This window comes from Haemaphysalis longicornis, unplaced genomic scaffold, assembly GCF_048455015.1.
Source record: "Haemaphysalis longicornis isolate Haplotype H1 unplaced genomic scaffold, Haemaphysalis longicornis Haplotype H1 scaffold_11, whole genome shotgun sequence".
Lineage (NCBI taxonomy): Eukaryota > Metazoa > Arthropoda > Arachnida > Ixodida > Ixodidae > Haemaphysalis > Haemaphysalis longicornis.
In genome coordinates, this window is record NW_027526214.1 from 106815229 (window position 1) to 106887317 (window position 72089).

The following is a 72089-nucleotide window of genomic DNA, read 5'->3' on the forward strand; positions in this document are numbered from 1 at the left end:
AGGCACAAATTGATTGCATTACAAGGATGTCTAGCGCTATGATGGCACTTTTACACCCCTAACACACGTTGGTTAAAAAATCAGGCACGGGTTTCGTATTGAAGTTTTAGGGAAAGGTACTATTATAAGCACTAAAGACGTGTCCCCTATTTTAAACAATAAAAAGGGCCGCTATGAAATATCAAGCATGTGCAGTAATATAGGATGTCACGTCTTTACAAGACATAAAGTGACCACCTTTGCCATAGACGCTTGAACAGTTTTCAAGTTTTGGTGTCCTTTTGTTTTATGAACGTAATGGGGAATATAAACAAGCACAAAGGATGGCATCCACAGCAGTGCTTCTTCCGGCAAATATAGAGCTCTCACTATGCCGTATCTGCACTTTGCACTCTGAAAACATATAGTGAAATTGTCCTAGGTAACACTTGAATCTTTGGGCGAGTAACGCAACGGTGCTTTGAGGGGGTTTAAATTAGGCTAACAAATAATATCTATGAAATAACCCAATGTATCAACTGCAACAAAAAAAGCGTCTTCGTTAAGGAAAATGGGCTTATAACGGGGAGCGTGGTGTAATACAATCTGAGTCAAAGTCACACAAAAAGGTGAACTCCTTCAAGCTTGTCGAATAAGAAAATCAGACGACGGCTTTTCAACTTGGGAGATTCATGACTGATTCTGTTCATTCTGGAAGCATTTTTTTAGGCGCTCTAACTGCTTTTGTGAAAATGTATTGTCAAAATTGGGTTTCCTGCAGGGCGCTGTGTAAAACGTTTTGCGTTTTGAATAAGACTTTGTAATTTGAATACGCTGGCTATTGACAACAGCAAGCTTCCTATTGTTATCATCTGTAACTTCACCCGCTAACATCATGCTCGCCAGAAAAAGTTGTCCTTGTGCAGAGCATTCGAAGCCAACATCGCCACAAGTAAGGGATATAACTTTTTGCTTTGAAAGCTCCTTACCGCAATGTTTCAAGTAAGTTTTATGCGCAACGCAGACACACGTATACTTACATATTCTCGATTGTGGGATGACACCAGTAGCGTACGCTAATTACAAACACGCACTATATTCAATAGAAGGCCTCTCCAAAAACACGCGGGAAGCGACCGAAGGTAGTTTTAACATAGTGACAGACCCTCTTGTATTTCCCGCTTTTCCACACAATAACATATGAAAAAATTCCTCTTATTTTCAACAGCGTCTTGAACACTTTATTTTTCCTATCTTTAGCTACGCAGAAGTGGACCGCTTGTTGGAAAGCATCTTATTGATATGGCTACCCAATACACCAAGCAAAATATTTATTTAGTTGTTTAAACTACTTCAGAGGCCCGAGGGCACTCAGTGAGGGGGTTTACATGAAAAAGCATAAAAACAGCAATCAGGCCCCGCAAAGCATAGCAGATATTTAAAGGAAATATAACTTCGATACACAGAAACCTAAAAAAACAAAAAACCCATGTAGGCAGACTGTGGGAAATCCCGTACAGACAAATCCTACCAAAGAAGACATACAAATATTGCCGTAAATTTAGGAACAAAAAAGTCTGAAATAATTAACATAGTTTGGGAATAAAGTTAACATGTGACGCGCATGAAGGAAACTGAATACAAGCACGAAATAAGGCATACATGGACAAAAAAAAAACGATCAAAACCTGTTGCCTACTGCAAGAAACAAGATGCTGCCGTAATTATATAATGTGAAAACGCGCGTGACGGAGATTGCGATTTTTTTTCTGTTTGTTTTTGGCAGAAATGCTGTAGAGAATGCTATTCCAGAAGCTGATGGCAACAGGAAGCACAGACAATTTAAACGCATGGGTGGAATCGTAGAGGAGATAAAAATTAATTTGTATTTATTTTTGAGACGTTTTGGATGCGATCTGAATTGGCAATGTGAAACCAGTGCCGTCATAAACATATTTGTGCAGCCCAGACAAAAGAGCGATAATACGAAGCAGAACCATAGGGTAGAGTGAATGATTAAGCTTTATTTGTGTTACGCCGGAATTCTGGCTGTGATCTCGTGCGATGTAACGGGCAGCTCTGTTTTGGTGCAATTCAAACATGCGGATGAGATAGATGGGCGGCGGTGACCAAATGGATGATGCGTAGTCCAGTTGCGGGAGAACAGATGTCTGATAGGACAACCTGCGAATGCTCGAAGGGGAAGTGCTAACACTACGCTGTAAATACCCCAGTGTCTTTGATGCTTTAGCACAGATGGCTGTAACATGGGATGGCCATGAAAGATTTTTGGTTAGGTGAACGTCCAAATATTTCTACGTTACTGCATGCAGCAATTCAAGGTGAATGAGGTGGCATAAAAAATGTGAGTTGACGCGTTCACGGTTAAAGAAATAACCGGCAATTTGGTACTATGTAAGCCATTAACCAAGTGGTACACAAACGACCAATTATGCCGAGACCGTTTTGAAGCACTTGGTGGTGTTTAAAATACTGTTGACTGATGGGTAGATAATGCAATTATCAGCAAAAATGCGCATGATTGTGGAAATATTTAGTGGGAAATGGATGATGTAAATGCAAAAGCCCGAGAACGATGCTGTGTGGCACAGCTCACGCCACTTAAGTAGGAAATGGAGCAATATTGTTAACTAATGGGAACGGTTGACAGTTGGAAAGAAAATTTTGATGCTGTGATAGTGTGAAAGGGTAAATTCGAAGGGTGGTTAACTTTGTGATAGCACTAAAATGGGCGACATGATCGAAAGATTAAGAGAAGTCGAAAAAATGCAATTGGTTTGAAGGTATTGTTCAGGCTAAAGTACAGGTCAGTTGTGAATTCAAATAATTGCGGTTCGCATGATAAGCTTTTTCTCAATTCATGTTGATTATAGAAGAGAAATGATTCGACAGTGATTGTAAAAATGGGATGCTATTATATGTTCGATAAGCTTGCAGCAGCTGAAAGTTAATTTCCCGGTACGCTTCTGTTATCAGATTTAAATATTGCTACCACTTTACCTATTTTCCAGTCCTTGGGCACCTGTCCAGATGATAACAATTTCTTGAATATCAAACAACGAATTTTCCTAGACACAGATATTGTATTTTTAATATTTCGCAAATATTATCTACATGGTTAGAAGTACATAACTTTGCAATATTGATTAAACATGTAAAACACTCTTCTGCGGTTTCAATACTTTCCATATACTCCTAGTCATACTCACAGACGTTACGACGTTAAACCGATGGACAAAATGCGTTGACTGAAGAGGTACAATCCATATCTGAAAGGGGGGCGTTGGTATCACTATGTCAAGATATCCTGTTTTAGTCGCTGTCAGTGGATATTACTTGCGATAACTTTTTTCGGATTTGTTTGAAGAAGAGAAGGTAGATTAGGACGGTTTCGACCACCTGCTATTATAATGCTCCTCAACAGGAAAAAAAACAAAAAAAGTGGTCACCATCCCGCAATTCGAAATTCGATGTCCATCAAAGCTGTTGTAGGCCACTTCACACGGGGATGGAGGAGAGTGCCAAATTTTTTGTCGTCTCTGCGGGCTTGTCGCTTGCGCTCGCAAGCGTCACTAGATCAGGGTAGAGAATATTGGCCTCTCTTTTTCTATTTTTCCATGCCGGCATTGACAAGTTGGGATTATGAGGCACTTGCATCATGAGACGGTTCATAACGCCGCTATTTTGATTATACATTTTAGTCTATGAGCTCTTGTGTGCTTAGCTTGTCCCCCCTGCTCTGCGCCTTCGTGCGACTGACGTCGTTCTGACTGCGAATCAAAGATCGCTAGTGTAACAGCACTTCAGCAGCAAAAAGGTGGGCGAAGATTCAGTTTTGCGGCATCTTCCTCAGTGTTGTTAACCAGCAACGCAGTCGAAGTAACGCCGAGACCGTATATGCGGCAATTTAGCACGCTGATGAACGACCTTAAGGCCACCATGGCAGACTTGCGTGCCTTCGTGGTGGTAAAATATACTTTATCCACTGACTCCGCACTCGGTTTCTCGGGCGTTTAATGATTGGTCGTGCGTACCCGGACACTCACATTCGGAGTCTAGGGCAAGAACTGCTTTGTTTGGTAGCAGTTTTGGTGGTAGTTCAGAAATATTCTACAAACATATCCTTACAATGAACACAAGGTAGAGGGTTAAATGTTTCCAAGACGCCTTTTCATTCATATTTCGCTTTAGATGGTTGTTTTGTACTTTTTTTGAACAAATTCTGAGCTCTACGTTGTATACGTGATTAGCCTGATGCGTGCGTTCGGCGACTTAGTCCTTGACGTCTCGGCGTTTTTGAACATCAAGATCGTTTTTCCCCACGGCTATGAAACCTTTAAGGCTTAAGGCATACAGAACTGCAGTAAAATCAGGCACCCAGTTTTTTAACGACGACGATGATTGAACGGAAGTTTTCTTGGGAAGGATCACTCTCATCTTTACGTGGTGGCGTGCAAGATTTTTTCCATCTATTTGTGCACATTCATGCTCACCTTTCTGAATCCAAACCTCCTCGATTATGTCGAAATGGAGGAATAAAATACAAGCTGGACTCATGACGCGAAGGATCAATGTTTGATTTTCGTCACGCGAAGCATTTGTTCTTCCACGAATCCGGGTTTTACGTTGCAGATACTATCAGGAGAACATGAAAGTTTTGTTTTATCAAACCCGAGGATGTCGTTTTCAGAATTTTTGTTCTTCATCTCGGAAATGAAATCTCCCAGGTTCCGTACCTGCGTACACATATTTTCCTCAAGTTGCGCAAAGTTGTTGTGAAAGGAGCGACACCTCCGGAAGACAGACGATCATGAAAAAAGTAAATTCCACAAATGGAGGTAATGGGGTTTCATCTATTGCAATGTTGCGAATTTTGTAACATCGGCATTTACCCGATGACGTAGTAAAGATGATTCCATAGGCTATTCTGAAAGGATGGCAGGACTGCCGTTCTATTTGCATTTTAAACATCGGATCTTTAGGCAATTTGCAATATATCGTGTGGTCTTCCAGTAGTGCCAACGACTTGTTCAACCCAGAAGTATCAAAAATGACTCTTGCCTAGTTTGGTGTGTCATAGAGCTAAGGAATATCCGCCATAGAAGACAAAAACCTGAATGGCGTTCTCTTCTGCTATTGTATTTCTAAGGGCGAACTTCAAGCTGTATTTGGTAGTTGACCTGCACATTCGACAGTGCGTATGATCTTACGCGCACCTGGAGAATTGTTGCATAATTTCAGGCCCGTACATTGAACATCGGGCCATACACAGTTGTCACATGCTCCCCAATTGGAAGATTGTTGGAACCTGTCTGCTTCCGCCTTGCAAGAGTAATCAGTTTTGCTAACCTTCTCGGGAAGGGTGGACTTTTTTTGCCCAGGCGCCGCTGATGATTTGCTGCCAGCTGTGCTCCAGAAGAACTCCGGCAACATTAGGTATGGATGCCGCCTCGTCAAGAAGGCGTCATCGGGAAGTGGCGTAACAGTGCCTTTGCCTTCCTCAGTGAATTTCGTAGAGGCATATGTAAAGCCTTCGCCCCCGCCTCCCCCCCCCCCTTGGTGGTGCAGTCAAAGCGACCGTGCTTGTTTAAGCCGCCGGGTATTGGAACCACACTGCTGAACGTTGACTGCACGTTGCAGCGCTGGTGAAATATTTGTTTTGGTATCTTCAAACACAAAACTTTTATGGCGGTTTGGTGCCAGTATTCGCGGCTTGCGTCAACCATTTTGTCAAACGAGAACCGCCACCGAAGAAAAAATCACTACCATACGCAAATTTCTGCCAAAAAGGTGAACTGAACAGAGCCCATTATTTTTTCCGCAAGTTTTTAAATGAATCAAAACTAAAGAAACCAAAGGAACCGCGCAAAACCTGTTGCCTCGTTTCACAACATTCAGAAATAAATAAAAAAATTTTGATTCGGTCGGACCAAACCTATTATTTTGTGGTCCTTGAAATTTTGTGGTCTTTGAAGTGGAGCTTGTGTCGCCTCTTCAGTGACGGCTACCGAGAGCCACTGTTGGATTCTTCAAGAAACAAACTGTGATCTATAAAACCACGGCTTCATGGAGAAAGAATAGAATTAAACTTATTTTTACCTGAAATAAAGCAAGTTAATAAACATAAGCTTGCGGCCAAAAAGAGTACGTCTCTAACGCTCACACCCGTAATCAGCAATAAGTGTACTTTAGAACTTTTTTTTGCATTCATTTGTGTTGTAGTCTTTGGCCTCCCTAAGAAAGCTATTTTATTTATGGAATGATTATGATGTTTAAACCGCCCACGCTACACAGACGCTGACTTCTGCCGTAGTTGAGGGCGTCAGAATACATTTGACCCCACTTAACCTGCACTGATATCTCGAAGACACGGCTGTTTTGACCTTTTTGCGGCCGTCATAAAAGAATCCGCCACAGCTGAGAGTCCAAACTGCACTCTAGGTGTGTCCAGCACAATGCCTTTGCCACTGAGCCACCGCAGTGGGTATGAATTAGAATGTATTAGAAATCGTTTTTTTTTGTGTTCGCATAGAGTTTTACTGTATGCGGTGTTTGGGCACCCTGGTCCTGTAGTTCATGCTATGCGGCGGCTGCCTGGCCACGCCTCATAAGCAACTCCTGATCTGCGAGCTGGCCACTGCGCAGCAATCTATCCCACTGCTCAAGGGTGTGTGGTTGTGGGAATAGGGGAGTGGCTGGTAACATTCAATCCAAATGATCTGATGTATTTGGGGTGCCGGTCAGTATGGGTAGTAGGGAGGGGGTATGCGGTAGGGAAATTAAAGGGAGGAATGTGTGGTTGTGGTAAGTCTCGATCTGAAATCGTCACCACATGTTTGCGTCGGGCAGACCTTGGGATGGATGTGGGGGTGGTAGACCCTGCATGAGGCCCGGTAATGTAAGATGATGTTTGTTAAAGGAGTGAGGGACTGGAGGGCTGCTGTGCCATTCGTTCCCATCGGTGTGACGGCAAGAATTCGACGAGTTTCGCACTGTAAACGTTTGTGCAGTTCAGAAAAATCGCAGCTGGTGAGCCCGTGCAAAAACCCCACGAGAGGCGTTATCAGGCGCCAGTTCATACGTTTGCACCAGAATGTTTTCGTTTGGTTGCACTCGGAGGTCACGTATCTGCAGAGCATCCCTGACATGCCAACTGGTAGTGGTGAAGATAATGGTGTTAGAACGTGGTTGAAGTTTGTACTGAAAAAAATCCAGTGAAAGTGAACTTGCGGTGCAGCTCCCCAGTAAGGTATCGAGACGTATTTGTGAGACGTTTGCAAGTCGATCTTGTTGCCTAGGACGAAGGACAACTATACAATGTTTATTTGATGGAGTCGACAAAGCGAAAGTGAAGGTAATCTTACGTTTACGCTTCGCCACCGTTTTTCAATTACAATCACGGCGCTGCACATTAGGTTCGATTCCCTTTGTAGTGTCTGCCGTGTCAGCAATTGTATCGTGGGTATAACACCCAGTCTGGTCTGTATGCGGTGAAAGTACATTTCTGACCTCATTGGGCGGCTCCAGCGCGTCTTCTTGTACCGAAGAAGGACAGCGACCAAGCTCCGTTCCAGGTAACGTTGGCGGAGGCGATTGGGCGATTGAGGAAGAAGAAGGTACATTTTGAGAAGCTTCGCCTTTACATTCCGTATAAAGCCTCGAATCGATGATTTCACCACGCAACAGATCCGAAGAGTCATCAGTCAACATCGCGTAGCGGTTTGATGTCGTCAGCGAGACGCAAACAATTGTCATGAGCGCTGCAGAGCTTCTGGACCATTAGGCCTATGGCCTCTATCCTACCTTGCCCAGATTTTCTTCGTCGTTTGAAGTAGTAGTTTATTCAGAAGCCGGGAACGCAGTGGGGGCCAATGCCGGTCACTCTCAAGAAGCACTCTGTTAAAAGTGATGGCGGTGGGACGAACATTTGCATGGTTTTGGTCATTTTCGTCGGAGCATGGTACGGGCCATACTCAATGTCCACAGAGGGATAGACCCTCTAAACGAGGGAATGTTATAAACACCATCGCTGCGTGTTGCATGTATAGCGGGTCGTGTCCGTAAATCGGCTAAACTGTGAAAGACATTGCTGGGGCTTTTTATTGCGATTTTATAGCTCATGCACATATGGTAGGCATAGATATTATATACAGTCAATATGTCTTATTTTCAACATAACAAATGCGAAGGATAATCGTACGAGGTGTTTGCTACGTTTCTTAACATTTTTTCCTGTAAGACATTTAATTTGTGTAGATTGATAGCCCCTGTATGTCCCCATACTAAGCAGCTGTAATTTAGGTGCAAACCAAACAGGGAGTTATAAATAAGACGCCTCACTCCGGTAGGAAGGATCTGTTTGTTAACAAAAGTAAAGCCAGTAATGCGACATAACTTCGTTGCGACATCTTTACGTCTACTTTCTATTTCATGCTCTCAGGGAAAATTACAACCAGTCTTTTAAATGATCTAACTATTTCTATGTTGGCCCCGGAGAGCTCAAAATTAGTAACGGGGTAAAGTTCCCTATTCTTATTGCGAAACACAACAGCTTTTTTTTATTAGTATTTTTTTCAATTCATTGAAAGTTGCCCATTTTCCTAGTTTTACAAGACTTTTATTTGCTTTCAATTCTAGTTCATTTGCTGATGAAGCGGAAAATAGCAAAGTGGTGTCATCCGAATAAAACACAAATTTTGCTTCGTTATCTATATGTGGGATAACGTTTAGGAAATATTAAATAAAATTGTCCTAATATGTTGCTTTGTGGCAGACCTGATAGAATAGGTTTCATGGCGGACGTGTGCTCATTTATCTTAAGGAACTTCATTCGGCTGCCTAAAAAGATTTTAAAAGCATCAAAGGCGTTCCCCGCAAGCCGTGTTATTCTAACTTTTTCAGTCAGAGTGGGCGATCCAGATAGTTGAAAGCTTCAGTTATATGCGCGTAAATACCAACCGCCAACTTTATTTCTTCAAAAGCGTTCAAAATAAATTCTTTTTGCTCTTAGAGTGCAAGCTTTTTTGAGCCGTCTTTCCTAAAACCGAAATGAGCGCGGGTCAGTAACATCAGCTTATCGCAGAAGTGAGACATTCTAGATAAAATTACCTTTTCCAGTGCTTTTGAAAATATAGTCAGTATTCACACTGGCCTGTAGTTTCCAATATCATTCCTGCCGTCTTTCATGAACAAAACACTGAACATGGCGAGTTGCATATGTTGCGATAAAACACCTGGATAGGCTACGGTTGAATATATGTGTTAGGATTCGTAGTATAAGATCTAACACAACGTTTACTGGTTTTACTTTATTTCCATAGGCATCGCAGCTTTCGCTGTCGTTCAATTGTAGAAAAACTGATTTCACCTCGTTATCGGCTACCGGGCGCAAGAAATATCTTATCCCTCCTCAACTTCAGTGCATTCAGTGCATTGCCACTAATGCCTCCATTTACTAAATCAACAAAACGTTCATTGAAAGCGTGGAAACGATGTGTCAGATCGTTTCCATCTCTATTATTGTTTGTTACCGAATTTAAATTTGGCGCACGGTTTAAAACTGCGTTCAGTTTTATCCATGAAACATCCGTGTTTTTTTAAGTATCGTTAAAATGTTCGCAAAAGTAATTGTTTCTTGCGGTTTTCAGTACTTTTGTGACTTTGTTACGGAAAGACTTGTACATCTTAAACTTTTTGGGACCCCGAGATTTAATAAATTTTTATACAGTGACAGCAACCTTCAATACAATGATGGCAAAAAAACATCAATTGTGGCAGATAATTTGGGTGTCCTGCTTGCACGGTTAAAAAGTAGCCTCACATGCAACCCCCGTCAGGACGAAGCGCTTGTGGGGTGGCCCCGCCACATTAGCGCGTTGGCGATAGAAGTTAAGGGAAATCTGAGAGCTCTCGGATGCTTTGAACTTTCTCTTTAAAGCCCTGTTAAACTTGGCACTGCTGACATACCGAATAAATGACACTTATTGAATTCCTATGCCTGCCTGGATGTCTGGTATTCACGCGCCTCGGAACAACAGCATGGGATTTCGACGTTCTCTTCTCGCCCTGCAGTCCCCAAGAAATGCCCTCCAGGTGGTGCCTCGATCGTTAGAAAATGGCGACTCGGCAAAATTCTAGTCTATACAAGTTTTAGAAGCGGGGAACAGTAAGCTGTGGCTGGCTGTGGATGTTCACCCATCCTGACATAAAAAAAGCTTCTCAAATTTTTATTTCCATTTTGCTCCTGTGGCTGTTTACCAGCATTGTTTTGGTGGCTCCGCTGGCTTTTTTGCAGACATTGCGGGCCCCAGGGCGTCGACCAACCTACGTTTTAAAGATGGCCTTGTCAAATTCCGCAAGCCCGAATGATCCCTTTGAAGCACCAGATGAGGGTTTTTTTTTAATTGTAATGGCCTTGGGCACTTGGTGAAGTAGGGCGTTTATTCTACGCCAAAGCCATCTCCAAACACAGGTACAGAAACCAACGATGGTGATATTCAGTCAAAAAGAAGCTGAAGTGTTCTCTCAAAGTGTTTGATGATAGGGGCAATGGGGAAGTGAAATAAATGTATTTTCAGGCTTCGAAGCTTCGCGTTTACAATGTGACCATCCTTCAAAACTGAGCTTGCACTACTAAGTAGCATGGTTTCGCTTTAGCTAGACGCCAATCTCGACCCAGAAACAAATATTTGTACAGCCCGCTGAGCTTACGACACAACCCCGAATTTTTACGTATGAAGTGGGTGCAGATAAATATTTTACAATGCGATCACTGCCTGTTTAATTTTTTCCCCTGAACCCCTCCCTATCAAACCACAATTTCTTTTGTGCTACCGTTCTAGCAGCTGCGATGAATTTGCAAGGTTTACTAAGAACTAAGACTGATCATTGAGATGCCCTCTTTATCTTCCCCACATAATTTTATTAATCGAAACCATTATTTGATACCCCTCACACTCTGCTTGAATTTTTTGAATTTTACCTTACTTTATAACTTGCAATTACCATCGCATGAGGATAACGAAGAAGCATCTTTTACTTGTCCAATTTGATTCCAATCATGAAGCCTTTCAATTTGATATACCATACCTTGCGGCGGCACCACTTTGATTTTAACCCAATCGATTACCCACCATGACTATGCCATGATTAGGACCAGGAGGAAATATTATTTATCGCGCGTGATTTCTGTCATGGAGACCTTAAATTTGACACCCAGCACGCCCTAGCGCACATCACTTGAATGTTAACTATATGTACGACTCACCATGACTGTATCACGATTATAACCGGGACGCACTTTTTGCCCCACGGGAATTTCCTCGCCGAGATCTTCAACTCGATACTACACACCACTAGTGATGCTCGAATAAATTTTAAATCATCGTATGATTCACCATGACTGTGTCATTATTACTACCAGGATGTGTTTATTCGTCCAACGTTATTTCCCTAATCGAAACATTTATTTTGAGAGCCAATTCGCCTACGGGTCATTATTATGAAGTTCAACCTTTATTATGACTCACGATAACTAAGTCATGATTATGACCACTTAGCATTTTTGGCTTTTCGCAGGTGCTTTCCCTCCTCGAGACCTTCAGTTTGACACACCACATTCCCTACGAAATATTACTTTAAATTTTTACACAATCTGTGGCTATTCATGACTCCCAGTTTACATGGTTCGCCATTTTCAATATTTTTCGCAATAACGTTTTTATTTTTAAAACTTCGTTTCAATATTTACCGAAATTTATTCGTTTTTAAATACATTTTTCTGGAAATGCAGGCCCGTACGCATTCCTGGCTGGGGGAGTGGGAGCGGGGTTCTCGACAAAGAATGCTACGCATTAAAAAAGCAAATGCATATCCATGAACTCCTTACGCTTCAGAGATTTGCGAGGACAGTATTCGTTAAGACAAAAGGCGTTTTTTTGTCACGATGCAGAGCAATAGTGCACGCAATCGTAAGCCTAAACAGCTTCGACGTAAATGAACTGAGCACGGAGAACACGTCCACTCCCCTAATCTTGTTTGTTTCGCCCCAGGGCCCCAGCACGTCATCGAGTCTGGAACACCTCCTTCATGAACACAAACACGGAACCTACGCCAAGAGTTTGGGATGTCATATAAACGTACAATTGCTTGCAAACAGTTTTAATAGTCTTTGGCCAGTTGGTATAGCTGTAATAAACCTGCAATAAAAATTGTTTCAGCCCTTACAGGAGTTACGATGACATGTCATACCGAATGGAAGAGTTTGAGCTCACGAATTTGCTTCCGCAATATTTTTTTTAAACTGGCATGCTAATGAAATCAGAGTGCATCATAGCCCGAGTAACGTCTTAGTACGAAAGAGTTGTGCATCCATTTGAGTTCTGAATTCATTTTCTGTTTTGAGTCCACTTTGAGTTCCGAGTTCATTTTGAGTTTTGAGTTTATTTTGAGTTTTGGGTCCATTTTGAGTATGAGTACTTTACGAGTTTTGAGTACATTTTGAGTTTGAGTACATTTTTAGTATTGAGTAAATTTTAGGTTTGAGTTAATTTTGAGTATTGATCACATTTGAGTACTGAGTACATTGCTAGTTGTGAGTACATTTTGATTTTAAATACATTTTGTGTTCCAAGTACATTTTGAGTCTGAGTACATTCTGTTTTTTTAGTGCATTTTGAGTACTCAGTACATTTTGAGTTTGAGTACATTTAGAGGTTGGAGTACTGTTTGAGTACTAAGTATAGTTTGAGTTCTGAGTACATATTGAGTTTTGAGTCCGCGTCAGTTCGGAGTTTTTCGCTCACTGTGAGTTTGCGTTTCGGTGAGCTCAGATGTGCTACTCAGCATTGCGTCTGAGTTTGAGTGAGTGGTGATGCGAAAAAAAATTGTGAGTGAGTTACAGTGAGCCGTGCCACATTTGCCGAGGTATGCTTGTGGGGATAAAATTCACCAAGGGAACATGTAAAACTTCTATGTTGGATTTGCCAGCTTTTCATTTATGTCAGAAAAAGCACTCCATTTTTTCTCAAATTTGCTTTAGGTGGATTTGGCTCATTTTGAAATATATAACACTTCATTGGTGGTCACAGCTTTCCGCTAGAAGTTCTGGATCTACACAAATCGTAGGGTTACCCCAAGGGCATCAAAACGCGACCATTACTAGTTGCTTACACACATTCTTCTTCGTCATCTATAGTTTTGACGCCTTTGTCGGATCCTGTTGTGCCTTCGCCGTTGGTCCTCTCATTCGCCACGGGTATAGAGCCAATTTCTTTACTCCTCTTCTTGCCAAAAGGACAACAATCAGAGTCGTAGTTAAGCCGGACTAGAACAATAGCAGTAGCATCTTGTCCGCTTCGGGGTCTGCATTGTTCGGATCATTCATGCACAGCCGGAAGCTGATCAGGGATAACAAAGGACACTTTATAAATGCTTGGGATGCCGAACGTCCTGATTAGTGATCATGGAAGCACGACCACGTTAAGAGCTTACATGCGTTCGTCTTCGCCGTCTAGAATAGTTGCCTTTGCCAACTGAAACGCACTGGTTTTAGTTCTGACGAATTTTTTTCCTGTCATGGTTTCATTACCCAAAGCCATGTTATGCCTGTTTTCTTCTTTGTGCTTGCTTTTCTTCGGGGATGTTAAGAGTGGATCCGCTCCCGATGATAAGGTTTTCGAGGTCATGAAATCCCTTCATTTTAAGCGACTGTTTATCAGAATGGAACCTGCCTAGTGAATAATGGTGGGTACTATTTCACAGTGTAACATAAAGAAAGTACAGTTTTCGAGGCGGTATACGATTCGAAAACAAGATTTGAGAATGTAGAAGATCAGACCGACATGTTACAATAACTGCAATGCTACCTTGGTGAAATTCACGAGACTTCAAGCCGTGTCGAGATAGACACACACACACTCATTTCACAGCTTTGGAAAGCAGAAGTCCGCTCTCGACGTGACCACCTAGGTTTGTTATGGCCTGCCAGATGCCGCCAGGAAATCCTCTGAACACTCTGAAAAAAAAGATTTACCATTGCGGAACACCACCCCATAACTAAATCTACGAGAAGACAAAATGTCGTGCACCCCCAGGCCGGTCACATTACGTCAAAAAAAAAAAACTCCGGTAATTTGTCAAATTTTCAACTCATTTTTTTTATAACGGTTGCTTATAAAAGACAGCGATGGGAAAATAAATGACGATTTTTCCTTGGAAACACACAATCCCAGAATGAAATCGACTGACTGTGATAATGGGGAATACGCTTTATTCAAACTTCGGCGCAATGAAGTTGTGATGAACGGTAATCGGTACGGGCTCAGTTCAGATATTTACATCGTTTTCTATATAGGTTCGGCAGGGTTCACATTGAATGCTGAAGCGAGAAATTCTTGAACCCTTCTATCTGGGCCCAGAACCGAGACAAATGAATGATGAAATAGGTGTGGTGTCTGTGCCTGCAAAACACAATTCCTTTGTGTCTTTTTACTAACATGCGTTCTTTATTTAACAGAATAGCCGATGTTAGTGGTAAAAATATTCACTATGACGCCTATACCTTCCCTTTACGGACACTTTGTTGAGTATCAAAATACTTATTTTGGAGGTATTCAGAATGATATGTGTACAAACTTTGTAGGTGTCATCATTGCTACACCGATGAGATTACCACCATCGGTGTCTATAGTCGCCTGAGCTGCTCTCGCTCCAGCTGCTTCAACTTTCTCTCATTCCCCATGGTGTACATGGAACACCATCGCATCACCGAGACGTCGCGGCTATTGGTCTCTCCTTTTATTTCATTTTGGTGCCGAAACCCGGAAGAAGCCCTAGACTTATTTGGAGTCATCCAATTTTTGGCCTACGAGAAGGAGGACCCCTCGATGCCGAAGACGGAATGTTTGATGGACATATCGACGATGGTGCTGCCAATGGCCGACCGACGTGATGGGCAGACAAGACCCTTGCAAGAGGCATACCCTTCTCCGAGGATTTACTTCGATGGGTATAGAAAGCGATTCTGCAAAAGGTGAGGGGAGTGCCACAGCTGATCGTGCCATAAAAAACAGACTACATTTGATACCTCTGATCACTACCTTTGAGGGTGCTCCTCAATCTAAGATGCGCCTGTACGAACTGAAGATGACAAGAGAAAGTACGCGGTCATTTTCTCTGGATCTACAAAGAAACGCAGAAGAAGCATTAGGGCTTACAGTAATGAAGAGCGATGTTTGCTAGGTGTTGATGAGCTTTCTGCACCAGCTACAGAAAATTGAATTTGACCTGAGACTGTTAAATGAGAACATAGAACCGCTTATTGAGATCGAACACTTTGATGAGGAATTTGCAACCAACGTAGAATACGATGACGAAATTATTAAAGTTATGATCAAAATATACTATCGACTGAAAAGCCCAAGTTACGACACCACAGAACAATGCCAGAAACTCATGTAATTGAGGTCCTCTGCAAGTTTTGGGGAGTTTTTGACGGTTACACAGCAATGCTACTACCCTCGTAATCTTATATCTTCGGATGAAGAAGCCGTCCAGACAGAAACGTCGCTTACATCAGATTTTCTACCGCGAACAGAACAAGAGAATGCCACTCCCCCGCTTTCTGCGTTTGATCTGCAAACTGAAGCTGCCCCACTCTCGTGTGTCTTACAAGAATCCGTCGGCACTACCTCCAGCGAGACAGCGAATTCAATGACTTCCACACCAGCTGCACAGGCTACGTATGACGAATTTATCGAGCGGGAGACCAAGAATGCATTTCCTAGTGAACATCAAGGGCAAGAGAGAGAGAGAATTAACTTGTATTTGCACCTGTTTAAAATGACGAGGGAGAGGGCATTACCCTAGACCCCCGTTCACCCCCTAATCCGTGACAAACGAAAAAGCGATCAACTCCGAAAAAAGCGAAAAAGATGATAGTTAATCCAATGTACATTTCGAGATCCAAAAACAGTTTTCCTGACACTTCCGCTTCTTTCTGGGGCACTTTCCATTGGCAATTCGGTTGCAGTTAACCGATTAGGTATTTGATTTATCGCAATCACCGAGATGACAATTCTTTCTGTGTGTCACTAGCTGTAAGGAGTCTTGTGAGTTTTTGTTCTTCTCTCATCTGAACTGGAAATGAGCTCCGGTGTAAATGTGAATTTGAAGAAAGTGATAACAGGTGTTATCTATTTCTCGTTTTCAACTGCCTAATCATTAAATAAATGCCTAGCATAATACATTTTTTTTTGCTCTTTTACATCTATGCATAAACATTAATAGGTTGGAAAGTTTTCAAGATGCATAAAAATTCTTATGATGGGTGACATCATCTTTCCCAAAATTATCTGCTCCGCTGTGTTTCATATCGGGCCTTTTTTTACTTTGATAAGTATTTTTTTTTTGTGCAACTTATTATCGGATCTACAAGTGTTCCCATACCCGTTGTCTTCTCTTCTACACCTTGTAGTTAGGTAACCGCCTGATATCTTTTGTGTCATACCTAACATGCTTGGTTTAAGGTGCAATAATGTGCTGCATTTTCATCTACAGTACCATGTTAAACAATAAAAGTGCTTTCAAACAGAGTAGATATTATTGCAAAGCAATCTTTTCAGCCATAACAAAAGAATCACCAGTTGTCTGCACGTGTTTTTGCAGGTCACCTCGAACATTTAGTTGAAGGTAACTGAAACATGTTTACCAGCAAAGTAAACCACCTAATTTTTATTCACGTTCCTCTGCGACTAGTACTTTCTAAAAACAAGAAGCCCTGGTATTCCCTACCTTTTGGACATCTGGATAACAAGGTGTTTTCCTGGAGGGCAAAGCATTTATCCAATACAGCCCCCGCTAGCCTACGAGGACGCCGTGGCCACGTATTCACGAGGCTTTGGAGTAGCTATATATATTTTTAAACTACACTTCCGACCATTTTCAATCAAGCAATAAAGGTTTTCAGACTAATATATAAACTAAGGCACTGAAATAATTTTTGATAATAATTTATAGTGAACATATTCTTTGCCACCTTTGTTTCAAAATGCCTAAGGGGACATTTGGCCAGTCATTGCCATCTCCTAACAACACAAAAATTCGTGCCCAGGTTGCGCATCGAAATATTTTTCCAATTAACCCGACTTTAATCGCTGATACCGGCCCGAAGTTGCTAATTGATAATCTTCAACTGACCTTTTCGTGCGAAGGGCGGAAATAATAATGTAGTTTTTAAAATACAAAATGACTCTTATTCTGCAATCTTTAACGCTCATTGTCTCATTCAGAAATTTCTGACACTTCGCCCAAAGTCTAAAAAGTGGAAAAACGTTTACCTCTTTAACATTTTGGCAATGATATAACTCATCAAATTTTCGAACCATATCTTTAACATCTGGAATCATCAAAATTGTTGGAACCTATATTTTTGAACTATCTTTAAATTTTTCGAAGAAAATACTTCCATTTGTTTAAAGCATTATGAATTAAAATAGGGCTTCTCCCTTGAAATGCGTATCCCTACTCTGAGAATATATTTTCATTCTTTGCTCCAGTTTTGTTACTTGGTTTAGTGTATATCTCTCAACTTTTCAGTCTCTAATAAAGTTTGCATTCAGCTCTATTTTACAAACTAAGATCACTAGATATAGATCCCGCACGCCTATATTAGGTCCACCACTTGCTCACATCCCGCGTGCAATTTGCTGCTGCAAATGCACTGACTAACCATCACCTCTCATTCCAGTTGATTCCGGTGTCCTCCAGGGTTCTGGGTTGGGTCCCTTGTTGTTCTCAATTTACGCAGATGGCCTATCGAATAACGTGTCTTCTTAAATGTGCACGTCGCTGAGGATAGGGTGCTATACCGTAACAACTCTAATAATACAGGCATCTTTTTTCCACAAGCAGATTTCAACAAGATTTCGCAATTGTGTGTCGCATAAAAAAGCGATCTGGATACAAATAAATCGAAATCCATGCATGTTTTTCGCGCTAACTTAGCGTTCGCAAGCTTTTATCAAAACAACAATGCCCTACGATCAGTATGTGATCGTTGTTCACGGTGCGTCGACATCACTACCACCTTTTCATAAAAACCACATGTCGAATACAAAACTGCCAATAATTTAGCACTTTATTTTAACCCAGAAAATTTTTTTTCAGCTCCGACTTCATAAAGTAGCTACTTTACACCACGTTTGTCAGCACACTGTTAGACTTTGTGTCTTCAATACGGGACCATGCGTACACTTCACTGCGAACCACAGTCGAATCCTTACAAAACCGCTCAGGTTGGTGGATTTGGCTATCATCGTACAGTTAGCGGAATTTGCACAAAATTGATCATAAGACGTTCAATTAATGAATATGACCATTTTCGTAATGACTCTGCCTGGTTTGGTTAAATGTAAAGAAGTGGCAGACACAAGCCAAGGGCGTTTAAATAAACTCGTTCACACATATCGGACCTACGTGGCTCCTTCGTGATGGGTGACTGTTATTGACCACAAGTAGCTTATATATGAAGTTGGTTCCTTTTTTTCTGGCTCGTTCTTGGCCTTCCGCGCCGTAGGCCACTGGTTTATATGGCGGGAAGGGCACCTCCGGTTCTACTCAGCATTCTCCGACGCTGCTATATGTGTCACGACTCGACGGGGACTCCTTCTTGGTTATTTGATTCATGGTCATTCGGCGGCATATTTTAACTTTACCTGTGGCTCGCCTTTTTGCAGTGTTCGACATTACCCCTAAGGAATCTTGTAATTATCCTCTTTGTCGTTTAGAGACGAGGCGATTGGATCATCGGGCTGTCGGCGCCTCCTGCCTTCGTTGCCGTGACATCATGCAGTCACGATACTAATCTGTTTTCCAACGCCTCCTGCTACAACATAATTCGCACTCAAAAAATATTGTGCAATGAATCAAAGCGGTTTCAAGAAGACTAACGTAATTTAAGGATTTATGGAACGCTCCTTGTCCGCTCTAGCATTCGTTAGGCACAAGCATAAGGGGTTTGTAGACCGGTTTTCATTTGTGTTCCACTACTCATTTACCGACAGTTTTTCAGGCTATGTGTGATTTATGGGATCCGGTGGTCGGCCAAAGCAAGAAAAGCCTTGCTTGCCTGTTGCCGGGGCCTCGTTGGTCAGAGAAGACGATCCTTCAGGGCAAGAAGCGCGAATGGCACTGTGCTTGTGTTGCCCATGCCACTACCCTACACTGGGGCAGAAGGCGGAAGGAAAGTGCTAAAATCGGGTTTAGCACAAGAGAGGGCGCCAGAACTTGCAGTTCTCAGCGGCGCTTCTCCGCCGAATAATGAGCGTGCGCCGTGTGGAAAGAGCGAGACCTACAATCTTTGAATATACCTATAGAATACATTATTCGCCCGTCCCCGAGGATTTAGGTTTGTGGCATGGGTGGCAGAGGCTTTCATCAAATGCATATTTAGATGTTTGGAGTTGTGCGGTATGCGTGCTTCGGAGGGAGGAGAAGTTCTGATTTAAATGGGGAGCATTTGAGACCAGCTACAGTGGCTCCCTCAAGCACGGCTGACTCTGCTACCTGGAGAGTCGCCTCTACTTGTGCATCGCTGGTTCCAATTGTCCAAAGTGTGCTTTCACAGGCGTAGGGGCTAAAATGTAGGTTGTGAATGCAATCTAGAGATTTGGAATACGATGGAGGGCTACATTGACAACAAAAGGGAAAGGCACAGGTCCTTGCAGAGTGCATACTGGGGGGTTGGTGAAGCTCGCCTGATTCCAAGGTGCCTTAGTCAGAGGGTTGCGATCCGTGAGGAAAAGAAAGCTTTGTCCTTATTGCACGTTCGAGAGCCATGGGAGATAGATTAGAGGCAATGCAGGATTGACTAATGTAAGACCCAGTCAAAGGGCTTTGTAAGGTCAAGCGCTAAAGTCGCTGCTGTGTCAGACTGGGGAGGGGGAAGATTTGATGTCGTGGAAGAGTTGGAGATGAACATCATTTGTCTGGTGTCTGGGCCAGAAACTGAACAAGGCGGGTGGAAGGGCGTTGGTTTGGTTTATGTGTTTGGCGGGTCTGGCATGTGAGAAGGTCTACTACTTTTCCTAAGAAGGAAGCGAGAGAAATCAGCCGGAGGTGATCCAAGCTCAACGGCTGTCCTTGCTTGGGGATAAGTGAAATGGTCGCATGTGTCCACGGCGCTGGTAAAGTGCCTTCTTTGCGGTATTTGTTGTAAAAGTGTGTTAGTGTTGTAATGGAGTTGTCTTGAAGATTGCGTAATATTTTTAGTTTAGTTATATATTTTTTTCGCTCACGCAGGGCTCAAATTGTTTTAGAAGTGATAAGAGGGTTTCGGACCTCTGCTTCAGTTATACCCGCGTCGAGGAGTGCGTTGGGTGTTCTTCAATATTCTGGTATGGGTTACGGTCACCAGTACGGACGTATTTTTCTTGAAGGGATGAGAGGAGTTGGTGCGAGCTACCTGTGTAGAGGTGGACAAGTCGGGTCATGCTTCTTGTATGGGCAGTTTTTGATTGATGGGAATAGAAAAAGAGCAGGAGGAGGGATGATGTGCGCTTGATTCTAAGAGTTTCTCTTAGTTGGTCACAGATTTTCCCCTTCCGGTGGCGGATAATTTTGCTGCGTATTTTTTTGTCCCGCACGGGGCAATTTGAGTATTCATGGTGACGGTGAGCAGCGACACCGCGGACCCCGATCTCCCATACACAAGCCGTGTCCAACCGTGGCGAGGTGTTTAAAGGTGAAGAGTAGAAGCCGTAAACGGTGGCCGTCGGAGCCTTGGTCAAGCTACGGCCGATGGGCTCCCTGCCTCTCTACCAGGCAGGAAGCTCCGGGACCACTTTGACTACCAGGGTAAAATCAGACAAGAAAGTACCCCCGTCTCCCTGCTTCCAGACTATGGCCTATGGTATTCTCAAACAACCCCCCAACCTGGATCGGCCCCCTTAAAGGGGTAGCACCGAAGTATCGTTTCCCCCATTGCCGTCTTTGACATTTCCTGAACCAGATCATTAATCTCAATTTTTTGTCATAGAGTCTTGAATCTCTTGCATCTCAGTCTTGCATCTCAGTCAGTTTTTTTGATCGCCAAGTATTTTGAAGCCATAAAAGGTAAATCGTATAAGTGCAAAAAACAAAGGTCTGGTGCACTGCTAGTCGAAATAAATGACAAGCAAGCAGTCTGCAAAGCTTCTAGCTCAGACTAGACTGGCTGATCTCGACATAAGGGTACCACCCCGTTGGAGCCTCAGCAGCTCGCAGGGCGTGATATCCGAGGCAGATCTGAACGAAACGGATGCGGATCTCCTTGCCAGCTTGAAGGATAAGGACGTCACTGCCGTGAGACGCATCACTATCTGCAGGGACGACAAGGAGATTCCCACCAAGCACATTATCTTGACTTTTTACCGCGCAGTTCTTCCACAACACATAAATGCAGCTTGTATCCTTTGCTCCATCCTTCCGTACATCCCGAATCCGCGGCGCTGTTGTAAGTGCCAGCTGTTCGGGCATGGTACAAACTCTTGCCGTGGCCGAACGACGCGTGCGAAATGCGTGGCGCATGATCATCCGAGCGACAATTGTCCATCCGATGCCCGGTCTTGTGGGAACTGCGGCGGGCCGCATACAGCTACTCCCGCAAGTGTGAAAAATTCCAACTGTAAAAAAACATAATCAACCAAGGTAACTGAGAACATCACCTGACGCAGCTCGCCGGGGGGCGGAGCGGCGTCTGGTGTCTACAGGGTCCCAGTTCAGCGAGTCTGACCCTGTCCCGCCCCCGCCCCCAGCTGAGTTGCCTCATGCAGCCGAACGCGGCATCACGCCGGTTGGTGGGGCAGTAGCGGTTGTGGTGCAAACCACTTCTTTTGGTACCGGTGCCGCTCCCTCTCTGCCTCCCCGTCATCCAGTGCGTTGAGGGTGCCGAGGGGACAGACACCACGAGCCCGGCATCGGCTCCCACCACCACCACACCGCCCGTGCCACCTCTGGCGCCCCCGACGGTTGCGGCTCATACGAAGGGATCCCGAAAGGGGGCCAAGTTCGGGGGGCCAGGTTCGATGGGCACCGCCGGGACATCTGAGGACGAGATGGACGTCACGCCGTTCTTGCCTGCAACGCACCGCAAGGAGCGGCCTCCGATGGCCAAGCCAGCAGAAAGGCCTGAAAAGCCCAATCGAAGAGTAACAGCCCCGAAAGACGACACATCAACATGCATAAACACACACACACTCCAGTCATTCTTAAAATTTAAATAATGGGAACAGAAAACATCATCCAATAGAAGTGCAGAGGCCTCCTTAAAAATCTTGACGATGCGTATGAGATTCTGTATGCCAGTCAGCCAAGTATCATGTGTCTCCAGGATACCCACCTCAATTCTAAACAAACAAATTTCGAAATATGTACATAGTATTCAGAAAGGACAAGGTTGGCTGCACCCACTCTTCAACAGGTGTGGCCATTATCGCCGGGAAATCATTAGCATGCCACACTCTCTCTTTAAACACTGTCCTCGAGGCTGTAGCGATCCGTACAATAACATTTAATAGGTTGATAACGGTATTCTCTATGTACTTCTCTCCTGAATTTGCACTTCTGAGCTCTGATTTCGAGGAACTAATTGACCAGCTGCCCGAACCATACATACTGACAGGCGACCTTAATGCACACAACTCCCTTAGGAGCTCCTTCAGAACGGATGCCCGAGGTCGTCTTATAGAGAAGTTTCTTACATCCTCCAGAGCATGCCTTTTCAACAAAAAACAGCCTACATACTATTACTTAGGACACAGTAGATACTCGCATCTTCACTGGGCTATTGGTTCCAGAGTTGTCTTTCCATGTCTTGAGTGGGGTATGGGCACGGACCCATATAGTAGTGACAATTTCCCCACTTCACTAATGTATATAGGTACAGGTTCGATCCGTCCCTCTTCCCATAGAAGGTTTATTCAATAAAAAGCAAACTGCAGCACATTTACACAAACATCTCAAGTACACCACACATCCATAAAACACCTACACGTGGAGGAAGCCGCCCAAATCATCACGGCACACATCCTCAACGCCACCGAGAAGTCCATTCCCCAGGCCTCTAGTGCGTCCCGCACCCCAAGGAGGCTCAGGTGTAACGAGGAGTACAGGCGGGCGCGAGAGGCTCATAACAAGGCGTGGGGTGTCCTTCGCCGCTACCCGACGTCAGATAACCTCATTTCTTGAAACGCGTAAACGCTTTTGGTAAGCGAGTGCGTCGTAAGGTGAAAAGGGAGAGTTGACGCAGCTTCCTCACTTCCAACAACTGATACACTGACACACACAAAGTCTCGACACGAATACGCAAAAAAAAAGAACAGACACACAGCCTGGCCCTGGTTAGTACAACAGGGGACACACTGTAAGACCAGGCTAATACACTCGCACAACACTTCCAACACGTGTCTAGTTCTTCGGACTACACAAACACACTCATGAAACACGACATATCTGTGGAAAAGAAGCCCCTGCTTGATAACAACAAGGCGCACACTTCTTACAATGGTCCTTTTTCAATTCATGAGCTGAAGTCTGATCTGAGCACACGTAAGCCTTCAGCCATTGGTGCACACCAAATGACATACACCATGATGCAACAGCTACACCCAGACACTCTTGACATACTCCTACATCTATACAAGAACATATGGCCTTCGGGGCATATTCCTCGCTCTTGGAGGGATGCCATAGTTGTGGCTTTCCTGAAGAAAGGAAAGGACCCTTCCTCTCCCACTAGCTATCGGTCCATCGCCCTTACAAGCTCCTTGTGCAAGCTCCTCGAGAAGATGATAAACAGGAGACTTGTTTACTTTCCTGAGTACAACGGTCTTCTCGAGGGCTGCCATGCAGGCTTCAGGGAGGGGCGATCTACAAATGACCAACTTGTCGCCCTTGAATCATACATCCAGGACGCTTTCATTCACAAACAGTTTTCCGCAACGGTGTTTTTTGACCTTGAGAAGGCCTATGCTACCGCTTGGCGTTACGGAATCCTCGGTGACCTGAAGTCTTTTGGTGTTTTAAGTCGTATGCTCAACACCCTTGCTAGTTATTTGTCCGAACAAACATTTCGCGTGAGAGTAGGTAGCGCACTCTCAAGAGTTCATGTGCAATAAAACGGCATCCGCAAAGTGGAGTTCCAAGCTGCACTCTGTTCATAGGTAAGATGAACTCCCTTGTGAAGGCATTGCCACCTACAATTAATTATTCAATGTATATAGACGACGTCCAGGTATCTCTCAAATCATGCAATATGTCCATCTGTGAGCATCAAGTCCAGATCGGTGTCAATAAACTTGCAAGCTGGGCAGACAAGAACGGTTTTAAACTTAAACCAGAAAAAGCACCTGTGTTGTCTTATCCAGGAAGCGTGGAATCCATCCGGACCCAGACATTACCATTAAGGGCGTATCGATTCCTGTGAGGAAGGAACACAAGCTTTTAGGTGTGGTGTTGGAGGAAAAGCTTACGTTCATTCCTCACATTAAACAATTGAAACAAATGTCTTAAGGATCTCTACATTCTTCAAATCATGTCCCACAAGTCCTACAGAACGGACAAGCAATTCTTGTAACATATTTTCACAAGCCTTGTGGGGTCTAGATTGGGCTATGGGAGTGTTGTGTATGGGTCAGCCACGAAAACAGCACCTAAAATGCTCGACCCAGTGCTTCACTTGGGGCTCCACCTTTCTTGTTGCGCATTCCGTATGAGCCCTCTGCAGAGTCTTTACGCAGAGTGTGACAAATGGTGCTGATCACACCAGCGAACCTATGTTGACTTGTTATATGCTTCTAAAATTTCATCAATAAACAACCCTCCATTTAAACCGGTTTTTAATGATACAATAAAATCACAGCTCTTTTTAAATCGCCCATCCAATCCTCTTCCCTTATCGCAGGAAGTGAGGGACGAGGTCACTATTCATGTGGTCTCCTTTTTAGACGCATTCAAGTCATCTCACACTGATCTTGTAGCACCATGGTATCTTCGTCGTGTTGCATGTGACTTGTCTTTCTTAAAATACAATAAGAACAGTACACCAAGAAGTGGGATATCGCAGCATTTCATGTATGCGCAGGACAAATATAGGGCTGCATAGTTTTTCAGCCATGCATCTAAAACGTTCACTGCAGTCTCTTGTGCTGCGCATGGACCCAATTTTGAAGCATCTAAAACCATGAACGTAAAGACAAGTAAATTTACGGCAGCGGCATATGGCATTTTTCTGGTTATAAGTCGCATAGTTGAACATCATATTTCTAAATCCATTATCTATACAGATTCGCTGAGCATCGTCCGTGCATTATCATCGGGAAAGTCATTGAAAAACCATGTCGTTAATCTTGTCCTCAAATCATTTATGCTAGCTTATTTGTCAAACCTTGGGGTGACTGTGTGGTGGGTGCCAGGCCACTGCGGCATTGCCGGAAACGAACTTGGCGATGAAATGGCCGCCAGTGCTTCACACCGAAACACAGTAGACTTAACAACAGTACCTTACACCGACCTCAAGCCACACATAAGACAGCAACTCCGTAAATCTTGGCAAGCAGACTGGAGCGAACAGTCAGACAACAAACTACACTACTAAAACCACACTTGGGACAATACACTACTGACTCACACAACAGGCACATTGAGCTTACCTTAGCTAGGTTACGGATAGGCCATACGCATGTAACACACTCGCACCTGTCACGAGATCTCCAAGACCCTTGCGTAGCAGGTGTGGGGAGGGCCTATTCGTGATACGCATCCTCATTCAATGGAAGGCACTCGACATTACACGACGCAAACACTTCAGAGAACTTTGCAGACAACATATTCCATTACATCCTTCATACTTTTTAGGAGACGATGCCATGATTTCTATCCAGCGCACCTTCAAATTTCTTTCATAAGTTAAATTCATACGGCTTGTCTCATACCACCCATTGTTTTACCACCGGTTCTATACAACAGCCACTTTTTTTTAAACCACTCTTGGTCTTCATCCTGGCCCTTTACACCAGCCGCGCTCATAGTCTTTAATTGATTTTATTCGTGTTCCCACAAACCATTCAGTTGTCACCAATTCAGCAAACCACTTTCTTGGCGCTCTTGGCCCTAGCTGGCCTTGCGCCATTAACCTTCAAACATCATCATCATTGCTGCGGATTTTTCCGTTTCGTGGCTTACCTCTGGCAATTTTTTTCTGAGGCGCTTAATATGTTTATTGGTTCACCCTTTTCACCGTAGGCTCAGTAGTGCAGTCCACGTATTTTTCAAATGGGCGTGTACCATTTCAGCCGGGATATCAGTGTGAAGCAGTTGGTCATGGCCTTTTTTGTCTAGAAGGAGTTCGGCTATTCTCGTATCCAGGGCCTGTACTGTAGAGGATTCAGTTTGTTGTTCATTGCGAGCGGACCTGAAAGAATCCCAGTCAGTTTTTTTTAGTTGTTCTTGGACATATTTGTGTTGAGAGAGGATGGTGTGCTCGCCAAGTCACTTCAAAGAGTGCGGTTCATGTTGTGCCAGTGTGCATTTGATATTCGATGGGTATGCATGAGATATGCCGTGGTTTCTTGTTGTACAATATTACCAAGCCTGGTTGGTATGTAAGGAAGGGTTTCGAGTGTGAGTCTTTACGATTGAATATGTTCCCAAAGTAGGCGGCCCATTTTTGTGATTGTATTATAAAGACAAGCTCTATATTCACGATAGGGTGGCTTTGTCCCTCCCTCGTGGCTATCGAGAAACGTTTTTTTAGGTGTGTGTGTATTCTTTGGGGATCCTGATTATAAAAAGCACGTGTATCCAGGGGGAAGGCGGAGCTTTGGGGTAAATGATGACCATGTCGTGCGGGATAGAAAAGCGGTCAAAGCGCAATCGCATGACTGGGATGTTACGGTACACTATGTGGTGTATGGGTTGCGCGGGTCTCGAAATGACTGAAAGCCACCCAGTTTAACGTGCAGACCATGTTCTTGTATTGCTATTATTGAGAGGGTTTGGTCGGACAAGACAGTTCGCGTTTGTACATTTGCGCGTTTGCGTTGGAGATTGCGACTATTCCACTGCTATACTAAGAATTCTTCATGTGATGGCGGCATCCGTGAGGGAGGCATCTACTACAAGGGATACCCGAACGTTGGTGGTAGTAAGTATTTGCTTAAGGTAGCTGTGCATTTCTGCTCTTTTTTCCTTTAAGTTTCCCGGCATGGCCGCCTGATTGCTAAGTAAAATTGGTGGAGATTAGTGAACTCAGCTTTTTGTCCTTCCAAGAACTGTTTTAGCCTCGCGAGGTGTGCCTCTAGTTGCTGAGGTGGCTGGTCATGAAGTTCATATTGGGAGGTGGAGCAGGCGTTCCGGTTTTGTGATGGGGAAGTCGAGTTCTGCTTCTGGGGAAGGTGATATGAGTGCGACTGATTTTATAGCAAAAATGTCTTGTGCTTGTAAGCAGCGTTTCCCTGTCTAAGCAATGTGATTTCATCGCGGATAGTCAGGGCTTCTCTGAGTACGTCTGCTATGAAGGTACCTATAGGGGGTTTTGGAAGCTTGTTGTATCTGGGCGGGGCGCTTGAGATGCTCACCTGCAGGGACGTTAAGCCAGGCAAAGACGTGAGAAGTTGGAGCTGGGGATCCGAGAGAGTCGTGTGGCCTGTTGATTAGTGCGATGCGCACTTGCGGAATGGGGCTTTTAGTGGGGGAAGGAGTCAGGTAACGGAGAGCGGATTTGTGACGCTGCTTGTGCGTAGGATGGCGTCCGTGGTTTTGGCTGGTAAAGGCGCCGAACCTGTCAGGTGGTTCCTTCACACACGATGCAGCGTAGGTGGCAAGGGTGATTGTTATGAGCCTTGGAATAGCCACAGCGAGAACAGCGGTGCACATTTCGTTGCCTAGGGCACATGCCCTGGCGATGACTCTTTTTTCTAACAGCTGCTGCATGCTTTGGTTTTGTGTCGGAATGGCCCGCAGCGGTAAAATCCTCGGCTTAATCATAAACTGCAGTCTTTTAAAAACCTAGTACATCATCATCATCATCATCATCATCACCAGCCTATCTACGCGCACTGCAGGGCAAAGGCCTCTCCCATTATTCTCCAATTACCTTGGTCCTGTGCCAACTGTGACCAATTTATCCCCGCAAACTTCTTGATCTCATCTGCCCATCTAACTTTCTGCCGCCCCCTGCAACGCTTGCCTTCTCTAGGGATCCACTCTGTTACCCTTAATGACCAGCAGTTATCTTGCCTTCGCATTACATGCCCTACCCACGTCCATTTCTTCTTAATTTCTATATTATGTCTTTAACACCAGTTTGCTCCCTGACCCACTCCGCTCTCTTCTTGTCCCTTAATGTTACACCTATCATTTTCCGCTCCATTGCCCGCTGAGTCGTTCTCAATTTAAGTTGAACCCTCTTAGTGAGCCTCCAGGTTTCTGCCCCGTAGGTGAGTACTGGTAAGATGCAGCTGTCATACACTTTCTTCTTCAGCGACAATGGTAGGCTGCTATTCATTATCTGAGAATGTCTGCCGTATGCACCCCACCCCATTCTGAATAAAGACTTTCTCTCTCTCTCTCTCTCTTCTGATCCTTCTAATTATCTCTGCCTCATGGTTGGGATCTGGGGTCACAACTTGGTCTAAGTAGATATATTCGCTGACCACTTCCACTGCCTTGCCACCTATCTCAAACTGCTGTGCTGTCCCGAGGTTATTTATCATTACCTTAGTTTTCTGCATAATAATTTTCAGGCCCACGGTTCTACTCTCTTCGCCCAGTGCGGAAAGCATGCTTTGCAATTCGTCCCCTGAGTTACTTAGCAAGGCAACGTCATCAGCAAATCTGAGGTTACTGAGGTATTCTCCATTAACCCTTACTCCCACCTGTTCCCAATCCAACGTTCTGAATACTTCTTGTAAGCATGCTGTGAATAACATTGGAGAGATTGTTTCTTCTTGTCTGACACCCTTCCTTATAGGTATTTTAGTGCTCTCCCTATGGAGGATAATGGTAGCTGTAGAACCATTGTAGATATCCTCTAGTATTCTTACGTAATGCTCATCTACCCCCTGGTTCCGTAATGCCTGAATGACTGCTAGGGTTTCGACCGAGTCAAATGCTTTCTCATAATATATGAAGGCTATATATAGGGGTTCAGTGTACTGAGCGCACTTCTCTATCACCTGATTGATCGTGTGAATATGGTCCATTTTTGAATAACCATTACGGAACCCTGCTTGTTCTTTAGGTTGACTGAAATCTAAGGTTGCAGAGATTCGGTTAGCGATTGCCTTGGTAAATACCTTGTAGACGACTGACAGTAAGCTGATCGGCCTGTAATTTTTCAAGTCCTTCATGTCGCCTTTCTTATGGATTAGGATGATGTTCGCATTCTTCCAAGATTCCGGTACCATTGCGGTCATTAGGCATTGCGTATACAGGTTTGCCAGTTTTTCAAGTACAATTTCTCCGCCATCCTTCAAGAGGTCTGCTGTTGTCTGATCCTCACCAGGTGCTTTTCCCCTTTCATTTCTTTCAAAGCCTTCCTTACTTCTTCGGTCGTTACTGGTGGGATGTCTATCTCCTCTGAACTACTGTCTCGTTCGGCATTATCCTGTATGTTCCGGCTACTATACAGATCCCTATAGAACTCCTCGGCCACTGTGACTATTTTATCCCTATTTGTGATGACATTGCCTTGCTTCTCCTTAAGTGCAAACATCTGATTTTTCCCCACGCCAAGACGTCTCTTCACTGCTTTCAGGCTACCTCCGTTCTTTACAGCGTATTCGATCCTCTCCATTTTATACTTCAGTATGTCAGCTGTCTTATGCCTATTGATGAACTTCAAGAGCTCGGCTAGTTCTATTCTGTCAGCTGCGGTAGAGATTCTCATGGTTTGCCGTTTCCTGATTAGATCTTTCGTCTCCTGCGAAAGTTTGCCAGTATCCTGTTTAGCCATAGTGCCGCCGACTTCTACTGCACACTCCGTGATAATGCGTGTCTTCCTCGTTAAGGGCGGAATATCGGTTCTGCAGCGCGATCCTGAATTCTTCTACTTTACGTCTTACTGTAAGCTCATTTATTGGCTTCTTTCGTACTAGCTTGTTGCGGTCCCTCCTCAAATCTAGTATAATTCGAGATCTTACCATACGGCGGTCACTACACCTTACCCTTCCGAGCACTTCCACATCCTGCACGACTCCAGGGTTATCGCATAATATGAAGTCTATTTCATTTTTGTGCTCCCCATTCGGGCTCCTCCAGGTCCACTTCCGACTCTCCCGTTTACAGAAGAAGGTATTCATTACGCGTAGGTTATTCCGTTCTGCAAACTCAACTAGTAGGTCCCCCCTGCTATTTCTACAGCCCAGACCATAGTTCCCAACTGCCTTGTCTCCAGCCTGATTCTTGCCTACTTTAGCATTGAAGTCCCCCATAACTACGGTATACCGCGTTTTTACTTCAGCCATTGCCGATTCCACATCTTCATAGAAGCGTTCCACTACTTGGTCGTCATGGCTGGATGTGGGCGCGTAGCCCTGCACCACCTTGAGCTTGTACCTCTTATTGAGCCTAATTACAAGACCTGCTGCTCTTTCGTTAATGCTATAGTGTTCGTCTATGTTGCCAGCTATGCTTTTATTGACTAGAAATCCCACTCCCGAATTCATATTACACGATTCGAAAATGCCCATTCAAAATTTAGCTGCGGGTGCAATGTCAAAAACTAGGACCTAAAACTTCTGATGCAAAATATACCCACCACCAAAATAGAACTGATCTGGACTCTTCTTTTCACTGGGCTGAAGGCCATGAAGTGGCTCATTCCACAGCACGAGCACTCAACCACCGGGCATACCCCAGCCGCATTGCTTCCCCCAGAACTAGGTCAGCTTGCGACAGCCTCTTGGGATGCCACGATATCACCACGTTTTACCCCATCTCTCGCCCAACATTTCCCACCTCGAACTCTTCTCTCAGCTGCACAGAAGAACTGGTCTGGAGGCTCTTACAGAGTCTTTACCTGATAGAGCTCCTCGACACCGTATTCTCTCCTCGCTATTCTCCTCTCCCAACTGCACATCATGCTGCACGAAGGCCACCGTACAGCCCCACTACTGGGCGTTTCCCGACGACCCCTTACTCCCAATCAGAACGTCGCAGCTATGGGACGCAGCCCTGGGCTGCTCTTACATGACTAAACAAAACGATTTGATGGATATAGCAGCCAAGGTTACTGAGCCGCTCCGTCTGCTGGCCACCCGCCCCGCGTAACAGGGTCCGATGTTATTGCAGGGCCTCCAGCTTTCACATAAGTTAAGAAGCCTGCAATTGTCTTTTTCTTTTCCTGGTGCTTTTGCCGTCGGGGCATCAGCCGTGGATGTGTTCCCACGAGCTTGCGGTCGACGAGAATGCCTTTCGTCTGAAGTGCACGGGAAAATGTTTCTCTTGTCCCTTTAACATAGAGAAGAAAAACGTGTGTGGGTTGCCCAGCGCGGGTATTGGGGGGCAGCGGGGATACAGTCAGAGGGTTGCTAACTGGAGAAGTTGAAAGAATATTCACTGTTGCCTCTGAACAGTGGACACGGCGTTTAACGTGCCGTTCGAGGTTGCACGTGCATTCGTTTTCTATGCGTGCCATGACACGTCTTGCCGTTTTGCCTAGTCTGTATGCTAGTTTCGCTCGCATACCGTTTTTGGTCAAAGTAAGAACGCTGAGACTAGAAAATACTTTTGATAATTTTGGTAGTAAGAATAAATGGTAGGTAGCGGCCTGTATAATGAGGTTTTATTGACACCGTAAAGTTGCATTGGTCGGGCGATCGTTTTGCCGAAACGTCGAAGAATGGTAAGGTGTTGTCGGTTTATCTTTTCATGCTGATTTGGGTGGCTATTTCGGTCAAATTTAGGTGTGACACGAAATTTATGAGCGCAAACTTTGGGAACTCCTTCCTTATTGGAAGCATCATTACTCGGTAAAAGAAAGGCCGGGAAACCACATGGCACTGCACTCTGCAGGCTGTGGCTCTAAAGCATGCTTCACAGACACACGTGCGTTTAACATAGAGAGAACGCAACCAGAGAGCAAGTCAAATCATTCTCCTAACGAATTCGGGGTACACAACGTATAGGTCACAATCACTGAGCATTTTAGTTGAAATATTTCTTACTACGGAAAGGGGTTAGCAGAGAAAAAAGAACAAAAAAAGGGGGGGGGTTGCCCCTTGTACATCCCGTACACACGTGGGGAGAACACACGTGTCGCATTGTGTGTCTTGTTCAAGTATATATAGGCTTCCTATGCCAATAACACGTTCAGTGGATAGGAAGCGATATTCTTGTTTCTTTCTCACCACCATGTCACACTTATGGGATGTACAGCGCCAAAAAGGACGAAGAGCAGAGGGGATGGACAAGGACAAAGCACGTTGTGCTTGTGCATACGGTCTGTCCTTCATGTCCTTTATGCTGTGCATCTCCTCAAGTATTATATACCAAGTTACCCAACAATGTTATTATATACCAAGTTACCCAAGTTACCCAACCAAGTTACCCAACACAATATCATTATTAGGTTTTATCCCTGGGTTTGCCTACGGTACAGTTTCATTGCTTTCATAGCTTTCATTTCATTGCTTTCATTCATTTTAGTTTCATTGCTTAAAGGGGCCCTGACACAAAAATTTTGCATCTTGTTTTTTTTGTTGCGATAAGTAGCTAGTGACCTACTTATAACCTGTAGAAACCTCATTTGCTTCAGCGTGCGACTGTTGTTTAATTAGAGGCATTTTCAATGCGGCCAATCGCAGTTTCGGTTTCACGAGTGCCGCGAAACGATGGATTTTGTGGATTTTGTGTGAACAAAGCTCACCACGTGACCGTCGGAGGGATATTACAGAGCAGAGCCGCCGTAGCACTGTCGAATCCGCATCGACAGAAGTTTCTGCGAATGCCCCCACGTACTGATCTCGTGAGGCGCTTAATTAAAAAGCGACTGTGGATGTGACGCAGGCGCTGCGAGTGCAAATGCTACCGCGGCTAAAGAACGACGCGCGACGCTCGAGACGGTGGGTGGCAAGACGAGCGCTGGGAGCAGCCGGCCGGTCTGCCTACAGGTCCGCCTACAGATGTGTTCGGCTCAGCACTGCGGCGGATATTCGAGTGCCGCTCTCGTAAGCAGCGCAGATGACAATTTTTAATGCAACTCGCCATCGCATCATTAACTCCTTTCTCATGTAAGCCACCATGGTCGGGACTCGGGGACAATTTCGTGCAGCGGTAACAAGCTATCACTCGAGCTACTTGTGCCGGCCTGGGCCACTTCGCGGCCGTGACCGGCGCCTGCACAGCGACCGCGCGGCTAGCTCAGTAGGCTTTTCGTGCCTCCGGCGCGTTTTCGCATCCAATAGTAATAAACTGTAATAGAAACATAGTGCCTGGAATCGCTGTAGAACATTGGTCGGGGCCAGCTGCCCGATTAGCTGACGGAATCACGGCGGCGGCTCGATCGGGTCGTTCGTTCTCGAAAGCAGAAGCTCCGCCCTCCGGCCCTCCGATTGGAGCGGCGAGCCGGACGAGCCGGCGAAAAACGCCGGCAGTGCGGAAGCGGCAAACACAAACTCATGACGTGTTTGGATGTTGTTTATTTACAATTGCGCGTGGTCCTCTGCTGGCTGCTCGGTTGCGTTTCGCACACTTCAAAATTGATTTTAAATATGTTCTAGGCTGTATTCGCCGCTGATATTTTGCAGATGATGTATATGTGTTCCCACCAATCTATTTCCAAAGTTATCTCGCCTTCAAAATTTTGTGTCAGTGCCCCTTTAAATTTCATTGCCTGCGCTTGAGTGACACTGATGGACGTTCATCAACTAGGTCGTCTCTGCTTTTAAAGCAAAGCTTTCTACCACTACCCCCCAAGGGTGCTTTCGCATCTCTGGAATCAACAAAAAAATCCCGGAAACAAATAAGAGAATTTACTGGCACCTCCAGGAATCGAACCTGGAAAGAATAGAGTAAAAAAGCTACAGCCCGTTGTCTTACTGATTTAGCTACGAGCCCACGCGGAGGCGGGCAAGACAAGTGGTGCACTCACCAAGCCAGTTCACGAATTTAATCCCTGCATTCTCGCTGAGTGTCACGCAATATCGAAAAAGGAAGCTCACAGCAACCTATTACATCTCACTTCTAGTACGCCAATGTGCTAAAGCCTGTGCCTTTCAGTTTTGACGCAGAAAATCTCCGCTCCTTGTCGTCCGCCCTAATGCCATACGACACCCCAAGAAACACATTCAAATACCTCTTGATGACTAGGCCATCACTCCGAGCCCCAGCACCGAGATCCTGGGCCTAAATCGTCGGGCCAACATGAAGAGTGACGTATTCTTGCAGCGCCTCACGAACAGCATCAATCAAATGATACACATGATCAGGCGAGTTGCCACCAAGACGCAAGGCCTCAAGAAATTCGATACCTTTCGATTAGTTCAAGCTTTTCGCCTCTCGAGAATCACTTACGTCAACCTCCGGTCTTCTTCTCGCAAAGATGACATAAATATGCCTTATATATTGATTAGAAAGGCGGTTGCGCAAGGCATTGATCTTCCCATGAGTGCGTCGGCAGAGAGGCTACTTAACACGGAGCTCTACAACACGCTGAAAGATCTGATAGAGAACCATCTTTCAATCCAGAAGCTCGGAACGAGCAGAACTGCGGCAGGTATCCGCATCCTGCCTTGGCTAGGCCGCATAGGTTCGGCTGGGCCGCAAAGAATGTCCCTCCGCTTGATGTACTCCCAGATTTTTGCCCACAAAAAGTAGAGCAAACTGGAGTACGTTTACAGAAACAATCCAAACTACATCATACATTCATAAAACACTTACACGTTGAGGAAAGTGCTAAACTCTTCACGGCGCATATTTTCGCCTCCACCGAAAAGGTTATTCCCCAGGCATTCAGTGCCCTGGGCAACCCAGGCAGGCCGTGGTGGAATGAGGACTGTAGGCGTGCGCGAGACGCCCAGAACAAGGCTTGGGATATCCTTCACCGTTACCCCGGGGCCGATAATATCAATAATTTTCAACGGCCCAAGGCTTTTGGGAAGCGGGTGCGTTGTGAGGCAAAAAGAGCAAGTTGGCGCACCTTCCTCACCGCCATCAATTCCTATACAGACACACATAAAGTCTGGACACGAATACGAAAACTAAAACAACAACAGACGGACAGCCTGCCCCTGGTCAGTACAACAGAGGATACACTGTAAGACCAGGCCAACGCAATCGCACAACGCTTCCAATACGTGTCCAGTTCAGCACACTACACTAACACTTTCATGAAACACAAACAATTGGCCGAAATAAAGTCTTTACTTGATAACTACCGCTCAACCTCCTCTTATAACTCTGAGTTTTCACTTCGTGAGCCGAGGGACGCTCTGAGCACTGGTAAGCCCAAAGCTCCAGCCCCAGACCAGATCACAAATACAATGATACAGCACCTTCAAGATATGGCTTTCGGGGCACATTTTCAACTTTTGTAGGGAGGCTATAGTTGTAGCTTTTCTGAAAGAGGGTAAGAACCCTTCCTCTCCCACTAGCTATCGGGCCTCACCAGCTGCCTGTGCAAGTTTCTCGGAAGGTGATAAACTAGAGGCTTGTGTACTTTCTGGATTACAATGGTCTTCTCGAGAGCTGCCAGGCAGGCTTCAGGGTGGGCCGATCTGTCAAAGATCAACTTGTTGCATTTGAATCATTCATAAAAGATGCATTTGTACATAAGCAGTTCTGCTCACGGTATTTTTGTTATCTTGAAAAAGCTTACGACACAGCCTGGCGATACAGCATCCTTAGCGACCTAAAGTCCTTCGGTGTCTCAGTTAACATGTTAAACGCCATTTCTAGTTACATGTCCGCGAGGGCATTTCGCGTTAAGGTTGGGTCATCTCTGACCGGGATACATGTGCAGGAAAATGCTGTGCCGCAAGGTGGACTTTTAAGCTCCACATTGTTTATTGTTAAGATGAACTCCCTTCAAAAGGCACTGCTGCCATTCATTTCCAGTTTCATCTATGTAGACGATGTACATATATCTTTTAAATCCTGTAACCTGTCGATTGGTGGACGACAAATTCAGGTCGGAGTTAAAACACTTGCTGGCGTCGCGGACCCTAATGGTTTTAAGCTAAATCCGGGCAAAAGTGCTTGTGTTGTGTTCTCTCGCAAGCGCGGGATTAACCCGGACCCTGAGATTACCCTTGATCATGCATTTCTTCCTGTAAAAAAGGAGCACTAGTTTTTAGGTGTCATAGTTGATGCAAAATTCACTTTCGTCCCACACATCAAAACAACTTAAACATAAATGTCTCAATACACTAAACAGTCTCAATTACCTCTTCCACCAATCCTATGGTGGAGACTAACTACTACTGCCGCGTCTCTATATCGCTTTGGGAGGGTCTCGCTTGGATTACGGAAGTTTTGTTTATGGGTCGGCCACGAAAACAACGCTAAAAATGCTTGACCCAGTGCTGCATTTGGGGCTTCGTCGCTCGTTTGGTGCTTTCCGTACAAGTCCTGCCCAAATCCTGTATGTAGAATGCGACAAATGGTGCCTAGAGAACCAGCGAACATACGTTGACCTCATATGCTAGTAAAATATCATCAATCGACAACCATCCTTTTAAACCTAATTTTGTGGATACATCCACATCACAGCTGTTTTTAAATCGCCTATCTCTTTCTGTGCCTTTCTCACTTAGGGTTAGAGGGGAAGCTTCTGAATTGTCAATCACCTTTTTGGACACATTTAGAACATCTACCATAGACTTTATAGCCCACTGGCAGTTTCGCTCGTTATCGTGTGACCTGTCGTTAAACAATTACAGAAAAATAAGGTACCACAAATCGCGATTTTACACTATTTTCAGTATCTGCAGCAAAAATGCAGGCTGCAGAAGTTTTTGCGATGTATTGAAAACTTCCATTGCGGTGTCCTATGCTGTGCACGGAACCAATTCTACGGCCTCTACATCAATGCATGTAAATTCGAGTGTCTTCTAGCGGAAGCATATGTTATATTTCTTGTTTCTGGTCATTTTGTTCAGCATCATAATCCAAAGTCCATCATCTATACAGATTACCTCAGCGTTGTACGTGCCTTATCACCCCAAAAGCGTTCTAAAAATCACGTCATAAATCTAGTTTTTAAGACTATGTCATCGGACGCCAAAAATCTCGATGTGAATATATGTTGGGTACCGGTTCACTGTGCGATTGCAGAAAATGAGACCGCGGACCAAACGGGCTCCGCTGCGGTACACACGAACACAGTGGACTTTACAAAAACACCTTACACTGCCCTCTAGCCATACATAAGACAGCACTTTCGCAGAACCTGGCAAGCCAACTGGAGTACACAGAGAGACAAGTTACACCTAATAAAACCACACCTAGGAACATACACTACTGATTCGCAGAACAGATCCATCAAAGTTGCCCTAGCTAGATTGCGGATAGCCCAAACACATGCGACACAGTCCCATCTGCTCAATGGTTCTCCAAGACCCTTGTGTACCAAGCGTAGAAAGGGCCTATACGTAATTCGCATTCTCATTACATGCAAAGCCCTCCAATGAGCAAAACGCAAACATTTCCCACAACTACAAACTCAACATATCCCATTACTCTCAGCACTGTTTTTAGCGGATGATCCCGTGATCCCTCTACAACGCACTTTTTAGTTTCTTAGCGAAATCAAATTTTTACAGCTTATTTCGTATCACGTGTAGTTCTTGCCCACAATGCCATTGCCTGCACTATCACACCCTGGTCTTTTACACCATCCATCCTTGTTGCCTTACTGATATTACTATTTTAATCTCATCTACTGTTGAGCAATTTTAGAGTTTTCATCTTCGTCCGTCATACAATTCAATTGTTCTGGTTCTCCTTGCCCTAGTTGTCCTTGCGCCATAAACATCCAACCATCATCATCAAGGCGATAATGCTGGGGTTCAGTTTCAGTTTCAGTTTAAGTTTCATTTTATTAGACAAATATAGTAAATAACATAACGTCAGTATACAGACAGGGATCCCATAGTAAAGAACACTGCAGTCGGTATCCCTGGCGATTATAACAAAATAATCAATAGATGCAGTCACTGAACAAAAATAAATTCATCAGGAAAATACAATTCATAAACAACTACTAAGCCATGAAATGTCGAGGCAATGCTAATATGCTAGAGACAAACACGAGTGAAGAAATGGTATGAGTGCGGGAAAAACTTCTAATGGAATCTAACAGCTTGATATTCGTGAGAACACAAATACACATGTAAGCATACAATTAGTTATGCACACATACAAAAAAATGTACATATCTTTATGTACTCATCTATAGTGTACTATTTATGGATTAGTATATTATGTATTTTAGTCAGGTAATTGAAACGTTTTCAAATACATGACCACATACACACACAAACATATTCCTAAGGTCGAGAATATGGTAAGGTGTGAGGAACATGACGTCGTATGATGGGTAAAGTGTAGAACGCAGCAAGCGCCTAGTTGAGTTACGGGATCTAGAAGTTTTGATAGTGAACTCCAAGTTGTTCCACTAGCTAATCGTGGCAGATTCGAAAGTGTACTTCCCGTAGTTGGTCCTTATTTTTGGGAGTATGAAATTTTTTGTTCTGAAAGTCGGGTGTTACTAGGGTTAGACCGATATCGTCTAACTATTATATACAGGAGGTTTTGGTTGTTGAACAGGCGGTATGCCGTAATACTTATAGTATAATTTATCAGCCTGTCTAGAGGAAAAATTCTAAGCTTTTTGTACAGAGGTGTGAAATGGGAATTATATGGGCTACGAGTGATAATGCGAAGTGCTTGGTTCTGGATATGGCGTACTAGAACTAAATGAACTTAGTATGTCTGGCCCAAAGCTTCGATGCAATATCTTAGATGGATGTGAATGAAAGCACTGTGGGGTGTAAGACGATTATGCTGGAGAAAGAAGTAGCAAGCTTTTACAAGTGCTCTTATGCCATATGCCATCTTTCTTCTTAGTGCAGTGGTATGGACATTAAATTTTAAGAGGTTGGCAAGCTGGACTCCACGGAATGTGCATTGATTGCAAGAAAAGATAGGGTTCACGTCAATGTATAACGGTTGCAGGTTATGTGTTGGGTTCCGAGAACGGAAGACCACAAACTTTGTTTTGGACGGATTGATTGCTAATTTGCTTTTGTGACGCCAGTTGTTTATACAAGAGAGATCGGAGGTAATTGGGTCGTCAGTTTCTGTATAGATTTATGCGAAGTATATATAGTGGTATCGTCAGCGTACAATACACATTCTGTGGAGTTGGAAAGAAAGGAGGGAACGTCGTTTATGTAGAGTAAAATTAGTAAAGGCCCCAATATGAACCCTTGCGGTACGCATGTGTTAATTGTTTTTTTTTTGCTGAGATCGCACCAGAAACACTAACTACTAATACTCTATCTAACAGGTAATTACGAAGACGCTGTAAAGGAGGTCCTACTATGCCATCTGAAGCGAGTTTTCCGAATAGGATGCGGTGATCGATGGAATCAAATGCTTTATTAAGGTCAACAAAAACCGACCCAACCAGCTTACCGTCGTCTATTTCCCGTTTGAATTTATCAGTAAGTGCTACGAGCACTAGGGTAGTGGAATATCCAGGGCGAAAACGGAATTGTCTTGGTGTCAGGACTATATTTATCGAGATAGTTAGAAAGCCACTGGTGGATAAATTTTTCAACCACTTTACTAAAAAAAGGAAGTATAGATATCGGTCTTTAGTTTGTTATTTGTGTCTTATCACCCTTTTTATGTATTGGAATTACTTTTCTTTGCTTTAGTTGGTCATAAAAAACACCAGTTTTGAAATGAGATTAACAAAATAAGCGAAAAGTTCTACAATATAGTCAACGACTTCTTTCTTGTGAAAGGCGTTGATACCATCAAGACCATTGTTAGTATTTTTTATATTAGGAATAGCACTTCTAACCTCGACATGCGCGCAAGAAAACACAAAAAATGATTGCGGAACACGTGGATGACTATCGACCTTATTTATAGAAGACTGGTTATCAGTGAGATTAGCGGTGCAGGTGTTTGGTGGTTTCGAAAAGGCCGTACTAAAAGCATTCACGATGTCTATCGGGTCTTGGAATATGTTGTCGTTTCATGAATTTCGCTTCTTTCACTTTTAGGTGTGGTATTGTTCAGAAACGTATTGAGTATGCGCCATTGCTTAGAAACATTATTGCCCGCACAGAGATTTTTTTTTCTAGGTATTTTCTTTTGGCGGCTTTTAGCAGCGATGTCAAGGTGTTGGAGTATTTTTGTAACGTTGTTTTAAAACAGCGTTGAAGGGTTGTCTTGGTGTCAGGACACTATATTTATCGAGATAGTTAGAAAGCCACTGCTGGATAAATTTTTCAACCACTTTACTAAAAAAAGGAAGTATAGATATCGGTCTTTAGTTTGTTATTTGTGTCTTATCACCCTTTTTATGTATTGGAATCACTTTTCTTTGCTTTAGTTGGTCATAAAAAACACCAGTTTTGAAATGAGATTAACAAAATAAGCGAAAAGTTCTACAATATAGTCAACGACTTCTTTCTTGTGAAAGGCGTTGATACCATCAAGACCATTGTTAGTATTTTTTATATTAGGAATAGCACTTCTAACCTCGACATGCGCGCAAGAAAACACAAAAAATGATTGCGGAACACGTGGATGACTATCGACCTTATTTATAGAAGACTGGTTATCAGTGAGATTAGCGGTGCAGGTGTTTGGTGGTTTCGAAAAGGCCGTACTAAAAGCATTCACGATGTCTATCGGGTCTTGGAATATGTTGTCGTTTCATGACTTTCGCTTCTTTCACTTTTAGGTGTGGTATTGTTCAGAAACGTATTGAGTATGCGCCATTGCTTAGAAACATTATTGCCCGCACAGAGATTTTTTTTTTCTAGGTATTTTCTTTTGGCGGCTTTTAGCAGCGATGTCAAGGTGTTGGAGTATTTTTGTAACGTTGTTTTAAAACAGCGTTGAAGGGTTTTCTTTTCATTTTTCGATTCAAGTTTTCTTTTTACGCATCCTGTTAAGTGAACTGTGCGTTACCCACGCGTTTTGCGGGGACAGATAATTCTTGCGACATAATCTGACCGAGGTGGAACAGTCTATTGCGGAAAGAATTGAATAAAATTCGGCATAAGCACTTTTAGGATCTGTAAGAAAGGTAACACGAGACCAATCGTCAACTCTTATTAATTCCGCAAACAGTTTTTTGTCAAAAACAAAATGCTGAGATGGAGGGTTCTTATCCGGCCTGGTCGAATGAAAACGCAGTGCGATCAAAAAGTGATCTGTGATATTCGCCCGTATTACGAAAGCTTCTGGAGGAGTTAAAATGTTGGTTAATGCATGATCAATGATGGTGCTTGTGACTTGATCGGAACATCGTGTTGGAATGTTCAATAATGTTTCAAGGCCGTGACCTTGATAGCAGTTTGAGTATTCGTTTACACTTGAGCTGTCATCGAGAATGCTTATGTTTAAGTCACCTAGTACTACAACGTTTCTGTTCTCATCAGTTACTAAGTGCAGCACTTTGTCAAAAGCCGAGCAGAACATTTGAATAGAGGAACATGGGGATCGATAAATACAGACAAATAAGGTGCTTCTGTTAAGGCTACCAAATGTTGATTTGTTAATTTCTACCCGAACTCAATCGCAGTCTGTGACATTCAAAGCAAGATCAAGCCTGCGTTTGTACTTTAAGCTTAAATGGATTAAAATGTTAGCCCCCCCCCCTTGATTGTATGTGTCTCGATGGCAATATTCTGATGAGGATGATGGAAAACAATGAAGGTTCTTATCGGCGTTGCTGAGCCAAGATTCTGATATACAAATTATTGCAATTGGGTGTCTACTCGTGCTTAGGAGGCATTGAAATTCATTGGAATGTTTTCTGATGCTTCGAGCATTAAAATGAATGGCCAGTTCTTGTTTTTCTGAGCATAAAGACAGAAGTTCGCTGGTGTTCACGTAAGCCATGGTGGAACGTGTACTGTCTGTCTATGCCGTGTCATGAGTTCTGTCAGGGCGCATAGCGTGGCAGAAGTGTCCCTTAATGAGATAGGCGGGGGACTGTCCTCGTGCACCTGCATTGCACGGCGGCCAAAAATGCAGGCTTGGTTTGCGTATTTTGTGCCTTATATGGAAGCATGAGCGGGTGTCCAAATGAGGTGAATGGAGCCATTTTGTGAAGAGTTTTTTTAGCACACGCCGTGCAGGTCGGACACCAAATCCAGCACGTAATTGCGGTATGCTTGTTGGGAATCAGTGACTACCTTACGATCCTGTTGAGTATGAGCCAAGGCGATGGCTGGCTCTTGTGCTGCCGTCATGTCTACGGTCTTGAGTGAGGCTCAAGCGAGAGGTCGGTTCTGGAGGTAGCCACGATGATGGCGTTCTTCTACCCTCGATGTTTGGAGGCGTCTGTGTAGACACCTGCATGGTCCCGGCAGAGGGTGGTGCATAGTGCTTGAGCCTATGCTTGTCGGCGACCATGATCGTGCGAGGTGGTTCGTATTTCTAAGCAAAGAGAGCACCTTTAGTTCTTGTCAGAAAAAAATCCAGGAGTACATTAGGAGGAGGTACATTCATTGCGGCCCAGGCAATCTGGTGAAGGATGCGGTGACCCGCCGGAAGTCTGCTCGTTTGGAGCTTCTGGATTGAAAGATGGCTCTCTATCAGCTCTACCAGCGTGTTGTAGCGCTGCGTGCTAATCAGCCTCTCTGTCGATGGACTCATGGGAAGACAAATGGCTTGCTCAACTGCCTTTGTAATCATTATATAAAGCATTGCTATGTCGCGCTTGCCGAGAAGACAGGAGGTGGACGTAGGTGATTCTCGAGAGGGCAAAAGCTTAAACTAATCGAAAGGTATCGGATACCTTGAGGCATAGCTTCTTGGTGTCAAATCCCCTGATCATGTGTATAATTTTATTATTGCCGTGCTGTAGGCGCTGTAAGGAAACGTCACTCTTTGTGTGGGCTTTAAAATGTAGGCCCAGGATCTTGATTGTGGGGTTTGGAGTGATGGACTGGCCATCGTGGAGTATCTTAATATGTTCCTTGGGGTGTCGCTCGGCGTGAGGGAGGATGACAACGAGCTGAGAGGTTCTGCGTGAACACTGAAAGACACATGCTTTAGTATATTAACGTACTAGAAGTGACATGCCATGCGTTGGTGTGAGCTTCCTTTATTCTCTATAGGGTGGCATTCAGCCAGAATGAAAGGAAAAAATTTGTAAATGTGCTTTGTGATTGCACCACTTGTCTTGCCCGCCTCCGCGTTGGAGGGTAGCTAAATCAGTAACACAACGGCATCTGGCTTTGTTACACTATTAAATCCAGGTTCGAATCCTGGCGGTGCAAATGTGTTATTTTATTTGTTCGCGGGAGTTTTCTGTTGACACCAACGGTAGCGAAAGGACCCTTGGGAGGGCTAGATGTAGAAAGCTTTGCTTTAAAAGAAAAAGAAAGCAGAAGCCCCTTACACAACCGGTTCTTTTTCTCGAAAAAATCATCCATAATTAAGGAGTCTAGTACGCTCTGAAACGTTCTAACCACTGTTATAAATGCCCTTCGTTGATGTCTTTGCCTCTCTCTCAAGTCTGCTATTACTTGGTACCGACCATAAGCGAGCAGTATTTGTGTCCGTAAAACATTCTATCAAAGCCGTTCGTTGCATTCTCCTTGTATTGAACCTGCAAGATTGATATAATATGTCACTATCATTCGCACACGGTAACCTGCGCCTCTGCAACACGTTGGTGCACCAACAATCCTTTTTTCTCAATCCAGTAATTGGTGGAAATATTGTCTGGCCAGCTTAAGAAGCAATGCTGAACCATAACAATTAAATCTGCATTGTCAATTCGGGACTAGTTCTTTATCACCCGTCATGTCCCTCTTGTCTCTGATGCTGCGAAAAATATTTTAGTTATCGGATTGCTTGAGTATCTTCTGCGGTATATTTGTTTTTTTTTGCCCCATCTACATTGTATGTCAATGTGTGTAAGTGTATCATAAAAAATAAATAAAGGAAAATATAATAATATTATACCAAAATATTACCTACATAATTCCACTTAGCCGAAGGGCGGTACGAGAAGTATATATAGACCTGCTTGTGGTATATCGTCGAACTTTTTGTAGAACGTTCTTATTTCGTTTTTCATCCTTCTCTCGCCACCTATCCATAGCCATTGTTTAAGATGACAGGTACATTGAGGAGTTTTTGATCTACCCAAATTTCTTCCACAGTTGTTTATATACCTGCTTTAGAATAATACGAACGGAACCTCATGGTAGTCGTCGTCATCATCATCATGACGACCCTCTCTACCCCCACTGCAGGGCAAAGTCCTCTCCAATCAATCGCCAATTTTATGGCCTTGTAGTAACTGTGACCAATTTATCCCTTCTCACTGCTTCGTCTAATTTCCTGAGCTAGCTTCCTGCCGCCACCTACAACGCTCGCCTTTTTTGGGGTTCCACTCTTTTACCCTTACTAAGCAACGGTTGTCTTGCCTTGGCATTACATGCCCTGCTCACGTCCATCTCTTCTCAATTTCTACTAATATGTCCGTAACACGCTTTTGTTCCTACATCCACTGCACTCTCTTCCTGTCCCTTATGTTATACCTATCATCTCCATTTCCATTGCTGCTCGCTGAGTCGTGCTCAAATTAAGTTGAACCCTGTTAGAGAGCTTTCAAGTTTCTTTCCCGTATCTGAGTACCGGTAAGATGCCGATTTTATGCACTATCGTTTTCGGGGACAAAGGTGGGCTGCCATTTATTATATGAGAATTCATGCCGTATGCACTCCACCCCAATCTTTTCGTTCTAATTATTGCTGCCTCACTGTTTGGATTCGGTGTCACAACTTAGCCTAAGTAAATATATTCGCTTACCACACCGAGTGTCTCGCCCCCTATCTCCAACTGCTCTGCTGTTCCGAAGTTATTGAGCATTACTTTAATTTTGCGCACATACATTTTCAGCCCCACTGTTTTAATCTGTTTGTCCAGTGCAGAAAGAAGGCCTAAGCTAACGCTGGATTAAAATACTGTGCATGCCCACAAGTTCGTACACTTCCCAGGAACCTTCTCCTTGGGCGGCGGTTTCCTTCTTAATGGGTGAAGAGGGTGGTCCCCGCGATTTCTCAAACCCTTCTCCCTTGTTTGTTTGCATTTCTCGCACATGGTGCTGTATATCGTAGATGGATTTTCCTCGTCTTACAAGGCGGAGTTTAAACTTTAATTTTGATGATTGTCAGCGTTTATATTTGATATTTTTCCCCCAAAGAGAGCCCACAGTAAATTATGTCCAAGCTCGCATAGGCACTTTATATGCAGTAAATATGTCTGGTTTACCACTCAGAAATAATTAAAACTAAATTATGCTTTTAGTGAAATATGATAAAATTTTTGTTCGCAAAAATGTTAAGAAATATTGAACGCAAAGCTACAGTTGACGATTTAAAAACTATCGCTATTGTCCGGTACAGCAAAACTGCCACTGCGGTAATAAAAAAAAATCTCATTTGTGTCTGTGCGGGAATCGAACCCGGGTGCCGTTGTTATGGAAGAGTAGGGTACCATGACGCTGCACCTATGGTACGCCTTGGGACACCAAGGAAATATAGAGTACATATATCTGGAGATATGCGTTTAACGTCCCGTGAGCAAAATAGGCACATGACTCGCATGAAAAGCTGCCATACTGGTGAATAAGTTATATGAAGCGTGGCCTGCATACATGTGTAAATAATGCGCGACAAAAAACGAAGAAATAGGTGTTTAATTAATGTGCCTTGGCTAAAGTGTTCCACACAGCTATTTTGAAACTAAGGGCTGACTTTGTGAAACCCAAATATGGAAGAAAACCCTAAATGTGAGATATAAAATCTAATAAATATAAATTAAAAACACCTTTTAGAAAGAAGTTATTTCTGTACATTTAGGAGTGTATTCCTAACGCGGAATTGATTATATAAAGCAATTTTCCGAAAATATTATTACTGCTGATAAAGGACACCATAATGATCTATAGAAATGGGTATAACAAAATAAATTACACTTACATCATAAAGCTACAACAAAGTAACAAGGATGCCTCGTTTACCAGATCATAAAACGAAGTTGCCCTTTGAGCCCTGTATTAAAGTGAAACAGCCCTGCCAACGCAATCAATATTAGGGTTAGGCTTGTAATTACAACTTTGTCCTTACTACATGGAGATATTAGGTATTTTATTGCTCAGTATAAATACATCACTGCAAAAATTGTATGTTTTACTAAGGGTTCCTGCAATAACAAACCCGCGCTAAATTTATTTGTGCAAGGCGCTCTCCTTGTGAAATGCTTACAAGCTAGCTTGAGTACTATGCTGCTTGTGACTTATAAACATCACCGCAGAAAACTCTTGGCAGGCTTAGAAGAAGGTTATTGATGAAACCGGACAAAGTTCAGCAAAATAAAAGGCAGTGAGTGATAAGGTCTGCATCACTTTAATATACCCACTGCAATACAGAAAAAGCACGGTGGGCATACCAAAACATGTTTTGCTAAGAAAACGTATCAACGAAACATCGCTTTTAAGTCAAGAACAAGGTGTCAACGAAACAGAAACACAAGCTACAAGACTCAAAAATATAAACGATCGCTTTATACCATAGAGTAAGCTGGTAGCGTTTTTTCTCTGTGATAAAAAGTGCGGTACGTGAGTAGAAGAAGAAGACATAGGCAACTAAAGTGAGAAGGAAGAAATCAGGCTGTTCCGAACGTGGCTCTTGTTTCGCTTCTCGTCGCCCTATCGTGTTTGACAACTTGTACACTCTTTATTTTTCAGAGAATCCCGAGTGTGTCTGTACATTGTTTTTCTTGTTTGGGGTAGGAAACTTCTCCAAAAAAACACACTTGTAAAATTGATGTTGATGATGGTTGGATTTGTTTTAATGCAAGGCTAACTGGCCAACGAGCACCAAATCAGAGGTTATGCATAGGCAATGAAGATGTACACACTACAATCGCTCAATAAGACCAAGAGTAAAAACAGTTGACGAAGTGGTGGTGGCTGGTGTATAGGGCTAGTTGTGATTACACATGAAAGGAAATGAGGTATGAAAACTTTGTATCTGACAAATACCTTAAAACAGCTTTAAAAGGGACCATGCTAGCGTCACCCAAAACAATTATGGGTGGTGGGGAATGTGTTGTCTGTAGAGTTGGGGAAAGTGTGTCATGTTGCATCAAGTGCCTTGCATTGTATGACTATGTGGAGTACGGAAAGGAACTATCTGCACCTGCTGCACAGGGGCATACAAGATGACGTGAGCAGATACGAGGGAGTTGCATTTGTGTGCCATATCCGTATCCTAGCCAAAGCGACTTGTTTGTAGCTGTTGCGTGGGTCGGGGGAGTATGGTCTCAAATATGCGTTAATTACGTGTAACTTGTGGTCTATCTCTTCATTCTAGTCTGCTCGCCAAGTTTTACGAAGTTTTGTCTAATGTGTGGCTTCATGTCAGTTTACGGTACTGTTTATCCCTCTGCTCCGAATTCTTCGGGAATCCTGAGTGTATCTGTACATTTAATTTCCCCTTACGCTGAATACAAAACTTCCGCAAGAAGAAAACTGTGCCTTGAAGTGCAGCACTGGCACCCATTTCATCAGCAACCTCATTCCCGACGATCCCACCCTCGCCTGGAACCAAGCATGTACTTATATCAAGCTTTTCTGTACGTGCGGATAAAATAGCCTCAAAAATAAGACTTCAGACCATCTCATCGAGGACATAGAACGTACTACGCCGAGGGAGTCGGTGTACACGATGGACTTTAGAATTGTCTATTGGACAATGTGATCTAAAGCCATTGGGATGCCGTGTGCTTCAGCCGTAAAAATAGTGCTCGACACATTCATCCTTTTTCGGACATGAAAGTTCTGTCCGTGCGCAGCAAAATTCACAGCGGTAGCCGTCTTTGAAGCAACACTATAAAATTGTGCACACCGGTATTTACTCTGCAAATAGAAGAAATGCTGCAGAATCGCTTTTATTGGGGCCCTGTTCTTTTCAAGATGCGTAAAAGACAAGTAACAGAGCACTGGGCCCAGATTCTATAGTGGTATAAAATCAGGGATAGGTGTGTTGTGAACGTTTAAAAAGGGGACCTTGAGCTCAGAGGCTTCCTCTCTCACCCCAAGTGAAAAAGACAGAGAGATGGTAGGATGATTTAAAAACAGTTGTGAGGATGTATTCAATGGTGGCATTAAAAGGGTGGTTGTTTAGGGTCATAACTATTGAGGCCTACAACAAATCCATGTAATCTTCTGGTGATCTACGGACCACGTGTCACACTCGGCGTAGAGAGTCTGCACTAGAATAGCACGAAAAGCGCCACACGCAAGGCGTAACCCCAGATGCAGCACTAGGTCGAGCATTTTTAAAGCCGCATTTGTTGCACCCTCATAAACGACACTTCCATAGTCGAATCGAGACCCCACCAGGCCAGTAAAAAATCGTAACAGAAGTTGCCTGTCAGTACCAATAGGGCTGATGTGAGAGAATTTTAAGAAAGTTGATTCCTTTTAGGCATTTATGATTGCATTGTTCAATGTGAGAAATGAATATGAGTTTTTGATCAAGCACTATACCTAAAAACTTTTGTTCTTTTTTGACAGGAGTTGAGACGCCCTATAGAGCAATGTCTGGTTCCGGATAAATTCCATACCTCCTGGTGAAGACAACACAAGTTCTTTTTTCTGGGTTAAATGTAAAACCGTTCTTGTCTTATCAGTTGGCACTTTTTTTGACACGGAGCTGGACTTTACGCTCACAGATGGATATAATGTGTGATTTAAAATATACTTGGACGTCGTCTACATACATTGAATAAGGAATTCTACATTGCAATGCCTCCGCAAGGGAGTTTATGTTAACTATCAGCAGGGTGCAGCTGAGAATTCCGCCTTTACAGAATGGCGTTTTCTTGCACATACACCCTTGAGAGCGCTCATCCAACTTTCACTCGAAATGTTCCTTTGGACAAAAAACTAGCTAGAGTGTTCGTCATGTTGCCTGAGACACGAATTGACTTCAGGTCACTAAGGATCCAATAGGCCAAGGTGGTGTCATAGGCCTTCTCAAAGGTAAAATAAACCCCGTTGCGAAAGGGGCTGTTTATGAATAGAAGCATCCCTAAACTAAGACTCGAGAGCGGCGAGTGGATTTTAGTGAACCGCCATGCCCTAAAGCCAGCTTAGCAGCTCTCGAGAAGACCATTGTATTCAAGAAAATACACGAACCTCCTGTTCATCATCTTTTCGGGGAGCTTGCACAAGCCGCTTGTGAAAGGCATGTGCCGATAACTGGCGGACTGGGAAGGGTCATTCTCATCCTTCACGAAAGGCTTCACTATGGCTTCCCTCCAAGAGCGGGGAATGTTCCCGGAAAGCCATATTTATTGTATAGATGTAGTAGTGTTTCAAAGGTGTCTGCGTGTAGGTGTTCTATCATGGTTTATGTGATTTTGTTTGCCCCTGGAGCTGCAGGTGTACATGTGGTAAGTGCTGCCCTCAGCTCATGAATTGTGAAAGGAGGATTTTAGAAGGTGTGCGACTTGTTGTTATTGGTTTGAGGTGGTAGACGTGATTTGGTGTGAGGTGATAGACGTAAACAGGGTAATGGACAGCATTGGAGTTAGGCAAGCTTTCTCGTGGGACGTGATTTACTTCAACCACAGACAAGGAAAAAACCAGGTGGCGCTTACATGGCAGAGCGCCTGCGTTTTTAGGGCGCCCGGCGAACCTAAGCAAGGCAAACTGGGTGACAAATGGAAAGCGAGTGGCGCATACTCTCTCAACGGTGGATGGCAAACAAGTCTAGAGCTAACGAAAGAACTTGTAGACATCCCTGAGAACATAGACAAAAGCGCTTTAAGTAGAAACAATGGAGTGAGCAGTCTAGGTAAAGAAGAAAATACCCCGTAGGCATAAATGTAAACAGAAAAACAAATTTAACAAATATTTACTCAGATACATAAATATCCAGGGCAGCAGAAAGCCTGATAAGTGGGTGGAAATTCTAAACCCACTTGAACGGGAAGGAACAGACGCGTAAGCCTTAGCCGAGACTCGCCTCCAAAACCTAGAAGCCCCATCTATCGACGACAATGACGTCTTGTAAGGATGCAACAGGTCTGTAGGAGAGGCGGTAGCCTACCTATTAACTGAGGGATCGACTGGCTGAGAAAGCGTGAAACCTAAGAGCACCAATGGGTAAATGGCACAAAAGCTTGGAAAAATCTATGTTAAGGATTTGCATATCTGTGGACCGGTAGCGGGAATGGTAAACTGTCTGAACAGAGATATAAACGTATTCAATTAGTTAAGTGAAATATTCTTAGTTGGAGATATAAATGCCCACCCAGAAGGTTTGGATGGATACAGAGATCACAATGATACTTTTGTGATATATACAAATTTCAGGAAAAACGGCTAGTAACAGTAAAGAAAGAAACCAAGAAAACTTGGGAATGCGGTTACGGACAGTGCAGAAGAGAATGTAATCTACTGTCCGAGACAGTATACGAAAAGTTTCGGGAAATGAGGATAGATGAAAACGTAACACACATTAGGAAGCGGCCACAAGTGGCTTACCTAGCACTTTGGAAGTGCAACCCAGAAAACTTTAGAAATGGGAACGGCCGGAGGAACTAATTTTTTACTACAAACAGGTAAAGATCATCGCCGATTTGAGGGAAGCATAAATAAATTATTACCCAGAAAAATTGGGGTTAGGAGGAAACGATTTTGTTCATAAAGCATTATTTGGCCGAAAACAAGCAAGGGACCCCCGTGAAAGGGAAGTGAAAGGCGATAAGCTGGTGGAATGAAAAAATAAAATAAAATGCTATTGACCAGCAGAAAAGGCGTCGATAGAACATAGAGAGGCAAAAAGAACTAGTATTAGACCATTACTAGTGAAAAAAAAAGAAATACTTACCGAAGAAAAAAGCTAAATGCAAAAATGCTCGAGAAAAAAATTGAAAAGATGGCCCAATTTTGAAGAAGCACAAAAGTGCATCCAGGACGTTATGTAACCATTTAACATCACTAAGCTCAACAAAAGATGATCATCAAAGCTTCTTGATTTATGAGGAGTAAGCTTTCGATCTAAAAGAGCCGTTTGTGCATATTTATCGAGTAATTAGTGGGAACTTTAGGAAAGCAGAAGTAAAACCCACATAAAAACAACAGCGCCCCAGAAGACTGAGAGAAAGGAAGGAAATTTGAACAACCTGGATTGGAGAAAAGTAGAGCGAAATGTCTCCCTCAAACAAATGTGGGCCCGGACAGAATACAATCGCAGATAATAAACCTCCTTGGACAAAAAGTATGGCATTGTTTGTGATTTCAGTAGTTATGGTGATAAAAACCAAGCAAATGCAGGCATGGCTAGAAAGTAGGAATAATTTATTATATTTAAACAAAGCCAAGAAAGCCAGCATTGATTCTTCACTCACGGTAGGGTCAGTGGTGTATAGATTCGTAGCGCAGGCGATAAAATCAGAAGTTTAAGCGTGGTCGAAAGAAAATGAAATACTTGGGGAACTGCAGAAAGGGTTTGAAAAATATAGCCGCTCGGATGATACTTTGTGATGACAAGGTGAATTAAAATTCCGAAAGCTCAGAATAGACCAATATGAATTACATTAATGGGCAATATATGGGCATGGCAACGTAAACAGAGAAAGGCTGTGTAGGGTGCCCAAACTCCAGGGCTTAGATGACGAGCTATTACAGTTCCTTATATAAATATATAAAGATAATAAGTGCACCTGAAATGAGAAGGTCCTAAATGCCCAGAGCCGGTCAACACTAGTCCAGGACTAAAAAAAGGATGGCCTTGGAGCCTAATACTGTTTATGCTTTACATGGTAGGGTTACCGAAAAATAAAGTGAATTAAGGTTCCACCTTACTCATAAGTGGCATGGCGAAATAGTACAACGGCTTACTCTGGAAATGTTATACGCAGACGACATTGTTGCTTTAGCTTTTTGCCAGGGCGATATGCCAAGACTCATAAATATTATTGTCGAGAAACCCACAGACCTCCAGTTAAATATTAGCACTGAAAAAATGACATTAGCCCTGACTACGAGGCATGTCAGCGTGACCAATTACACGGATTCAGGAATATAAATAATTTGGAGCCAAGATAACTGAAAGGTGTAATTACATAAACACTCACGAGGAGTAACTTTAGAGAAAAGAAAAGGGAACCGCAGCAATAACGATGCTTAGAGGTTTGTGAGGGCAGAACAAATACCAAGTAGCGAGAGGAATGCGGAAAGGAGTAATGCTTCCACGACTCACAGTTGTAAATGCAGTACTCGGCTTAAAATCAGATGCTGTATGTTTAGGTACAGCTGTATCAGATGCTATATCTCAACATCTAACGAGCAATGTTTCAACATAGGTGGACTGCTAAAGTTTTTTGGTAGCTATACATAAAAAGAATGGACACGATATGGCTAATAAAAAGTAGAAGGCAAACGATGAAAGACGAACATAGCAGTGGAGAATCAAAGATAGCCAAAGAAACCAAAAAATAGAAGCAAACCCGATAGAAACAAATAAATGAAGAGGAAAAAGGGAAGCTAAAACGCTGTTATTCATGTACAGGGCAGACAAATCGGATATCAGAAAGAATATTTTCTTCGATAATTCGACGGGCAATGCTTTGCTAATTGAGTCTAGAGCAAAATGCGTCAGAAATAGGAGCATTGTGGGTAAGTGTACACAAAACGATGGGGTATACGTGGTACGTGGAGGACAAAAAGAAACTATGAGGCACATAGTGTTGGAATGTGAATGTATCCATTCAAATACACATAAGGAAATTATTCGGCTTCTAGAAGACCTAGGATTTTAAGACAGCATGGAAGAATTAACTTCAAGGCTGTCGAGATGACTAACAGAAGACTAAATTCTTGTGGAACAAAACCAGAGAGGTGAATATGGCCTAGGATAGATACTGTCATGAATGTTGGGCCGGACCGCGTGGAGAGCAATCAGCCGGACTACTGTCGACACAAACACGCGCGTTATATTCAACAGGCCATGCAAACGGGCAGGTATGAAAGGGGGAAGACAATATTTACAAGACTGGTGAGGAATTGGTTCACTACAGTCCGCTGGGGCTGGCACGGTGGAGGGAACGCGGACGGGCCGGTGACTTCGGTGAGTCGACGCGAGGTGATAGTCTGTCCACAGAGGTGACTAGACGTATGAGCCGAGATGCTTCAACCCGGCGAAGAACGTGGCGGTGCCGAAGATTAGCGGCGGGAGTAGTTAGCTTGGGCTCGAAACGAGGCCTCGCTGCCCGCGCTCTGTGTCGCCGGCACACCGCTCACTCTTGTGCGGGGCCCAGGTTTCTCCCGGCGGCGTCCGCGGCTGCCGTCGGGCCTACACCGCGACGAACGGAAACTTCGAAGGAAGAGCCTGCGACGGACCTCGGGCCTACACCGCGAGGGCGCCGCCCTGCTGTCGTCTTGCCCGACCGCTTCCGAGCTCCTTCCTTTTCATCTTCCCTGCTTCTTTCTTGCTGGCCCGTCCTCTTCGGCAAGCGGTACACTAGCGGTTAGGCGGATTGGCCACACCACTGTACTACTCTTCACTACAGATGCCTCCTCTGACTGAAAAAAAAAAACTATTTTCAGCCTTCCATAAGCGCAGCGCTAGAAATAAACAATGACATTAAAGCATATATAAACTGGTTTCTTTGGTAAAACGACACGTCATTAGATTATTACAAAGAAATGTCATTAGCAATCAAAGGAATAAAAGAGGTAAGCAGGTTGCTCACAACCAAAGTCCCGATTCAACGGCAAGGCCAATAATCATCATCATCAGTCACGCCATCTCCGGACATTGTGGCGACGTCAAATTTAAAACGGGTCCATAGTCCGAGGTCATAATCTTCCCGAGCGTTCGTGCTGTGCCAAGCAATTCGCAGTTGCCCGCTTAGAGGATTCCGTCGCGTAGGCTGGTGGGGTTAATAGAAGGTACCTTGTTTTTGTTTTAATTTCCAAGTCTTCTTTACTAGGACCGTTTACTAGACTGCAGAGGTGTTCTGCATCAATGTAACTTGCCAGGCGACGAGACGCCCTTCGAGGTACTAAAACATGACGTTCAATTTAGAGTCAGCTCGCTGCTGAACGGGTAGTACGCTTTGTGTTCTGATGCTAATGACCGCGGCGTCTTTGTCGGAGGCCTGTGGGGTTGGGTCGACCGAGGTGCATGACATGCACTCAGCGTCCGATTGCTTCCTGCACGATTTGTTGACGGTCTTAACGTCGAATTATTGCAGGTATACACTGCACATTCAAAACCAACCTCAGGCGCCCTCCCAATTTTCCAGCCAGCAGTATGCAAACTTGTTTGTTACCACAATAAAAGGGTGGAACTTTTAAATCGCTCCTATTATTTCGAGGCGCCCTTTTTCAGTGGCCGAATGATTCTTCTCCTCTTTGCACAGCCCGTAGCTAGAATAGGCGAGTACTTCTGTTCTTGCTTCGGGGTCCTCGCTGTAATGCGGAAGCTGATGTGGGCACAGTAAGCAATTTGTGAAACTCCAATCATCAATTGCACGGTTATTAGTCAGGCACGTGAGAGGTTCGTCAATTTTGGCTAAGGTTTTGATGAAGGTCAGATATTATGTGCACAATATGAAGAACCCTCGAACGCCTTTTTGTCGTGGGGATTTGGAAAGTGTGCGAAGGCTGAAGTTTTGGCCGGGCAGAAAAGACAACTTCCTTTAAAAAGCCGTGCCCTAACAATTTAAATTTTTCCTATGCAAAGTCCCCTGCCTTGGGCTAAGCTGTAATCATGATGGTCTAATTTTCTCAAGGGCTGATTCGAAACTATCGAAATGATCGTCGACTCACAAGGCACAGTGTCCTTGCCTCTCAAACGTTTCTGATGCTGTTCACAGTCCAAACGGCATAACGCTGAACCCGTACATTTTGTACGATATTCTAAATGCTGTCTTCTTATGGCCCCTTTTGTCCACTTTGATTTGCTACTACCCTCTTTTTAAGTACATCCAAAAGAAGTGCTTCGCGCAGCAGAGGTGCTAAAGTTCGTCGTCGCTTTGTGCAAGGGGGTTCACGTCACTTATTGGTATTTGTTTTATCGTTGGTATTCAATGCAGGACCTCATAGTGCCGTGTATTTCATCACTAGTACATCAGAGTCCCCTTGAGGGCATTTCGTGGGTTGTGTGATGTCCCCATTGAGCCTGTCTTCAACTTACATCCGGATAGCTTCACGCTTCTGTGGTGACACGTTGTACGGTAACTATCAAGCGCGTGATCACTATCGCCTAAGCCGGCCCAGTCTTCGGTGCCAATTTCTTGGTTCGCCAGGGCCGTCTTTTGTAGTTTGGAGTTCATCGAAAAGACGTCGATGTAGGGGCGCACAAAACCCTTAACTTGTTCCCATTTAAGTGCAAAGCATTTAGGGTGCTCGCCTTGTCGTCCTAGCTCGCTCGCTCGAACCAAGCATATCGCAACGGGGTCACGTTGTAGCCTGTCACGATCCATTCACAGCGACGTAACCCAGAGTTTTGGAAGCCAAGCGGCTATGACAGGATATACGTAGCGTGAGCTAAGGTTCAGCTTAATGTTCTTCGAATTCGTTGTTGTTTAGGATTAGATGCTTATCCTGTTCACTGCTGCCTATCATCCAATCAACATCTAATCCGAATCCAATCGAATTCACTACAAAATCAATACAATCCATGCGAAGTAAATACAATCCGACTTATTCCAATGAAATTCAATATAATCCTCGCTCTTGCGGAGCACGGCTCTCGAGGAGCTGAATGAAACCGGTCAACCTCCGCCAGTGTAGCCGATCCAATCAAATTCATTCCAAGAAACACTGTTATTCGCAGCGTACCCCAGACGCTTCCAAAGCTAAGCGGTTTATAATATCATAGGCGTTCGAAACTCGTGAAATGCTGGTGCTTGTCATACATATTCCTATTGTTTAGCGCAAATAAATCTAGAGTATATTGTCACGGGAATGGGTATGCACCGTTAAAAAGAATAGGGACACCGAGGGATTGGCCCCAGCCCGGACAGCTGGTGTGGTGGACGGTTGGCCGAGGAGAAAGAGAACGAAACATCTCGCCCTCTGGTTGCACCCACTTGAGACTGTGCTGTCTTCCCCACCATTTAGCATACTTAAAACCCCTGCAATATACCATTTTCCCCTTAACATCTTTTGGTAGGGTGTGGGGTAACGTTCCCTCGCCACGGATCTCCGAAGCGGGCGTCGCATTGTCTCAACTGTGATGACTTCCAACAATTCAGGTACCAGGGTGCCCACCGCAGCCCCGTGAGCCTGGAAAATTCGCCGGTACCGATGACACTGACGTTGAATACTGGATCAAACTTGTCGAACGAGTAAGTGCCCTGAACCGCTGGGACCCAACTATAATGCTCGGAAATGTTGCTTTCAGCCTAAAGGGAGCAGCACTCACATGGTATGAAACGAACGAAGCAGACCTTTCTAGTTGGGACGCCGTCAAAGCAGTCCTTTTTTATGTATTTGGAAAGAAAGAGTGCCGCCAGCTTGCTGCGAAAAAAGAACTCGTGACTCGCGCTCAGACATCGACCGAGCTTTACGTGGCACATATACAGGATGTTCTGTCCCTGTGCAAGTGCACAAACGACAGAATGAATGAAGAAGAAAAAGTTTGCCACGTACTGACAGAGATCGCTGAAGATGCGTTTAATCTGCTGGTTTGCAAGGAGTGCAACACGGTCATCTCTATAATCAAGGAATGCCGGCGCTTTGAAGAAGCGAAAGCCGTGTTATCACGACCCAGTTCACAAGGCCTCCGAATACCGCAGCTAATTCAACCTGCGAAGCAGCATTTTTGCCATCTCCTCCACTCCCGGTCACGTGCAGCATGGATACTGGGCCTTCTGAAAATGTGGTGACCAGGATTGTACGCCCCGAACTTGAAGCCATGGCTCCAGCTACCGTTCCACCACGCATGACGGAGAGCAACAATCCCTCCATTTTCCTAATTCAAGCGGTTGTTCGGCAGGAATTTTTAAACATGGGAATCCATCCAGTCTGTTCGGGGAGCCACCAGCCGCTGCGACAAGCATCTCACCGAGCCATTTTCTGCAGCGACTATGTTTCTTCCCGGTGTCGAAATCCAGCTGAGTGGAGAACACCAGACTACCGGCCCATCTGATCACCTGCAGGGATGTGGGACATGTTGCTCCCTACTGTCAGCGCCACTGGTTCTAGTTTCCTTGTGATAACTTCTCCTTTGACCGCTTCGACAGTACGCACCCCCCCCGCCTTACATCTCGAAACCAACAGCAACCAGATGAATCCGCCGCCCCTTCCACGTCCCGATTCACCCGCTCCCCTTCATCACAACGACATCAGTCTCGCTGGCCGCAGTCTCGGAGACCATCTTCTCTGACCACCTCCAACCGCTACTCGCCCTAAAAATATTGAATGCAGCTCCAGAAGTGAAGCTGCGTTGTCGACTTGGCCCGCAAATCCTCTTCTGACTCTCCCTACCACAGACAATTTACTAGAAATTGAAGTTGACGGCATTCCTGTTCGTGCACTCATAGACACTGGGGCGACAATATCGGTGATAAGCTCAAATCTACGCTGTCGCCTTCATATGGTCCTGACGCCTGCCCTATCTCATGTCCGACTAGCTGATGGTAGAACGCCCATAATAGCTGGAATGTGTACTGCTCATGTCACAATTGATGACCGTACTGTACCTGTTTTGTTTTCCGTATTAGAAAACTGCGAACATGACGTGATCTTAGGCCTTTACTTCTTAGCCGACCATTCAGCGGTCATAGACTGTGGTAGAGGATTCCTGAGTCAGGAGCTACCTAGTGCACTGGTGGCCGATGACACTCACCCGTCCCGCTTGTGGTTAACAACGCACATCCGTCTCCGCCGCAGGCCATCACGTAGGTTTTGTTTGCAGCCCCCGGCCCTCTGGCTAATGGAGAGTATGTTATTACTCGAATGACTGACGTTCTGCTGACGCGAAATGTGACGCTGCCTCACTCAGTCGCCTCAATCACTGGCAGCAGACTGTCTCTACCTATCCTATACTTCGGTTTTTACGCACAAGAATTACCTAAAGGAATCTCGCTTGCGTCAGTGTGCTCCTTACACGACTACGAACTCTCAACTTTGGCGACCACTCCCCTGACTGTGACTTTACTCATCCAGCTGCCCCTGCGTCCACTGACAAGGTGCTGGCAATGCTGAGCCCGGACCTTTCACAAGAGCAACGCCATGATCTTCGCCTCCTGCTGCTTTCTTACACCGACATTTTTTTTACTTCCCCGATCGTCCTTTGGGACGAATGACGGCTGTAAACACCAAGTGCACACTGGTGACTCGAGTCCCAATCACCGACGACCATACCGCGTGTCGCATGCCGAGCGCGCCATCATCTACTGGGAAGTCGCTTAAATGTTGAGAAAGGACATAATTGAACCGTCCTGCAGTCCATGGGCCTCACCAGTGGTGTTAGTGAAGAAAAAAGACGGCACTTGGCGCTTTTGCGTCGACTACCGCTACCTCAACAAAATCACAAAGAAGGATGTATATCCCCTGCCCCGCGTCGATGATGCCTTTGACTGTCTCCATGGTGCCCAATACTTTTGTTCCATTGACCTCCATTCCGGTTATTGGCGGATTCCTGTAGATGACCTGGACAAAGAAAAAACTGCTTTTGTCACCCCTGGTGGCCTGTACCAGTTCAAAGTAATGCCTTTCGGTTTATGCAGTTCACCTGCAACATTCGAGCGCATGATGGACTCTCTTCTTCAAGGATTCAAATGGTCCACGTGTTTATGCTACCTGGACGACGTTATAGTCTTTTTGCCCTCATGTGCTTCCCATCTTACCCACCTGTCTGATATACTCGCGCTTTTCTGCCAACACGGCCTTCAGTTAAACTCTGCCAAATGTCACTTCGGCCAGCGCCGCATAAACATTCTCGGGCGTTTTGTTCACGCGCAAGGTGTTTACGCGCCTGAATATGATAAAGTCAAAGCCGTGAATCAGTTTCCTGTGCCTCGCTCTACGGCTGACGTTCGCAGCTTTGTTGGCCTTTGTTCCTACTTCTGTAGGTTCATAACAGGCTTTGATAACATAGCCAAACTTCTCACTGATCTACTGAAGAAGGACACCACGTTTTTGTGGTCCCGTGAGCAAGCTGAGGCATTTGATGCATTAATCTCCCGGCTTAAATCTGCCCCGGTGTTAGCCCACTTCGACATCACCACTCCCAATGAGGTTCGCACTGACGCTGGTGGGCATGGCATTGGAGCCATTCTCAACCAAAGACAAGCCGGATGCAACCGCGTCATTTCATACTCGAGCTGCCTTCTTTCACCATCTGACCGCAATTACTCCAACACTGAGAGAGAATGCCTTGCCCTAGTTTGGGCCGTGGCTACGTTTCGTCCCTACTTGCATGGTCGCAGATTCCGAGTTATTACTGACCACCACGATCTGTGCTGGCTGTCTTCGCTCAAAGACCCAACGGGACGCCTGGGTCGCTGGGCTTTGCGCCTTCAGGAGTTCTCTTATTCTGTCATAATAAAGTCAGGTCGCCTGCTTCAGGATGCTGACTGATTATTTCGGTACCCGGTAGATCCACCTGACCTGCTTCTGCTGCTGCGCCCACCATAAGGTCTCTTTCGACCCTCACCAACATCGGTGACGAACAACGACGGGAACCACGTTTGCGTTTCATTATCGAGAGCCTTATGGCAACACCTTCGACGCCTTCAGTTCACATGTTTGAACTGAAAGACGGATTTCTGTATCATCGGAACCTTCGTCCTGAGGGCCCTGAATTATTACTTGCCATTCCTGAGCACCTTTGTCTGGACGTTCTCCAACCACTTTATGACCTCCCAACTGCTGGCCACCTCGGTGTTTCCCGCATCTACGATCGCATCAGACGCCGCTTCTTCTGGCCCGGCCTTTACCGATCTGTCCGAAAGTATGTGCGCTCCTGCGACCTCTGCCAACTGCGGAAAACTCCCATTGCTCCTCCAGCTGGGATTCTTCAACCATTGGACATACCAAGCGAACCATTCTTCCGTGTTCTCTTAGACTTGCTCGGTCTATTTCACTAGCCCACAGCCGGGAATAAATGGATCGCCATCACCACCGACTATGCCTCGCTTAATTCAATAACATGGGCCCTTCCTACGAGCTGCGCTACTGACGTTGCTGATTTTTTGCTTCGTGACATTATCCTTCTTCACAGGGCCCCTCGACAGCTCCTTACAGATCGGCGCCGCTCCTTCCTACCGCAAGTCATTGCCGACATACTTGGCTCCTGCTCCGCCCATGACAAATCACCACTGCCTAGCATCCTCAAAATAATGGCCTAACCGAAAGACTTAACAATTATAGACATGCTATCCATCTGCGTCTCCGCACCCCACCGCGACTGGGACGGGGCTTTGCCTTACATTACTTTTGCCTACAATCGGTCGCGTCACGACACTGCTGGGTACTCTCCCTTCTATCTGATCTTCGGCCTAGAACCAGCATTGCCACTGGACAAAGTTTTGCCATCCATTGTACACACGTCCGACTATGCCCACACCGCCACAGCTAGCGCTGATCACGCCCGCCAAGTTGCTCGTATCCGCCTCTGCCCATTCCAGCAGCCCCAGAAGACACATAATGACAGGCGGCACCAAGATCGCCACTTTTCACCGGGGTCACTAGTATTTCTTTGTTCACCCTCATGCCGAAGGGGACTTTTTCAGAAGCTCTTGTCCCGGTATTCTGAGCCTTATCGTATACTGCGTGAAGTTACCCCCCTAACATACGAAATCACCCTAATTAAACCTGACACGTCGCGCCACATTATTACGGACGTCGTGCATGTCTCCCGTCTCAAGCCCTATCGTTAAACTTCCACACCAGGCTCCTGAGCGCCGAGACGGTGCTTCTACCGGCGGGGGTTTTGTCACGGGATGGATATGCACCGTTGAAAGGAACATGGACACCGAGAGATTAGCCCCAGCCCGGACAGCTGGTGTTGTGGACGGTTGAACGACGAGAAGGAAGAACACAAAACATCACGCCCTCTGGCTGTACCCACTTAATACAGTGTGCTGCTGTGTTCCCCACCGTGTGGCATATTTATTTACCCCTTAAATATACCATTTCCCCGTAACAATATTTAGGAAAAAATATACGTAATTACCAGGCAGCGCCCGCATTCGTTTACCTTAAGACGCCCGTTGGGTTGGTTTTTAGGATAGTAAACGCAAAATATCGCACTTCCAGGCCGGCACGTGCAGGGAGGAAAGCACAAAGAGAAAAGAGCTCCCGCTGCCACAAATATAAGCAGTGGGCGCGCGAGCCTTGCGAAGACGGAAAATATGAATTGCATGGGGTGGTAGCTGTAATCTGATAGTGGTGGTACAGCCTATTATGGCGAATCACTGCTCCGCACTTCTGAAAACTTTCACATTGAGTGGAAGCGGTGTCATTGTATCTTGAGGTAGCACTGAAGACACGCCCAAGAAAAGGTCAAGGTGGAGGCGATGTCGGGATGGGATTCAATGTCGACTACTGCGAACACATCATTGGTTTCCTGCATGTTTTCTTCAAACATTGAAGCGCCCTTGTTAAATTCTTACACTCCTCGGAGAAATTGGTGGCCGGAACACGAGACTTCTTGCACTCCAAGCGCACAAGGCCTCTGGCGACGGAGGCAAGATTTCCAAAAGCGCTTCAATGCCACGATAAGCATTTTGGAAATACATTGGCATCTCGAGGTTTGCACAAGAAGCCAGAGCGACGTATTCATTGATAATACTTACGGTATTACATACGGTATACGGTAGGTACGGCGCAAAAATACGGTATTCTGCGCTTGGCTTCGGAGTCATGCCCTGATACGCGGAGAAACCTATATATCTGGCCTGCTGATCAATAACAGTCCCCTAGTTCCTGAAAAAGTTCACTTTGAGAACTGCGTCACGGTAAGAGTTGGCAAAATTAAAAAAAACGCAGACTACGTACTGCCGTTTATGACGAAGGGGGACGTGCACATTCCTTGGCGTGGCGTGTTCAGCTTCTGTTATGAAGATGTTTGGACAATTTTCACGGGGCAAAACTTCTTCAGCTTTGATGCCAGTGACACAGTTTTGACTGTGTAGTTGTGCCGTCTCTATATTAGCGCGACCACGTCATAGCCGTCAATGGATAGCGGTAAATCAGACGTGGTCGTCTTCGAGGTGTGGGTGAGTCGCGGTGTCATCTCAGCTTTTATGCGGTGAACGTCCCTGGCTACAAATCACCGTTTTCGCCATCTTGATAAGTTGGGTGTCGACCCCGTCACCAATAGATCGGAGCGTCCGGGAGAGGGCTCGTCGTGGTCTTTATTGCGTCGTTGAGAAGACGATGAGCACAATGATTTCGAAATGTTCCCGCTCTAAGTCAAAGCACTGTGGCGATAAATATTTAAGTGCGCGCAATAAATATGAACGCTTCCTACTGGTTCTTGAATTCGGTAATATAAAATGCTGGAGACACAGGGTCTATTTATTTATTTATTAACACGAAGGGGTTTTATACCGAGACCCACCAAGATGTGACGGCGTCACATCCGTCACGAAAATGACATAACCAGAAGTTCCATAGACGCGGCTGCGCCATGATTCGACCCCTGATTACCATCGCCGCAATTGCAGATGCCAGGCGCGTTACCGACTCGGCTATGAGCTGAAACGCGGACAGCTGTATGAACGGGCCTTATATCCTTCATTGAGATGGCGCTGCGTCTAAGAGAGGTGAAACAAAGTTGTGAAACGAAGTAGTCTGCCGTAGACTCTACGGAGCAAGAACGAGGTGGTCCCACATTTTCTAAAGCGATACGCCAGCAGTTCATCGCTCGACAAGCACACCCACAAGACGACCCCACAAATTATAATCTTTCGGTGCAGCGGACCGTGAGTTCACCAAACGATTCGCTGGAAACCCGTCAGGCTTCGTTCGCATGATTTGCGAGTCCGTGCAGATTCATTGGAGTTTACGCACTGCTCCGGAGCGTGCAATCCAGCGTGTAATGCTGATAGGTCTGACGGTGTCATACCGGATAAATATAGATAGCGATGTGCATGTTCATATCTATGCAGGATAAACATTCACCTGATCTTGTGTACGCACATTTCACTTTCGTGTTTTACCGATTCCTATGGAAGAGGTTTTCAGTACCTTTTATTTCTGCACCTACATTCACCCGAGTACATTAGAGTAGCCGGGAGGCGAATGATTATAAGGCATAAAAATAGCGAGTGTGAGAATAAAATTTCTGCAACCAGAGGAAAATTTAGACAGAGAAAGAATTAGGCTAAGCATTTACGAAACAAAATTAAAAAATAACCACAAGCACCAATGTTAACAATTGGAAGAATGGCAGGCTGTAAAGACGGCTAGCAAGGCATTTAACTTGATAATAAAAAGCCACAAAACAACACAAAACTTAGCATAAAGAACACAATATTTCACAATGTTTGAAAATTCGAAAACGAAAAGACACCATTACAGCTGAGTAAATGTTGCTTTAATTATTCAAGAAATCGATCCTAGCATCATTTCCCATAACGTGTTGCAGAGGTGAATGCAATGCTCGATGGAAATGGGAAACGGGGAATTCACGAAAAGAAAGTATGCACAGGTATTTGCTTTAGCTTATATTGGTGGTTTCGCCAAGTAGACAGGTGTCCGTCACAAAGAAATGTTAGGCGTGTTTAAAATTTGTGTTCAAAAGCGAAATTTGTGTTCAAAATTTGTTTTCAAAGTTAGTGCAATGCGTGTAGAAAAATGAGAATTATGCCTCACAGATGGAGCATCACGACTCTCAATAGATTCCCGGCGGTCGATACGATTAAAAAATGTTCGCCCTTGATGGCGAATAAATCGGAAACAACTCCCTAAAGGCTGGTCGAAACCAATCACGGTTTCGCATTTGGGTAGATCGAACAGTTTAGAAGGCCCAATTTAATTGCGAGGCACTCTTTTCGAAGCCTGAGTAGTGCTTTCTAACACACCGAAGCTGACATACGTGATTACTCTTGCGCAGCTACAGCGCTTTCGGACAATGACGGCGCCCAGCCCTGTAGCTATCGTGAGTGGGGATATGTTTCTCTGCACAATTTTGAAAATAGCATGCACAGGTGGGCTCTGCATGGCTTTTAGGTCACGAAGACAGTCTTCCGCCCCCTGTACTTCTTCCCAAACAAACTGAACGGCGTTTTTCACGATGGTAATCACAAGTTCAGCGACCTTTGGAAAGTTTGAAATCGCGCTTTTAGTGTGAGAAAAAGGAAAGTATGAAGAAACTTTCCTGAATTTTTTGCGACATTCTTTATTAGGCAATATGGCTGATGTGTTAGAACCACCGAATTGGTAATAAACGCCCCAAGTTAACTTACGTGTAGGTAGACACATTTTGAATAAAACGTAATGGACACGTAAGTTAAGCTATAGAACCGAAAAGCCGACGTGGTATGAAAAAGGGTGGTAGAATGCTTTTGTTGCGAAAAATTCAACGTAACTTAGCAGGTACTCAGGCAAACTTGGTGGAAATCTGAAAAGACCGTAACTGAAACGATGTCCCTAGGACAACATTCCATTCTCAGGCGGCGCGGTAAAAATAGTGCACAAATTGGAGTGATGAAAGATCAGTGTTGGGAATGTTGAAATGCATGACCATGTGCAGGAGAAAACTGTGCGTCATAGGCGATGTAATGTGGTTCCCGTTCTGAACCTATAAATCATGTGGAAGAAAGGTAAGGTACAGTGTGTTTTGCTCATGGCGGAGCTCTGCCCCACACACACTCTGACAGACCACAATTGGCGGTGTTGCAGCGGTACGTGCCTCTATGTAACACGTGTGCGGTTGCGACGAACACAAGGGACGCCAGGAACAAGTTTGATTCAATAGGTACTCCTCGTGGTAAGGAATATATACAGTGCTTGTAGCTTGTCTTCAGTAATCAATTCGGATAGGACAGCGACTTGAGGGCTCGGCACCACGAAAACAGTTTTAATGATTTTTGCAGACTGTGGCGTGCATTGTTCCTGTAAGACGCCTTTTCAGACATTGTTTGCCAAGAATGCGTTGACGTGTCGGTCGCGCCACCACAAGTACACATCTAGAGTGTTCTCTATCTATTGAGCGTTAAACACAATGTGACTCGTCCGACTAACAAAGAAGCGTCGTTCTTTGTCAATGAAATATGCTTTGTAACCGTTAAAGTGGCGAGGTTATAATCTTTTAAAGAATAAAATAATTAAAAATGATATTCTTAGCTTTCTATAAAGCAGTTGTCTGACGTTTCTTGCATACGTCCTTCTGGTAATCTAAAAATATTATTGTCTTTTTCTTCCCTCTCGCTCCGGCTACCGGCCTAAACTCTCTCATTTGTGTTATATTGTTTTCGTACCTCACCAAAGTATATGCGTGGGTTTTATTGTTGGAAAGCTAGTACGGATACGTGAGTTGTGTTGCTTTGTTTGAACGAGTGCCTGTACCTCTCTAGCTGTAATTTATAGAAGTATCAACTTATTATTGCAGTGAATGAATACGCGAGCACCTTCTGTATTTTATGCCCGTTACGCTCATACCTTTTTGTATGTGCTACGTTGTCAGTTTTAATATCAATTGTTGTGTTTCAACTTTTATTATGCAGACCTAAAGTGGTTTTTCTTACACTTTTTGTTGCTATTTTCATTCAAATCTCTGCAGCACGGGGGAGGAGCTTGTCAAGATGTTTCTAAAGCTTCTGTTCTCTTCTCTAGTGGCAGATAGAGAATGAATCAAAAATATTGACAGTACGAAAATCAGGTACAGAAAACAAAATTGTACACCAAACTCGAATGGTTTACACAGAAGTGCACTGAAATGGCGCCAAAGTATAAAGAAAAGCTTCACAGTAGCAGGGCCACGTTACGTGTTACGATACTGTGGCAGCAAGTGTGGCAGTCAGAAAATAATGTAGTTTGCAATTTCGTGGTTGCCAATATGCAAGTGGTCTTGATTAATGTGCAAGTGGTAGTGTCGACATTGGTGGGTCTCATGAGCGTCCAGCTACTCTTCTCAGCTGGAGCAGCTATATTGCACAGTAGAATCAAGGCTTCAAAAAGCTAATAGCAGGGCACCCGGTATACTTCTCCTACTACGGCTACCACAACAAGGACCTTTGAGGACTCAGGGATATAGCACAGCCTATCGCATTTTTCTTATTTTGTTCATTTTAAAAGCGGTGCATTCTTTTCAGTAATGTCACCGCAACCTTAGCTAAAAATGGAGCTGGCAGCTCCTATTATAACACAGAGAAGCCATAATGTCAGTTGGATCAGTGCTTAAGAAAGCCAATAGCTGAGCACTGCGTCCGTTTCTCATACGACACCAGCCTGCGCAAAAAGCTTTGAGCCCTGACAGGTATACCATTCACAATCGCATTTCTTGATTTTTTGTATTTAAATTGGGGCGCTCTTCCTACAAATATATGAACGCAACTAAAACCCTAAATATACATTACCAATTCTACTGTCACCTCGAGAACACTATATTTCACACTGCACTAAGCGCTTAGCAAAGCCGATGGACGGGCAACACGAATTCCTATACCACAGCAGCCACGGCAACGAGCTTTTACTACTTAGAGGTTTGGTTTTCAATATGGCATTTGTTTTGTTTGTACATTTTGGCGAGAATTTCTTCATTTAAATATTTCGAACGCAATCGTAGGTTTACCTAAAGTTCAAGTTTACCTAAAGGCCAAAGGTTCCTAATACTAGAAGAATAAGTCCTATGCAAAATTGAATCAGTGCTTTAGAATGACAAAGCGGCGCACCGCGTGTTCTACTCATTCAATGACTTCCACAGGGAGGAACATTGCATACGCACAGGCAGAGTTGTTCTATATAATGTTCTTCGTGTTTAGAGGTTAGAAAGGGCATATTCCTTCCAGTACATTATTACAACCCCAGCTTTACAAATTGGCCGGATTTCGTTATTACATAGAGAAGCCATGACGCTCTGTGAATCAGTGCTTAAGAAAGGCAATGACTTGAAAGCACGAATTCTCAAGCCACTGCTGCCACATTCAGGAACTTCGAGTACCTACAGGTAGAATATTTCCTATGGAATATATTAGTTTTGTACATTTCACTAGGGGCGTATTCCTTCCAATTATGTAAATGTAACTCTGGCCTTAGAAGTACCCTTATAGGAATTTTTCAATCTTAAAGTTTTGCTTGTACCGCATAGCCTGGCTCAAATAGACACACTTTTTACTGTTTACCCGGGCGAAAGGAGGTATTATTTTATAAAGCTCGTGAGAAGAAAAACTTTCGTGCCCGGTTTGCGGCGGCCACCCCAACAGCAGCAGTGACGTCATTAAAAAGTGCTAAGTCAATGGACGATGTCTAAGGTTAGCATTCAAGAAAGATTCGGTCTCGGTTCTGCAGAACATGCTTGCGTTATGGTTAGATGGGCATTCTCGATGTCTTCTCAGTACTCGGCCTATTTTGCTTACGGCTTGTTGTCGGCTGTGAAACGCTTCACAAAATCCTACCAGAATGGCTTGGTCACTAGGAGAGGCGTACGGAGTGAATTAACGCCCTCTACGTACGCGCAGACGCGTAAATGCGATGCGCTTTTCCCTTATCTTAAGAGCTTGCTTGGCTCTTGCCTCTATTGTAAAAAGCTTGTTTGCAGCAGGCCAAAGGTCTATTGATTCAAAATTGTGCCCACTTCCAGCAAGCAGTTCCTGCTTAAGGCGACACCATGAAACAAGATGTCTCTAGCACGTCAATAATGTCTGCGCGCGTTCTGCGAACTCGCACGTGGAGCAATGAACGTTACAGGGCAAGAAGTGTGAATTCAGGGTTAAAAAAAGCCGCCAAAAACAAAGCAAAGCTTTTAAAACATAAGAAAGCACTCTCGTGAATTCGAGCTTGCCACTTTCAAAACAACTTATCTAGCGATCAAAAAAAAGTTGGCCGCAAGCCACCGCTGCCAGTGTCTGAATTATAAAGTTTATAATGTATAGCTGGTTTACAATTTATTTCTGTTTTAACAATTTAGGCTGCTTAGACGGCTATTTCTGGTATAGCGCTCGTGCAGTAACCACTCCGAAGTTCCCACAGTATCTCTTGTCTGGAGACTGCGTTTCTTTGACAGAAAAGCTTTCGCAGATGTGTGGTCGTTATGCTGACCGCTGTCCGTGTTTCCACAGCGCGAAACCGGTTTTCCTGCACGGTTTTACGGTTTTACCGGTTTTACGCATTACGGTAAATGTTTCGGTTTATTTTATTTTCTTAGTACCTATATTAACTTCGCTGACCCTCCTCCTGCCTTCAATTCGCCCAAAATATTTCTAATAGCGTACCAGTCATCGAAGAGTAGCATGTGCGCTTGTCCAACGCTTGTGTGGAGCGACCTTGACATAGATCTTGATAAAGTGTACCAACTAACAACGTAAAGGCACATTCTTCTATTCATCAACGCGCTGTGGCTTAGATTCAACTGACCGAACGAACTGCGCCGAGCCGTCGGCGGCCGGCGGACTAAACGCTTAGCTGACTAACTCTGTCGAAGGGTCGGCGAGGAGTGTACTAGCTCAATCAAGCCAAGCCACCTTTTCTGACGCCATACGACACAATACAAAAAATGGGCTAGGTCGCAGAAAGGAGGGAGTGCATCGAGAGGAGGAGAGGAGAGAGAGTTTGTTTGCTTGTTTGTAAAGATTTCGCAGCCGTGCATTTTTTCGCAATAGTGTTAACTGAATCTTAGCGCTGAGTAGAGTGGCCGGCTGCTAGTATTAAATAGAGAAGCCCTAATGCACACTACAAGCAGCTTTAGAAGCCGAACGCTGGGACGCCGCATTCTTGTGATGCTATGGTGCCGAACCTAGGAGCTTTGAGAGCCTACAAGTGCGATCCCTATCGCATTTATGAAGCTTCTACATTGTAGCAAGGGACTTTGTTTCCAATGACATGAATGTAAACCTAGCCTTAAAAAATATCTCCGGCGGCTGTTGGCAAACGGAGCAGTCATAATGCACATTGGAGTCAGCGCTAGGTCAAAGCGATAGCCTGATACCATAAATTCATCTCATACAATGGCTGCCACAGCCATGACCTTAGAGAAGCACCTTGCGAGTTGCATTTCTTATTTTGTACTTTTTGACAGGCGTAGAGTTTTTTATATTATCTTAGCGCAGCACAAGTGTGAAATGTTTCCGCCCCTTTTTTTAGATGAAGCCATAACGCTCTGTGGCATCCGCAATTTAAAAAGCCAATACCTGGTCACCACCCATTCCTTTTTATTACACCTGCCACATTGAGGATCCCTCGAGTACCTATAAGAACTCTTTACTTATAGTGTTCTATCCCTATGGCATGTATAGTTGGTAGATATTAGTAGTGGCACATTCCTTCAAAAAGGTGCATGAAACCCTTAACCTAAAAAGATTATCCGGCTCATATTATCACATTAGGCAGCCACAATGCACATCAATTCTGCGGTTCCGAAAGCGGAAATCGAGGGACCTTGGATACATCTCAAACGAGCAGGACACAGCAAGCAGCTTCAAGAACTTACCGCCATTCTCTCTTTAATGCATTTTCTTAGTTTGTACAATTTAACATAGGCACAATCCTTCAAACCCGGCACGCAACCCTAGCCTGGAATACTGTGGCTAGCTCCTATACTCAGATGAGGAATCGACAATGCCAATTGGATTCAGGACTTTAGAAATGCAGTCGGTCGCCACCGTGTTTCTTTTTCACACGGTGGCTACCGCAGCGAGCAACTTGGATTATTAACAGTTATATGGCTGGTATTGGATTTTATTTGTTTCTATATTTTACAACGGGCTAATTCCTTAATATAATACGAATGAAACTCTCGGCCTAAATGAGTTGCTGGCTTCTAATATTATATGTTCAAAGCAACCCCGCTTCTAGAATCAGTGGATTGAGTGAAATCATTGCTTTAGAAAGCCAACAGCTGCACACCATGTTTTCATCTCAGTCAACAGTGTCACAGTAAAGACCTTCGGGTATTCACACATAGAGAAGCACTATTGCATTTTTTGTTTTTTTTTTTTTTTGCTTCAGCAGGTGCGTATTTGTTCTAATAATGTCAACCCAAGCCTAACCTAAAAAAGTAGGCCACTCTCCGTATTTGATGGAGAAGCCATAATGCGATGCGGAATGCGTGCTTCAGAAAGCCAAGATCAGGCCACTATGTATTCTCATACGACAGGTCCAATAGTTATGAGCGGATAGTCCTGTCTAATGCAGTTATTTATTCTCTATGTTTTAGCAGAACCGTCCTTTTTTCAATAATGTCAACGCAACCGTACCCTTCAAAATTGGTCGGATCCCATTTTTCAATGGAGAAGGGCATAATCCTCTGGGGAATTAGTTAAAAAAGACAATTGCTCCGCATTGGTTGCTTCCTTTCAACGGCTGCCACAGTGAGGAGTTTCGAACATTTACTGGCAGAGACCTCCTTGTTGAATTTTTGTATATTGTACTTTTCTCTCCGGTGCCCTTCTTGCAAAGATGAAAACGCAATCCATGCCCAAGATAGAGTTCCGGCTTGCATTATCACATAGAGAACACCATAATGCACAGCGGAATCAGCCGTTTAAAAAGGCAATAGCCATGCACTGCGTACTCTTTTCTCACGATAGCTGCCACAGCGACGAGCCTTGAGTATTTATATGTGTAGCTTTCCGTAATCTACTTGTGAAGTTTGGACATTTTGAAAAGAACGCCTTCCTTGGAAAATTGGAATGCAGCACTTGCCATAAATGAAATGGCCGGGTCCTCTTACGAAAAAAAAGAATACCGCCGTCTCCACGAAGTGAATGATTGTGAGAGGGGCGAAGCTAAAAGTCTTATTTGTAAAACCGCGAAACATTCCCCCACACATCATATAAAGACTCAACACGTGAAGCTTGACAAGCTCGTCGACGACGTCGGTGTTTGTGGTGATTATCTAGGGCTTATTTGGGACGATGAGAATCTCTATGTGTCAGTTGCCGAATTCAATGTGTACCATTTTAGCCACCTTGGCAGTGGCCTTTTGCAGAGCGTCTTGTATCGCGTGCCCCCTGTATGTGCCTTCAGCTCGCAGGCGGCGAACGACAAACTTTTCTTGTTCCTCTCCTCCTTGTTCGGTAGCAACGAACGAGTTGGACGTTTTGACCTCTTCGGCCAATCTTTGGTTGGCCAATCCCTAGGGGGATCCTGCCACAATCATCATTATTGTGCCGTGTACAGCAGCAATGAGGGACAGGACAGGGCCCGAGCAAGAGGGGCGTAACCCCTAAAATGCCATAAGGCATATTTTAATCAGTATTTTAAGAAGTTGAATTCCGGAAACTGCGTACACGTTTAAGAGGGTCGCTACCACAAGGAGGGCATCGGGAACTTACAGCTACAGTTGTTCCTATTGCAATTCTCTATTTTCTACGTTCTAACATGGTGTATTCTTCCCAGTATTGTGAAAGCAGCCCTAGCATTTAGAAGTGGCGGGCCCACATTATTAGATCAAAAGCCACAATATTTTGCGTATTCAGTGCTTTGGACGTACAGTAGCTGCGCACCGCGTTTTATTATCCAGGAGCTGCAACAGTGAGGAGCTTCAAGTACTTACAGGTACAGCCGTATCTATTGCCTATCATTATTTCGTACATTTTAGTATGGCCGCTTTCTTTCCAGAGATGTCAACATAAACCTAGCTGTAAATAAAGTTTGCAAATTCTCTTATATATCGAACACCATATGAGTTTTATACTGGCGATATCTG